Source organism: Nicotiana sylvestris, chromosome 2, assembly GCF_000393655.2.
Source record: "Nicotiana sylvestris chromosome 2, ASM39365v2, whole genome shotgun sequence".
NCBI classification, from domain to species: Eukaryota; Viridiplantae; Streptophyta; class Magnoliopsida; order Solanales; family Solanaceae; genus Nicotiana; species Nicotiana sylvestris.
In genome coordinates this window covers 162,793,094-162,865,182 of record NC_091058.1, presented here as the reverse complement: position 1 = coordinate 162,865,182, position 72,089 = coordinate 162,793,094, and the positions used below count along the sequence as shown (strand labels likewise).

Genomic DNA, 72,089 nt, shown 5'->3' with positions numbered 1-72,089 from the left:
TGCCAACGCTTGTCCCTTGACTGCCTTTTGAGTTATATAAATGATGTCGAACTCACTCAGTAGTATTTGTCATTTAGCCAGCTTCCCCGTAGGCATGGATTTTTGAAATATGTGCTTCAGAGGATCCATCCTAGATATGAGGTATGTAGTGTAGGCACAGAAATAATGCCTCAATTTCTGGGTTGTCTAGGTCAAAGCACCGCAAGTGCGTTCGAGTAGAGAATAGCATGCTTCATAAGGTGTGAATTTCTTACTCATGTAGTATATGGCTTGCTCCTTTCTTCCTGTCTCATCATGTTGTCCCAAAACACATCCGAAGGCTCCATCTAAAATGGATAGATAAAGTAGCAAAGGTCATCCTGGTTCTAGCGGGACCAGAATTGGAGGTGTGGACATGTATTCCTTGATATTGTCAAAAGCTTTCTGATAATCCTCGGTCCAACTTGTCTCGACATCTTTGCTCATCATCTTGAAGATGGGTTCACATATTACTGTGGACTGTGCTATGAATCGGCTGATGTAGTTGAGCCACCCTAGGAAGCTAATCACATCCTTTTTGCTTTTTGGTGGCTGTAACTCCTGAATAGCATTGAGTTTAGTCAGATGTATCTTGATCCCTCGGCGGCTGACAATGAATCCCAATAAGTTTCCTGCAGGAACCCCGAATGCACACTTTGTGGGGTTCAAGTTCAAATTGTACCTCCTGAGCCTGTCGAAGAATTTTCTCAAGTCTACTATGTGATCTGTGGCCCTCTTGGATTTGATAATGACGTCGTCCATATATACCTCTACTTCCTTATGTATCATATCATGGAAGATGGTTGTCATGGCCCTCATATAAGTGGCCCCAGTATTCTTTAGTCCGAACGGTATCATCTTGTAAAAGTATACACCCCAAGGCGTAATAAAAGTTGTCTCTTCGGCATCTTCTTCATCCATCCAGATCTGGTGATAACCTAAAAAGCAATCTACGAAGGATTGGAGTTCATGCTTGGTGTAGTTATCGATCAGGATATGTATATTTGGTAATGGGAAGTCATCTTTGGTATTTTCTTTGTTTAAATCCCGATAATCAACACATACTAAGACCTTCCCGTCTTTCTTTGGAACTGGCACAATATTAGCTAACCATGTTGGGTATTCAACCACCCTGAGAACCATGGCTTTGATCTGCTTGGTAACTTCCTCTTTGATCTTCAAACTTATGTCTGGATTGAATTTTCTGAGTTTCTACTTGACTGGCAGGCACACGGGATTGGTAGGCAACTTGTGAGCTACTATAGATGTGCTCAACCCGGTCATATCGTCATACGACCATGCAAAGATATCCTTATATTCCTTTAGAAAATGGATGTACTCTTCCTTTTTTGTTAGTGATAAGTGAATGCTCATACGGGTCTCTTTGACGGTCTCGGCGTCTCCCAAATTTACTGCTTCTGTTTCATCCAAGTTGGATCTAGGATTATTCTCAAAATTCTCAACTTCTCTGATAATTTCCTCGGGTATCTCATCTTCTTCCTCTGAGTCACTATTCTCGTGTTGCGTTGCCTTATTACATGTCACAGTCACTGGTTCATCAGGAAAAGTAATAATAACACTATAGAAGGGAAAAATATAAAAATATTAATGAATAATGATAAAGTATAAAAGCATTGATTAAAACTGAGAAAATTTCTCAAACAAAGCTTTGCTCGGTGAATCGAACATTTATTTTAAAATAAAATTGCTGAAAAATGTAAATGCCTAGAACAACTATAAATTCTTCCAAGCTACCCAGGGACTAGACGGACTCGGGAGGGTGTGGCGGTCCAGTTTCTAAGAACAGCTCGCTTTGCCACGGTCTGAATAGAGAGTCCTTCTTCCTCGTCCTCCTCAATTATGGCAATGCAGTCCATATCCTCATCTTCCAAGAACAGATCCTTCAGCCCAGCTAGTACTTCCTCTTCAGTAGTTCCCCATATTGTGTCGGCCTGATTTAAGGCTTGTTCCAAATGGGGTATCGGTTGCTCAAGAGGGTAATACAATCCACACCATGGAGGTGATCACTCTTTGTACTCTTGCCATAAATACTGGTATCAGAGCCCAAAGGTGGTACCATAGTTTTTCAGCCGTATCAGCTTGGTGATACCCTGGAGGTTCTTCCCCAACCCCTTGTCGGGTTCATATCTGGACCATGCTAGTATGCTTTCTATTTTGTTACTCCACCACTTATCCTTCTCGACGACATTGACCCATTCAATGTGATGATATGTTTCTCCTCCTAGCCTCCTTCTATGTTCAATAGCCGAGATGGTTTGACTAGTGTAAATGGGGTTACTCCCATCTCCATGAATGATTACCTCTAGACGGTTCCATTCGAATTTTTTAACCTGATGTAGTGTGGAGGGCACGGCTCCAGCAGAATGGATCCACGGGTAGCCCAACAAAAGATTATATAAGGCTGGTATGTCAAGCACTTGGAATTCAACATCAAACCAGGTTGGCCCCATCTACAAAAAAGGTTAATCTCCTCGATCGTGGCCCTCTAGGACCCATTGAAAGCTTTCACATTCATGCTTCCAGTCCATATTTCATGGAAACCTTTATCCAACCTTTTTAGGTTGCCCAACGGATAAATGTTTAGACTCGAACCTCCATCAACCAGGACCTTGGCAATGAACTTGTCTTCAAATTGTACCGTAATGTGCAATGCTCGATTGTGATTCAGACCTTCGAGCGGCAGCTCATCTTTGTGGAAGATAATCTTATGGCTCTCCAGTACATGACCGACCATGTTGGCCATTTCTCCACTAGTGATATTATTGGGTACATAAGCCTCGGTCGGTACTTTCATCAAAGCATTCTTGTGTGCTTCTGAATTCTGTAATAGTGATAGGATAGACATTTGAGAAGGGACTTTGTTCAGATGGTCAACAATAGAATACTCTTTTGCCTGTACTTTCCTCTACAAGTCATCCGGTCCGGTCTCAATGACAGGTTGCCTAGCAGTGGCATCCTTACTTGAACCTCCTAGGTGTTCAGGTGTGTAGACTCTTCCAGTTCTAGTTATTCCTTGTACGGCGTCAGATTCCTCTATATTAGTCTTCCCTTTTCATCGAGCCTTGGTGACATAATCCCAGGGTATCGCTTTTGAGTTAAATGGGGGTGTGGTTGACACCGTCACAGTAAAAGTTGTGACCACTTCTACTTCAAATGGAGTAGGGGTAGCTATGTATGGAGCTATTTCCATCTCAAATGGAATTGATGCAGTTACCTCAACGTCAATAGGTGCCTGAGTCTGAACCACGATAGGAGTAAGTGTAACTGCAACCTTAAAGTCATCGCCTTAGGTGAGGCTTCCTTCGCTTGTATGACCTTTTTGTCAATGAGTGTCTGGATCTTATCCTTCAATGTTCGATACTCAACAGTAGTGTGCCCTTTCATACCGAAGTGGTATGCACATGTTTTGTTCAAATTGACCCATTGGGATGGATTTTCTAGCGCCACAACGGGAATAAGAGTGATGTAACCCGTGTCCTTTAACCATTCATACAATTGGTTGATGGGCACAACAATGGTGGTGTATTGTCTGGGTGACTTGTGGCCGAAGATGGGTCATGGTCTTGTATAATTTTGGCAGGTTGGTGGTGATTAGAAATGGGATGGTTGGGAACTATAGGTATGATGGACATTGGCTAGTTGGGAATATCTAGGAGATGAAGGTTGATACGTAGGTGGCGATGCTTGATATGTGGGTGGAGGTGTTTGGTATGTAAGTGGATGTGTCTGGTATGTGGGTGGAGGTGTCTGGTGTGGGTAGAGGTCTTTGATATGTGGGTGGAGTTTTTGGGCCTTGGGCCACCATTACTGCCCCAACATCTCTTTTCTTCGATATGCCCCTTGATTGAAGTGCTTTATTTGTGGCTTGCAGTGCCTCAAAATTTTTTACCAACACGTTCTTGATTTCTTCCTCAATCCTTTCCCTAAGCTTGATGATATTAGAGAATTTCTGATTTTTAATGACCATCAGTCTCTCATAATATTATAGATCTTGTGCTCTGACGAAGATTTTATTCATCTATTCTTTGTCCAAAGCGGGCCTGACCTTGGCGGTTTCCGACCTCCAATGAGTAGCATATTCGTAAAAAATCTCAGTAGGTTTTTTCTTGAGAATCTGAATGTAGAAGACATCAAGTGCATTTTCTGTGTTGAACCTGAACCGGTCCATGAAATCTGACGCCATGCTTACCCAATTGGACCATTTGTTGGAATTCTGGCTGATATACCAAGATAACACATCCCCAGTAAGGCTCCTCATAAAGATCTTCATTCGAATCTATTCATCTTTTTCAACCCCGACAAACTTATCACAGTAGGTCTTTAGGTGAACGCTAGGATCACCTATTCCATCGAACATTTCAAACTTGGGAGGTTTGTAGCCCTCTGGCAGTTCCACATTGGGTTGTATGCACAGATCTTCATAGTTTAAACCTTCTATTCCTCTATCTTCTTCAACACCTTGAACTCGGCTTGTTAACTTCTTGAGTTCTTCGGCCATGTTATTAATGAGCAGGTCATTTTCGGAGGATTCCGGTGCACCGGAGATTGGCTGGGTAGAATGTGGAATAGTTTCCACGTATATGGGGTTGCTCTGATGGGTGCCAGGGACTTGGGTATAGTGATGATCATTGGTGGAGTTTTGTGGATCAGGAATGAGTGGTGGTGTATTTTGGGGAGTGTGGTAAGTGGTGGTTGGTGGGTACGAGATTGGTTGATGCTGTTGTGGTGGAGTTGGTATTGGAAATGGATTGATATTTTGTGATGGAGTGGCATATTGATTTGGTATGGTAGGATTTTGTGGCTATTGGTTTTGTATGTTTTGAGGAGGTGTTGGGTTCTTTGCGTTCTGTTAGTGGATATCAGGGACATTGAGGGCGAATGACAAGTTTGCCAAATTGCGGACCTGCTTAAGTTCTCCTTGCAGTTCTAGTATCTTTTGTTCAAGTCTCAAAACCAGGTCATTCGGGGCCGAAGTACTACGGCCATCAGAGGTCTCTACGTTCTCAATGTTTTCCTTTTTGATTCCACTTAAGCCTTCCATCTTTGCTTTCCCTCTGCTTTTTGTGTTTCTTGGAGGAGGAAGAGGTGGAGGGCCTCTAGATCTGGTATGATATGCTAACAAGGCTATTAAGGATGAACCAACCTATGGGTATGGGAATAATAATAAAAAATAAACAAAACAAAAAGGTAACAAGTTAGTGGGGATTGTGAAATGTTTGTGGCATTTAAACACATATTACGAAATATAAACTCATATCCTAATTTGGGAGCATCGTTGTGCCCGAGGTAGGCCTAGCGACAAATAAATTTGGAGAGCTTCAAATGCCAATAAATGCTTCATTTCATAATATAAAAGTAGACGAATCCAAAACGACACTAACATAATAATAAAACAAGTCACTACTGGTACTTGGCCTTATTACATTTTAAGAAAAACAAGTAAATCTAATCTATTTGGTCCCAGAAGGACCTTCCCCAGATTCAATCTTTCGAACTCCATCAAACAGATCTCTCAGCTTGCGCAGTCCTAGCAGCAAGTAGGCTCGGGCCAGATGTCCTCCCTCGGCTCCTTCAGCATTCTGACAGTTTTCAATCATTTTTATGACTTTGCCTTCCAGTTCCACTATTCCTCACTCCATGTATACTAGTTTTCTGTTGGAAATGACTATCATCTCTTTCCATTCCTCAATCAACTTCATGTTACTCTTATGTATATCCCGATTCTCATTCTTATAGTCGTGAACTCTCTTGCGCAGCCTGTTGTATTTGACTTGGGCTTCAGCTTCCTCGTCTATAATTCTTTTCCATCGACTAGTCCCTAGTGTCACCGTTCCTTTCAGATTGTTCTCCAACCATGTTGGGTAGAGGGGCTCGCACCCTGCATGATATCTGTCTGGCTCAACAATGCTCTTCTCCACAATGATTTTGTAGTGCCACATGTGCTTGGCACTTGTAAGGTATGTAATCGTCTTGGAAATCTGCCCTGAAATGACTCATCTTGACGACCCTTGGTACAACCTATTTTCTGCTTGCTTGCCTCATAACCCGCATAAGGACATATGGATATATCCCCCTCAACCCGATCAACACCAAATGAGGAGCATCCCTGGACCTGATAATGAATTCATCCGTTGGAAACCATTCAACCATCCACTGCAATTGTTCTTCAGTTAGATTGTCGAAGAACTCTACCCATTTTCTAGCTCTTTCTGGCTGAGCAAATCTGTCCGGGATGTAGGTCATCTGCTTAGGGTGATGGAAAGCAATGTGGTCGTTCCAAGCCCTTTGTGGAAATTCTTGGCGATAGCGACCCTTTTGGAGATTCTCCATCAACCATAACTGCAGCAGTAAGTTGCAACCCTCAAAATGCTGGATCCCTCTTTGACAGCTCTCCAGGGCCCTATAAATATCAGCTATGATCATGGGGACTATGTTATATATCTATCCATTAATCCCCTCCATCAGAGTTTTGGCAACCATGGCCAACCTAGTGTGGATTCTTCCCTTTTTCATTGGAAACACTATCAGCCCTAGAAAACACACAATGAACACGAACACTCTGTGGTGGATGTGACCCAGTGAAGTGAGGGCGATCTCATCATGATAAGTGTGGAAGGACTCGATATGGCAATACCTATCGTAGAAATATTCGAAGGGTATGTAGGAGTCCTCTGGGCACACTAGGTCGACATTCTTTTTCAGCCCCATCATCTTCAAAAATCTCCTCACTATACGGTTTTCCGACACCAAAAGCCTGGGACTGTTTCAAGTCAACCCTGCAAGTCCTCCTATTTCCTCTAGGAGCGATGTCATTTCTATGTCACCGAAATTGAACATAGCTCTTTCACTATCCCAGAATAAGGTGGCAGCCTCGATCAATTTGTTGTTTGGTTCAATATCTAGCAGGGAAGGCAAGTTAACCAGGTACTTTTTCACATGATGCTTGTAACTTAAGGAAAGATCTTCCCACCAATATAGCAACAATGGAGGGATATTGATAACCATATCAAATCTAGGGACCTCGTGTCTCATTTTCTGCAAAACAAAAGGGGTTAGGCCTTACCCCCACCAGACTCGACTATTTATTCATTTATGATCAGCATATCGACATTTAGTCCTCCAAATTAATGCACAGAACATGGTTGCGTCCGTTGAGATTATGGAAAACCCGATTGACTTTGGATAAGGCTTATCTTAAAGGATCATTATGTGGACAACATAATTGATCCGACTAGGTTTGACCATGATACATGCACAATTTAAACAGAGTAAGGTTTCTATAGGGTTTTAGACTGGTACCCTCAAGCGGACAACTTGAGGGGGAAGGCATGGAACCGTCGACTGTACCGCTGATCGACTGGTTTTACCGCAAATAAGCCTTTCCGAATTTAAGGGTAATAAATAGTAAGAGTTCAACCACTCATTAAAGTGTTGCTATAGGATTTGAGACGCACGAGTGGAATATGATGTGGAGCATGATTTATGCAGCAGTTAATAACATGTAGGAAAGTATTTTCACATAGGAAAAAATAAATACAGCATTTAAATAATTGAAAAGACAGTTACATAAAAAGGAAAACAAGGAGACAAGTTAGTTTTCAAGGTAATAAAGAAATCATAAATGATTGAAAAATAGACACTTCAATTCAGATAAGGGAGCATGGTACGGGATAAGCATGCTTGGACTAATTTGTAAAGACAAGTTCATTATGGTAACAGCCTAAAAATATCACCAGCAGAAACGCCAAGCTGTCGCGCCCCCTTTTTCCTCCTCGGAGTCCGGGTTTTGACATTCACGTGGTGCAATGACTTATTTTCTTTTGGGTATTGGGTATTTGAAGAGTCGTCACCTAATGGATTATGGTGCTTTAGGGCACCTAGAGTGATTAAATCTGGAGTTGGTCTCGAAGTAACCTCGATGGAAAGGTATTAGGCACCCCTCTTGGTCCACAACTATAGGTCCCGTCGAACTTATATCCACAAATTAGTCCACATAAACAGTTGAATCAAATAAGTTACTAGTAAGGCACATTGGATAGTTCAAGTAGTAAAATAAAGGTTTGAACAAGTTGTAAAAACAAAAGTTTAAATAAAGAGAGAGGATTTGGTAAAGAGGCGTCCTAGGTTGTTTATCCTATTGGATCACCCCACGCAATATCCGGTAAACACTCCTCAATGAGGGGCTACACATGACATTAATGCGTAGTCATCATATCCCATGTCTACCCTTCCCATTCCCTTATTGGTCATGCAAAGCGAGTGTTTGGTCAATGATTCCTATTGCGTGCTGCTACCCATCCCTTCTTAATGGTCCCGGAGGGATTTAAGACCCCTACCTATAGGCAGTTCTAGACGTACCCTTAAGGTTTAGAAAGGCAAAAACTCTAAGGCGACAGTCAAAACATTTAGGACTTTACACATAATGGGAGCAAATAAAAGGCTCACAGTTTCCTCCTCAAGTAAACATACAAGCAGCATGACTCAAACACAGTTAAGGTCTTTATTAATCAAAATCCTAAAGCAGGATCTCTAAGTGGCTATGCAGAAACAGACCAAACTTTTATACCCGAAAGTTATAACCTTGTAGTTGCCTAGGGACTCCCTTTTAAAAGCCTGTTAGAATCAGAAACGCTAGGCGGCAAAGACAGCTTCAGGAAAATGCAGTTTTGAAGACGCCCTAAGGCTTGTCTATATGTAGTATACTGGCATCTATGTTAATGCAGAAACAAACAAGTTTTTCGAAATATACTCCTTTAATACCTATATGCATGATATCTAATGAGATTAAAGCAATTTTGAAAGAACTTGTTTCAGGAACTGTTTGACACTTAATAAGACCAATTTTGAAGATGAACTAGGCGTAATGAAGTTGATTCAGTAGGCAAATTAAATTATCAGATAGAATTGCGAGTAGAGATCCCTATAGGCATGATATCTAGACGTATTACTGATTTTAGTCGATTTGTAGGAACACACAAAAAGACTTATTAGAACTGAATCAGAATTGAGTCCTATAGGCATGACATCTACTGATTTAAGACATAATAGTTTGGAACCTATAAACATGGTTTCTAACATGATAAAATGCAGAACCTTATGAACATGGTTTCTACTTGATGCAAATGAAATTAGAAGTGAAATCCTATATGCATGATTTATATTAGGTAAAACAATCAGATTAAAAAGAGCAAACCTATGAGCATGCTTTCTACTTATGCAAGCTGTCATACTTCAAAAAATAAGGTCCTAAGTGCAGTAATTCTACCCGTATTGCCCTTTAAAGTATGCATCTACCCACCCTTTTACTAAATACCCCCAAATATCTGTTTACAAATTATTATAGGCCAATAAATGAATTACATAAGTAGAAATAGAAAATCAAGAAGCTATTTTATAGGGAGCCTACAATTAGGCCCAAGTTTCCCAAAGCCTTCAATGGTCTCACAAGCCTCAATTCCATAGACAAATCAGAGTCTAGGTGCATCAAAGCTCCCTAAAGGTCTCAAGGACCCCAGGCAATGCTTACACCTAGACTTAGCAAACAAGCATTGAACTAGTGCAGTGTGGAAAGGTCAACCTCAGTATGCCAGAGTTTAGATGGCTCTCAAGAGGATCCTAAGGCATTACATATATTAGAGGGGGCAAAACTTATTGACTAAGAGTGAAGTGAAAGTGCATGACACAAGTTGAAAGAGGTTTATTAAAGACTGGATCAGAAAATCTGTTTTGAAAGTAAATAGTAAATCAACAGAGATTTTTGAAAAAGGGATTGGAGTAGTTAAAAAAGATCAAACAACTTAAGATAGGATCACACACAGCTAGTTTATAGAATCCAAATAAATTCAGTAGTTACACAGGGGTCAAGGGGTTTGAGATACACAAATATTTGACTGCAAACACATAACCCAACAAGGGTCTTAGGACTGGTTTGAACATGCTAAGTAATAGTTGACAGTGGCATAATCACAAACCAGTTAGGAAGGACACAAACACATGGAGGGGATATGGATTTGGGATTCATAAGGTGGTAAGTACACAGTAAGTAAAGACAATAGACAAGGGATGCTTTGAATCACACATAAGGGAATATATTAATCTAAAGGGAAGGGGAGACATAATAACATGTTGATAACGTAACTTAACTACAAGTTTCACAATAGAACCACAAGTAGAAGCAGACTAGAAATAAGATAAACATGTTGTTGTGAGGCTTTAAATTAAAACTAGGACATACTAGTGAAGAGAGAAGTAAGAAGAATGAAATAACAAGAATGCACAGATGATTAGCCTTGGCTTGTAGCCGGCTAATAGCAGTAATTAGCACAAGAGAGAGGGGAAAGCAGAGATTTTTAGTAAGAGAGGTAGTTTTGAAAACCAAAATGTTCGTGTCTATGTTAATGAAAAACTTAGGGTATTTATAGTTTTGAAAATAGGCAGAAATAAGGTAACAAGTAAAGGTTTAGCACAATTATGGAAGTAATCACAATTAGAATCCTATTAGTACAAGTATTCCCCTTTAATCAAGGAATCACAACTTAAACGGATACCAACAGGGGTAACCAAGGAAAGAAAATCAGTTGAGAAAGACTGATTTTTACCATATAAGGGGTAGTAAAAGTATAGAACATATGATTGAGTCTAAGTACAGAATATACCAATTAAGGAAAGAATTCAGCAAGAATGAAGTACCACAGCAAATAAGGGAATGGAATCAGTCAATATAAACAAACAAGTAGAATTTTAGGGTTTCAAAAGAAAATCTTGCAATCAAACCATAAATTAAGGAAATCAGAATCAAATTAAGAGAGGTTCATGGTTCTATATTGCAACATATAAATAGAGAAGAATGAATAGACATAGCAAGCAGGAAAAGTCAGCCATATCGACGGAAAGAAGCAAGAGATGAACAAACAAAATGAACACAGTCATACAGAAGTAACATAAGTAGGCTAAAGACTCAGTAGAAAACCCATTCAAAGCTTGGTAACAACAGAAACTTTAACAAGATCAAGTAATCATGCTAACACACAGAACAAAACAAAGAAGGTTTTAGAAAATTAGGGCCTTTTAACAAAGTCGAGTTAAAAAGGTAGTAGGAACGTAAGATCAGTCAAAATAAGAAATGAAAGAGGTTTAATCATAAAGAAAATTGGTTAAAACAAGTGTAGAAGAAACTCCGAGAAACCCTAATTTTTAAAGAAAGTAAAACGATTTAAAGTTGAGGATCTTTTAGAAGAAGTTCGAGAATAGTGTAAAACATAGGAAGAAACAGACTTAAAGCATAAAAATAGCACAAATCTGAGAGATTCAAACGAGAGTTAGGGTTTCAAAGGAAACCCAGATAGGAACGAAAGAACATGTTGTAAACTTCACTGATCGTAACATATAAGGTGTGATTTTGCCCAAAATCACACCAGAGAAGCCATGCGTAACAGAAACAGAAACCCTAGATCCAAATCGGCATGGCCCAGGACCCTCGAAGGCCTTAGAGATAAAGAGCAAGGCGGTGGAGTGACCATTGGAGGCTTGGGGTTGAAAGGTAGTCGCCGGAGATGACTGGAGAAGGAGGCGGTGGTTGAAGAATGATTAGGGTTAGGTTGAGAGAGAAGAGAGACGAGAGCATCTGAAGGCGGCGGGGTTTGGAAATGACTAGGGTTAGAGAGTCATTTAGGAATTAAAAAGGAAATGGTGTGTGTGGACCGTTGATCTGGGATATCAACGGTCAGGATTCAACCGGGTAGGTGGGTTCCAGGTTTGGGTACGGGTTTATAAGGTATTGTTCGGGTTATTTAATAGGAAATTGGGCTGGGGAGGGGTCCGATTTGGGCTACAATTGAAAGGCAAATCTGGTTATTATTTAAATAGCAGGTTTTCCCTATTTTAATTTTAATAAATAATAAGTAATTTTTGGAAAATAATTTAAGGTGATAAAATTATTTAAAATACATAATTAACATTTTAAAAATATAGGGACTAATTTTACACATATAAAATATAATTATATCTTAAAATGGGCTAACATTGCAATTATATGCAATTTAACTTAAAAAATATTAAATGTAATTATACAAATGCATGAAAATTATATTAGCCATATTTTTGCATAAATATAGAAATCAAATAAATAAATTATCATAACAATAATTTTGGAAATAATTATTAGGGATTTTATGAATAAAAGGGGAGAAAATAAATCAACTTAAAACCCTTAAAATTATAGGAAAAAATATAAAACCCTTGTGCATGCTTATATATTAATATATATGCTATTTTGAAGGTATTATGTATATTTAAAATATATAGGGAAAAACTGGGTATCAACGGCAGGCAGAAGCCAACAGCACCGCACGCGCAGACAACGCCGCTCGCGCAGACCGTGATGCCAAAGACAATGCTGCTGACAACGGACCTATTTCTGCCTTGTAGAAAACCAAGTCCTTTTCATTGTAAATATAGAGTAGTTTTATTTCATATACTTCCATTATGTTTCTCTAGCTTAATCAAGTCTAGTCTTGTAGCATTGGTTTATTTTTTTAAAGTATTATTAGGGGGGATCAAGCATTTAAAACTTTCTAGCAAGCAAACAATTCTCTGTACTGGTGTCTCTCCCCCTCAACACCGCGTTGCCTTTCTGTAATATCTTTCACTAATGCAATCAAGCTTTCTTTCATTCTCATTTCTATTCTCTTAATTGCTCTTGACATTGGTCTACCGGTACAACACTGACAATCTCGTCTAGCGAGGGGACCTCAGCTGGCGGACAGTAACTGCACTGTCATCAGTAGCTTAGCCTTACGTCACCCTTCCAAAGAATCTCAGGAAGGCGCTGTGTAACAGTTGATATTAGAGCATAGGCTTGTCATCGGACAAGGGAATGCCTTGCCATTACCACCATTTCTGACCATGGTGAATCATGGGGACCGCATTGTGGCCCTTGAATAGACGGTTGATGGATTACGGCCCATCTTGGATATAATGCCTAAACTAAGAACCAGCCTAGTACAAAGGTTGGACGACCTGGACCGCAGGGTACTCCAAGCCAAAGTTGACATAGAAAATATCAGTCGCAACTCCGAGGGAGACCAACAAACGGCAACCATAGAGGCAGCCAAAATTTTTGGCAAATTCAAGGGAATCCAACAGAAGAGTGCTAAGGATTTAGCTTACAGGGCATAAGAGGCAGACATGGTGACTGCCATGCAACAAACTATTGATGACTTGAAAAAACCAGCTCAATATTGTCAATGCTACATTACAGGGCCTGCTTCGAGGAGGTGGAAACCAAATCGGGGGCGCTGTGAACCCTGCTTCTACGACACAAAAACTAAAAATTCCTGAGGCAAATCCATATAGTTGATCTAGGAATGCCTAGGAAGTAGAAAACTTCATCTTTGACATCGAACAATACTTCGATGATGTTGGGGGCCTAGAAGAAGCTAAGAAGGTGGTAACTGCTTCCATGTATCTTCAGGGTGATGATAAACTCTGGTGGCAGGTGAACTACGAAGCCATCAGGGCTGGTGAAGATGCTCTCGAGACATGGGCAGAACTGAAGGCAACCATACGCCTACAGTTCTTCCCCGAAAATATTGAATACAACGCAAGGAGAAATCTACGGGAGCTTCGCCAGACCAAATCAGTGCGGGACTACGTGCGAGAATTCTCCGTGCTCATGCTAAACATATGTCACATAGGGGAAAAGACAAGATCTTCACCTTCCTAGAAGGTTTGAAACATTATGCCCGTATGGAACTGCAAAGACAAAGGGTGGATACCTTACCCAAGGCGATCCAAGATGTTGAATACCTTGGCGACTATCAAGTGGAAACTCGGAAGGATAGGCCTCAGTTGCCTGCCCAAGCGGGATTCAAAGGGGGCCAATCTAGCAATGGTGGCCCTAGCAGAAGTGGGGGAGATTGCAGTGCAACCAAATCTAAGGCTCCCTCCTCAGGCAACAATAGTGTTGCGTCCAACATTGCTAAAGAAGGTGGCAACTGCTTCCATGTATCTTCAGGGTGATGATAAACTCTAGTGCAGGTGAAGTACGAAGCCATCAGGGCTGGTGAAGATGCTCTCAAGACATGGGAAGAACTGAAGGCAGCCACATGCCTACAGTTCTTCCCCGAAAATATTGAATACAACTCAACGAGAAATCTACGGGATCTCCGCCAGACCAAATCAGTGCGGGAATTCTCCGTGCTCATGCTAAACATATGTGACATAGGGGACAAAGACAAGCTCTTCACCTTCCTAAAAGGGTTGAAACATTATGCCCGTATGGAACTACAAAGACAAAGGGTAGATACCTTACCCAAGGCGATCCAAGTAGTTGAATACCTTGGCGACTATCAAGTGGAAACTCGGAAGGATAGGCCTCTGCCGCTTACCCGAGCGGGATTCAAAGGGGGCCAACCTAGCAATGGTGGCCCTAGCAGAAGTGGAGGAGATCGCAGTGCAACCAAATCTAAGGCTCCCTCCTCAGGCAGCAATAGTGTTGCATTAAATATTGCTAAAGAAGGTGGCAACTGCTTCCATGTATCTTCAGGGTGATGATAAACTCTGGTGGCGGGTGAAGTACGAAGCCATCAGGGCTGGTAAAGATGCTCTCGAGACATGGACAAAAATGAAGACAGCCATACGCCTACAGTTCCTCCGCTAAAATATTGAATACAATGCAAGGAGAAATCTACTGGAGCTCTGCCAGACCAAATCAGTGCGGGACTATGTGTGGGAATTCTCCATGCTCATGCTAAACATATGTGACATAAGGGACAAAGACAAGCTCTTCACCTTCCTAGAAGGGTTGAAACATTATGCCCGTATAGAACTGCAAAGACAAAGGGTAGATACCTTACCCAAGGAGATCCAAGTAGCTGAATACCTTGGCGACTATCAAGTGGAAACTCGGAAGGATAGGCCTCAGCCGCCTGCCCGAGCGGGATTCAAAGGAGGCCAACCTATCAATGGTGGCCCTAGCAGAAGTGGGGGAGATTGCAGTGCAACCAAATCTAAGGCTCCCACCTCAGGCAGCAATAGTGCTGCATCAAACAACAATGACTGGGGGAGAAAGCCTCCTTCAGGATGCCATCATTGCGGTGGACCACATTGGAACATAGAATGCCCACATGCACAGATGAACGCCCATCAAGCTTTTGTGATGGGACTGATGACGACTCAGATGATGCTGACCAGACTGAACAAGTAGGTGACTTCAATGCAATTGTTGGCTCTATTTCTGAGGCATTAGCGGAGACCAGTGCTTGTATCCATAAGAAGAAGGACCTATGTCCCACCTACAATAAAGGGAACAAAAGGGTAGATGAGGGGACTCCTCTTAAACAAGAGAGGAACCTAATGTTCGTCGAGATGAAGGTGAATGACAAGCCCATTCGGGTGATAATAGATACAGGTGCTACCCACAACTACTTAGCCTCGACTTAGGTGGAGTGTCTTGGTCTAGTTGTGGGAAAATGTAGAGGCCGCGTGAAGTCTATAAACTCACACCCTTATCCAGTGGGTGGAATAGCCAAAGAGGTACCGGTGAAGCTTGGCCCTTACGAAGGAAAATTCAACCTATGAGTGGTGATCATAGATGACTTTGAGTTGATAGTTGGGTTGGAATTCCTAAGGTAAAGAACCACCATTCCAGTACCGTATGCAGACATGATACTGATGATGGGAACAAATGGGGCCAAGCCCTGCATTATCTTGTGCATGCCCATGAGGATGGTTGTTGCAAACATCTCGGCCTTACAGTTGAAGAAGGGGGTCAAAAGACATGAACCTACGTTCCTGGCGACCCTCTGCATTGAAGATATAGAATGCTCATCGGGTCCCATTCCTGAACCAGTGAAGGAGTTACTATGAGAGTTTGAAGATGTCATGCCAAAGAGACTCTCGCCTAGGCGCACTGTGGAGCATGAAATTGAGTTGATGCCGAGCGCGAAGCCACCCGCCCAAGCGCCTTACAGAATTTCACAACTCGAACTCACCGAGCTTTGGAGACAATTGATAGAAATGCTAGATAAAGGGATCATTGTGCCCTCCAAGTCCCCATATGGGTCCCTTGTTCAATTCCAAAAGAAAGATGATGGCAGCTTGCGACTCAGTGATTATCGGGCTCTAAACAAAATCACAGTGAAGAATAAGTACCCTATTCCGCTAATGGCAGACTTGTTCGATATACTGGGTGGTGTGATAGTGTTCACTGAGATAGACTTGAAGACAGGTTATTGGCAAGTTCGTATTGCATAGGGTGATGAATACAATACGACCTGTGTGACAAGATACGAGTCGTACGACTTCCTGGTTATGCCGTTCATCTTGACTAACGCCCCAGCTGTATTTTGCACCTTGATAAACCAAGACTTCCGAGAGTACATTGACTAATTCTTAGTGGCCTACTTGGATGAAATTGTGGTATATAGCCAAACATTGGAGGAACAACTGGTGCACTTGCGGAAGGTCCTAGCTCGATTGGGGGAGCATGAACTATATGCAAAGCTACCAAGTGCTCCTTTGCTCAAAAGCGAACTGACTTCCTCGGACATGTCATCGAGGAAGGGCGGATCACAATGGACTAACAGAAGATTCAGGAAATCACATATTGGCCTCCGCCTAAGGATAACCACGCTTTGAGGGCGTTCCTTGGCCTATGCAATTTCTATCGGTGATTTATGAAAAGCTAATCCCTCATTGCATTACCATTGATAGAACTCCTCAAGAAGGTCACGCCTTGGGATTAGGAACCTAGGCGAGCGGAGGCCTTCAACATATTGAAAGCGACTATGTCTAGTAGCCCTATCATGGCCCTCCCTGATCTGGCCAAGCTATTCTAGGTACAAATAGATGCATCCAACTATGCCCTCGATGGAGTTTTGCTACAAGAAGGGCATCCTATAGCGTACGAGAGTCGGAAGCCGAAGGACACAGAGTGGCTCTATGCCGCCCATGAGAAAGAATTATTGGCTGTCATCCACTGCATGCGCCTTTGGAGGTACTATCTGCTGGGGACCCCGTTCGTGGTCAAGACAGATAAAACAGTTGTTAGCTATTTCATGACCCAGCCGAAGATGAATGGTCGACAGGCTAGGTGGCAGGAACTCCTAACTGATTTCCACTTCAACTTGGAGTACTGCAGTGGAAAGACCAATCATGTTGCTGATGCGCTCAGTCGGAGAGCTGATCTAGCGTCGGTATGCCTACTCGCCACCCTAAGGGGGAGCAGAGTAGGCACCTCCATCAAGGACTAGATACAGGATCTACTCATTAAGGATCCGACTGCACGATATTTGGTTGATTTGGTAGGACAGGGCAAGACTCGCCAGTTCTACATGGAAGAAGGTTTCCTAAAAGTGAAAGGGAACCAACTTTATGTTCCTAAAGGAGGAGATCTGCGAAGTACTTTTCTAGCAGAATGTCACGATACTCTGTTGGCTGGCCACCCCGGTGAAGAACGCACCATGGCATTACCTCACCGTGTATATTATTGGCCTCAAATGGCTGATGACGTCGCTAAGTACGTGAAAACTTGTCTAGTATGCCGGAAGGACAAGTTGGGCCGCCTGACACAAGCGGGACTCTTCGAACCACTAGCTGTCCCAAAGAGACCTTGGGAAAGTGTTTCCCTGGATTTCATCACCGGATTGCCCAAGGTCGGAGATCTCACAACTATCTTGGTTGTGGTAGATCGGTTTTCCAAGTATGCTACCTTTATTTCAGCCCTACAATATATATCAGCAGAAGATACAGCTTGACCATTCTTCTCTCATGTCATCAAATATTGGGGACCGCCCAAAGACATTATTTGTGATTGCGACTCATGCTTCACAAGCAACTTTTGGACCCAACTCTTTAGTGCCTTGGGTCAAAATTGAGTCATAGCTCAAGTTTTCATCCATAATCTTATGGCCAAAAGGAGCAGTTCAATGGTATGTTGAAGGAATATCTCTGCCACTTTGTAACCGGATCGTAAAAGAATTGGCTGAAGCTTCTGGATGCTGCTCAACTGTGTTTCAATTCACAAAAGAGCTCTAGTACAAACAAAAGCACTTTTGAAATTGTTACCCGATAGAAACCACTACTCCCACACACAGTGAATGCACCAAACATGTCTAAATCTCCTCGAGCTGCTAGCTTCTCTAAAGAGTGGAAGCGAAATTTGGAGATAGTACGGAGCTATCTTGCTAAAGCTCAAAACCGGATGAAGAGGCATGCTGATCAAAATCATTGCTTTGTTAAATACCAAGTAGGAGACAAAGTGATGGTCAAAATCCCAAAGCGGTACTTATTTGCGGGGTGGGGGGAGGGTGGTCTATGACCCTTGTCTATTGCAAAAATACATTGAACACTTTTCATTGAAAATCGCATTGGGAAAGTTACATACCGGGTAGATACCCCAACTTGGTGGAAAATTCATCATGTCTTACATGTTAGCCTCCTAAAACCTTTTCGGAAAGACACGGAGGATCCTCCATGGAGCCAGCTCAAAATACCCAGTATTTGAGGTCCCAATTCGACCGGGAAAAGGCGTGTTGAAGCTATACTTGATGATAGAGTGATTCATGCCTCATGGAAAGATCACCAAGAGTTCTTGGTGAAATGGTAGGGTTTTGATGCACAGGGGAACAAACCCAAAGCCTACAAGAGCCTAATTGAAGATTATCTTGCAAGTAAGGCACCGAGGACGTCGCCAACTCAGGTGGGGGAGAATGTCATGGGCAGCTTTCCAGCCATGCCCCATGACCCCTTGGGTGCGCCCCGTGGAATCTTAACAAGCCTTTTCAATGCCTAGCACCACAGACAGCCCTGTGGTCTAGGCCGCGCCAAGTGACAAGCACGCATGTGCCTCTATCGCCCCACCGATATCCCTCGCCAGCGCCCAGCCACAGGCAGATGCCAACAGCGTCGTGCGCAGACCATGATGCCAAAGAAAATGCTACTGACAACGGACCTATTTTTTCCATGTAGAACACTAAGTCCTTTTCATTGTAAATATTGAGTTGTTTAATTTCATGTACTTCCATTATGTTTCTCTAGCTTGATCAAGTCTAGTCTTGTAGCTTTGGTTTATTTTTCTAAGCATTATTAGGGGGATCAAGCATTAAAAACTCTTAGCAAGCAAACAATTCTCTGTACTGGTGTCTCTCCCCCTCGACACCGCGTTGGCTTTCTGTAATAGCTTTCATTAAAGCAATCAAGCTTTCTTTCATTCTCATTTCTGTTCTCTCAATTGCTCATGACATTAGTTTTCTCGTACGACACTGACAATCTCGTCTAGCATACGGAGGGGACCTCAGTTGGTGGACAGTAACTGCACTAATAGTAGTTGCTTCGCCTTAGGTCGCCCTTCCAAGGAATCTCAAGAAGGCGCCGCATAACAAATATCATAACATATTTAATGTGGAAGATAAATTAACACATGCTGATATATTAAAAGTCTGGATGATATAAATCAAAGTGCGAAAATACTAATACAAGTCTGAAACATGTCTGTAGCCAGCATTGCTTAATATAAAAAGCTTGTGACTATGTCTAACTGTTACTCTCTCTATAAAGCCTCTAATGAAGCACTGAAAACATTGACTATCTGAAAATACTGAAGACTCTAAGCTAATGATAATGACCCAAAATGACTGGGGATCACCAAATAGCTGGTACGAGAATCCTAGTGCCCTGAATCGTCAACCTGTAAATCATTGCCTGCATTGTGAGATGCAAGCCCCCAGAAAATGGGACATCCGTACATTTGAAGTGAACTTGTATGTAAAGCAATTAAAAGAAAGAATTATAAATGCTGAAATTGAAATATACTGAAAATTGAGAATTGAAAATTGGTAACTGAAAAGATAACTATTGAAACTGAAACTGAAATGATAACTGATAACTAATAACTGAACTGATAACTGGTAACTGAAATGATAACTAATAATTGAACTGAACAAAGAAAGTAAGACTATGAATACTCCCTCTTCTGAATGATGAACAACCTGTTTATCTGAATAAACTTTGGCCTCAGGCCCAATATATATGTGCACAAGCTATGGCCTCATGCCCAAGTATACGTACACATAACTACGGCCTTAGGCCCAAAAATGCATGAAGAATCAAATATGGCCTCAGGCCCAAACATGCATAAAGCATAAACTACAGCCTTAGGCCCATATACATGTGTTCAATATTCAGGGATTTTAAATCAGAAATTGTGAATCATAATGTAATACAGATACTGAAATACTGAATCACACTAAGTTACATGATACTAAAATACTGAATCATACTAAGTTACATAATACTGGAATACTGAATAGGGCTAGACTAAGACATGTATTCTTGAACTAATTATGAACACTGAAACTTCATTTTTTTATGACATGCTGAGTAATCTATGTTGAGACTTAGGGGCATCAAACCTATATCTATATTGAATACACACTAAGCTCATATATTTCTGCAACTATTCAAGGAACTACGCTTGACTATATTTCAAAGGCAATTATGACGTTGTAAAAGAAACGTAGTGTAGGGAGAATCTTTATCATTTCCAAACATAGAAAGTTAGCCTCACATACCTTAACTTCATGCTCTTGAGTGTAATACAACGTTTGTAAACACTTTCAGCTTTAATCTATAGTAATACAAGTCAAAGGGATTTCATATTAGCTATGATACTCATGTTTTGGTCACTTAAACATTTTATCAAACACTTGGTAAGTATAAAGCTTCATAGCCCTCGTTAATGGTGTTTCTTCACCCAAAACCCTATTCTCTTGCTCCTATATAAATTCTAAAACCTCAAATTGCTATAATCAATACCATTCTTTATCATCCATAAGGTAAACAACAACCTTAACCAATAATCAATAATCAACAACCCAAACATATAACTGTATATCCTTTTCTATCAAACTCATCACCTCATATCTCATGAACTAGAGTCTATAATCATTAATCCAATGCTAGAATTAATTAGAGGGTGAAGATATTACCATTTTAGTAGAAGTCTTCCAAAACCCTCCTTTGAGTTCTTGAAGAAATCTTTTGAATATCTAAGTATTTAATGTGTAGATTTCATCAATATTAGTGTAAAAATAATGGAATTCACATAAAGATAATGGGGATTGGTTACCTTGACGATGGGAGGAGTTATAGGTCTTGAGAGAGTGGAGGAAAACCCTAAATTTCATCCAAAATAAATGGGGGAAGTGAACCCCCGAATTTTCTTAAAAAGGCCCTAGATGGGTCGCGCTCGGTCTGGCAAAGTGAGCCTCACTTCGCTGTCCAGCACCCTTAAGGTAAGACAGGATCCGCACTTGGTCTAGCAAAGTGAGTCTCGCTTCGCTGTTGCCAAAATAACCGGGTGGTCTGATTTAGGTAATTTGATCATAACTTCTTGTAGTAATGTCCGAATGACGAACGGTTTGAAGCATTAGAAATTAGACTAGAAGGCTTTTCATTTGATAGGTTGTGAATCACCAAACACCTTATATATCTATATATATATGTTCATCCAAAGTGTGGTCTTGTGCGTACTCATTTGGAATTTTAGTCTATCATGTAATTTTCCAACTTGGCTTAGACTTAGGTCTCTCCTTTGACCCCAAATCACTTATGATATGCCTCTTATACTTATTATCATATCCAATTGATAACCATCACATTAATTATCATTTAATACATCCACAACTGATTCAAATTTACTGGGTGTTACATTATCTCCCCCTTGGTATCATTCGTCCTCGAATGATTGTCTTGGATGTATCTTTGGCGAACTCTGAACCGGGGGGTTAGCTATTTGGGCCTCGGACTGACCGATGTGGGGCTTAGAGGTTGATGTCTGGGATCGGGCTCGAGCTATTAAGGATAGTCGGGGAAGGACTAACAGTTATAATATAATTGTTAAAGGCTCTTTATGGCCTGTAAGGAGCAATAAATGAAGAACAAGCATGAAGTCAATAAATAAAAACAATAATATCGAGAGAGTAAGTTAGAGATAAAAGAGAGAGAGAGAGAGAGAGAGGGAGAGAGAGTTGTTATTTATTTTGTGTAGAATAGTTGGAGCAACAACATGTCCTTTTACAAAATAGTAACGATTCCCTTTATATAGAAGGGGGAATTCCGACACAGTACAAAATGCATTAATTATAAAGGTAGAGGATGGGACCACTAGATAGCATTAGGATCTATTAATATCAGTTGCGTGCCTTGGGAACTCACCTCTCCCTATCATAGTTGTTGGTATGCACTGCCCCCCGAGGTCGAAACCCGACAGATCCCGAAGGTGGGTCTCAACCTCGACTTCGAACCTCGAGAAGCATGCTCACGAGGCGACCCAATGACAGGGAAATCGGGCCCCCAATTTTACTGTATACAGATAGTCTCTGCATTTCTTATAGTGAAAGTGATGACAAACGACCTTGAATTTCTTCCTCCTTCGATATTCTTGTAATCGACAACTACCACAAAATGCCAAGATACGACACGCACGCTACTCCTGTAGGTTTCCTCATTGACTATGGCAGTTGGCTACCTCTTGTCCTTCTTCAATGCACACACAACACTTTTATAATTACTCCCCTGCTTATTTTCTATAACCCATTGCATTCCCAAATCCCTGAAAAGGTTCGCTCTTCCTTTGCTTTCGTTTTTTCTCAGGAACACAACACTTTTTCTTCCTCCAGAATCTTCTAAGGATGGCTAAAACTTCCACCTCCCTTTCTTAGGAGGTTGCGGTCTCATACTCTTCGCTACTATCTCAAGGTGAAGTGGCAACACCTCCTCGTGCTAAGGAATGCGTCCCAGGATTTTTTGTGATGACTTCCGATTTCAAGGTCGAGAGACCTTCCTCAAAGCTAGAGCGTCGCGAGCCTATGACTCGGTATATTAGCTCGGTAACGGACATTGGGAGAGTAAGTGCTGACTGCCACTGGGAAGATACCATGCTTGTGGAGATCCCTGCTCAGGAAGAAGATATTATGGCTCATAAAGCCGGATTTCTGAGTGTGTATACCTATCCATTCACCTTAGGGTCAGTGGGGCTATCCGTGCCCCCGATCGATCCCATGAGTCTTGACTTCTATCAGCGGTATCAGGTAACCCTTGGTCAAATTCATCCTTTGTTCTAGCGCGTTGTTTATATGATCATGCATTACACAGACTTGATAGAGGAGATGTCCTTCACCCTCAACCACTTGATCAGGATGTATAGCCCTTGTCTCCTCCGCGGGGGCCTAATCAAACTCCGTTGTTGAGCCCAGAGGTCCCTCTTAGCTTGCACCAAGGAGCTCAGGGATGGGGGATGGGCAAGCTGATTCATCTGAGTGAGGACTTCTGACCTGATCCTAGCGGAAAAGATGTCGTTCCTTGAGAGGTGGAACGTGGGGTGTAAGTAAATGTGTTATCAGGTCTTTTTTTGCTTCTCTTTGACCATATTTCTCCAAGCATGTAACTCTACTTCTCTTTCTATTTTAGCTGTAGCAACCTACCCTGGCGTTGTTTCGGACCTCCAAGGTTGGGTTGGCCGCTTATACTTGATTTGCCCATATGTTGAACGTGTTTGGCGCGATTTATCCCAAGCCTTGTGGGAAGCCAGAGATCATGATAAGCTCCAAACCCTACTGCATCCTCACTCTTTGATTCAAATCGCTATTAGTAGCGTTCTTCATTCTTTGTGTTTAACTTCTGCATTTGTGTAGGTCTAGGGGGAAGTCCCTTTGACGAAGGAGGTACCACCCATTGAGGGGGACGCTCTAGTTCCTGGCGAGAGGAAGATAAGGCAGGGGGATCTGTCGGTCGGGCCGCCAGAGTTCAAGAGGGTTAATGTGAAGAATCCAAGGTCGTTCCGGCAGCTCTGACCCCAAAGACGGCCGGAAATCTCGAGTTGAAGGCGAGGGGAAAAGTAGCTTCCCAATAGCCCCCAAGGAGTGTATAGACTCGGCCGATCCTCGAGCCGTGGGGATGAAAGCTTCCGAACTGGAGCCTGACGCCGCTGCGTTCCATCTTTAGGGTGGGGAGGCAACGAATGGAGTATCTAGTATTTCCCCCGAGTTGGCTGACGGCCAGTATTCGCCCCGAGCTGAGGTGTCCTTGATAGGCAATTCGGAGGGACCCAGCTCTGGGGTCCAGGGTGAACAAGGGATGGAGACTGTGATTGATCCTACCAACGTTGTGATCTTTATTGATTCTCCCCACGGAGTGATCCTACCTCCTACCACTTCATAGAGTGCAAGATGCCCCGCGTGAAGAGCCCTCCGATGCAGGGGCACCAGTCAAAGGCAGAGATTGACACTTCACCCTTTTTCGGTGAAATGGGCAGACTTTGCGAGCGGGTAATTTTTGCTAACCCTGTCCGCCACTCTAGGATGCTCCGATCTTTGTTTTTCTAACTTGTCCTTTTTCGTGGCTTCAGGCCAAAGCGCTTTATAATCAGGCTTTCACCCGATACCAGGATGAGGTGAACCGTCGCGAGTGTGAGAAAGCCTATCTTACCGAGCAGGTTACTCATCCCCCGTTTACTATAATCTAAATCTTTGTTAGGTTCCAGTGCTTTTAAAATCTTGGATCTGATTCGTGTAGTTTGAGAAAAAAACGCCCTACTGAGGGAGGAGCTTTGGGCCAGAAATGCCAAAATTTCCGAGCTTAGTCGGTATATAGGGGAGATAAATTCCAAGAGGGACACCCTCCAGGGGAAGGTAACCTCAGTCTAGCGTCAGCTCCAGGATGCAAAGTAGGACAGTGATAAGTACAGAGATCTCCATTCCGAGCTTGTAGCTGCACTATATAGGATCAAAGCCAAAGCTGAGGATCTTGTATCCTCGCATCGGGAGGAAACAATTGTCGCAAGTGCTCGCATTGAGAGGGCGCCTGAGGAGGCTAAACTGAATTTAACTCGAGCTGTGGATCATGCTTGGCCGGATTCTCAAAAGCAAACTTTTAGAGGTATGTCGGGTGGCAACTCAGGTGATGCTAAAAATGAGGGTGGATCCCCGAAAAGGGATTATGCCATTGAGAAGGGGCCGTTGGGGGACTCATAGCTATCAGGGTACAACCCTCGGGGGAGCCATTGAGAATATAGGCTCGATGATGGTTTTGGATTCTGTCCATTTTCCTATTTGTATATAATACTTTCATACTGGCAAATGTATAAAGTAAACCATGTGGCTTTGCTTCTTCCACTCCCCTTTCTGTTTGTAATTCGGCCGGGAGATCCTGTTTTAAAGTTGGCAAGAATCCTTAGATTCGTGATACGGCCCTAGGGCTCGTTAGGCAGGCTCGGGGCTCTTACGTGCTTGGTCGATGCAACCTCTAGTATAAATTGGCATTAGGACTCTTATGATTTTGCTCAACTATTTTAGGTTTAGTCTCCAAGTCGAGTTTCGACTTGAGCTCATTTGACCCTCGAGCTTTTGCGTTTGCATGGGCTGGCGACAATGGCCCTTACACTTCTGATCGAAGCGATCTCTTATATGCATGGCCCTAAGGCTCATTAAGCTAGAGGCAATGACTCTTACGCTTTGACCTGAGGCATTTGTATTTTAACTATTTTGGTTTCAGTCTCTAAGTTAGGTTTCTACTCGAGCTCAATCGACCCTCAAGTTTTGTATTTATGTGGGCTAGCGACAATGGCCTGTACGCCTCTAATCAAAGTTATCTCTTATATGCACGACCCTAAGGCTCATTAGGCTGGCGACAATGCCTCTTACGCTTCACCCTGAGGCATTTGTATTTTAACTATTTTTGGTTCAGTCTCCGAGTCGGGTTTCGACTCGAGCTCAATCGACCCTCAAGTTTTGTATTTGTGTGGGCTGGCGATAATGGCTCTTACACCCTGGGTCGAAGTGACCTTTTATGTGTGTGGCCTTGAGGCTCGTTAAGTTGGCGATAATGGCTCTTACGCTTTTCCCTTAGGCATATGTAGTTAACTATTTTGGGATCTATCTTCGAATTAGGTTACGACTCGAGCTCAATTGACCATCAAGATTTTAGATGAGTTGGCGACAATGGCTCTTACGTTTTGGGCCGATGCGGACTTTTATGTAAGCTGGCGACAATGGCTCTTACGATTTGGGTCGAAGCGACCTTTTAATGTAGGCTTTATTTTCCTCTCGTTAAGGACTTTTCAATGATTTTTCCTGGCCCGTTGTTTGTTTGGGAAGAACCTCAATTTCAAGTCATTTGCGGCGATGTTCAAGCACCTCGGAAGGTTTGGCTAGTAGGTTGAGTAGCTCGAAGCCTTGTGATTTGGAGCTAACATGGTCAAAGCTCTTTTGCCTGTCGAGGGTAGCATGTTTAACTGGTTCTTTTAGAATTAGATTCTAAGTAATGGCCTATGATATTGTAGCAGCAGTCGGGCGTCCTCAAGTCGCGTTAATTCGGCTGGTACAGCCGTATGATCGTAGTTATTTGTGTTTGGCTGGAGCTATTTTTGGTCCCCGAGTGTAGTAGTTTAGTCGTCTATATCGAGGGTATGCCATTTTAGGGGTCTTAAAAATTTGATATATAGCCTAAACTCTGGGATCGAGTTTATGCATGTAGTAAGGTCTTACAAAATTTTCATGCCTTTTGAGGTCTTACAGTTTTATTGATACTTGGTGCCAGTATGATTCATGCCATGCTTGAGGTCTTATAATTTTTGTCGATACTTATGTAAGTTGTACAAGACTGAGTCTACCTGCTCGGGGTCAAATGGCCTTGGGTTTTTAAATGAATGGTGGTTGGTGACAGTCTTTGAGTCATCGAGTTTGCTTTGTCTCGGGAGCTATTACTCATGAGCTTGGAATTGCCTCATTGAGGGCTTACAATTTTGGAGCTTCCGGCCCTGAGGTCACGCGGGTGACGAGCTATTGACGCCAGTCTCCAAGTATTCATTGCTCTCGGTGGAAGAATCTTTGATGAGAAAATGTTGAGTTTCCTTTGGAGTATGAGATGCTTCGGCAAAAGACATTCTTTGATTGCTTAGCACAAGTACATGTCGTTTTTTTGTCGTGGGTCTGGCTTATACGGGCATGGTTCATTCAACCGTTTGGCCAAGTACATCATTTTCCTATTGGAATCCTGTTTGGCGTTCCTCGGTTCTTCCGAGTGGATGACATTTCGAGGAGATGCCCTCCAGTGTTCGGGGTTGATTGGAAGGAAGCCTTGAAAACTTGTTGTATCCTCCTTAGGTAGCATGTACGTGTTGCCTCATTAAAAACCTTGACCTTAAAACCCTCTTTGGGACAAAAGACGGTCGAAGGAAAAGAGTTCAACGCTTGCTCGAGGGTATTTATGGAATGCCCTAGCAGTAATATCGTTTTGGCATCGATATGTTCCAGTTTCTCAAAAGTTGTTCACCCTCCATGGTGTCGTGCTTATAAGATCCCTTGTCGACTACTCCGAGGACACGGTATGGTCCTTCCCAGTTCTGGCCCTGCTTCCTTCATTATGGTTTGGGGTGTTGAGAGTGACTTTCCTTAGGGCTAAGTCCCCAACACCGAAATATTGGAGATTTGTTCTCCTGTTATAATATCTTTTGATTCTCTATCTCTGGGCGGCCATCCAGATCAGCGAGGCTTCATGTTTTTCATCCAGTAGTTCGCGGCCTTTGTCATGGCCTCGTTGTTCAAGCCATCGTTAGTGTGCTGGAATCTGTAGCTCGGCTCCCCGATTTCTACTGGTATCAAAGCCTCGAAACCGTATACTAGAGAGAAAGGTGTCTCCCTGGTGCTTGATTTTGAAGTTGTTCGGTATGCCCATAGCACCTCGGGCAGTATTTCTCTCCATTTTCCCTTGGCGCTCTACAGTTTCTTTTTTAAGTTATGAATGATGGTTTTATTTGTGGATTTGTCCTGGTCATTTGCACATGAGTGGTAAGGCGTCGACAAAATTCTCTTGATTTTGTGATCTTCAAGAAACTGGGTTACCTTGCTCCGGATGAACTGCCTCCCGTTATCGCATGTTATTTCGGATGGGATTCCTAATGGGCATATGATATGATCCCATATGAAGTTGATGACTTCCTTTTCTCTTATTTTTTCGAAGGCCTGCACTTCCACCCATTTTGAAAAGTAGTCAGTCATAAATAAAATGAATCTTGCTTTACCTGGTGCCGTCGGCAAAGGACCGATGATGTCCATTCCCCATTTCATGAATGGCCATGGTGATAAACGGAATTTAGTTGCTCGCCGGGCTGGCGAATCATCGGAGCGAATCTCTGGCATTTGTCGCACTTTCGGACGAATTCTTTGGTGTCTTTTTCCATGATGTCCCAATAGTAGCCTGCTCTGATCACCTTCCAGACTAAGGAGACGACGCCAAAATGATTTCCACAAGTACCCTTGTGAATTTCTCGGAGTACATAATCTGTGTCACCTGGCCCTAGGCATACCGTTAGGGGGCCATCGAAAGTTCTCCTGTATAGAGTCTCATTTTCGTTGAGCGAGAACCGGGTTGCTTTGGTTCGCAGGGCCCTCGATTCTTTTGGATCTGTGGGCAACTTCCCGTCCTTTAAATAATCAATATATTTATTCCTCCAATCTCATGTTAGGCTGGTGGAATTAATCTTTGCGTGACCTTCCTTGACCACTGATTTAAACAATTGAACAACAACCCCGGGGAGTAGGTCCTCTTCTTCAACAGAGGACCTCAGATTCATAAGGGCATCAGCCTTGCTATTCTGCTCTAAAGGTACATGGACTAAGGTCCATTCTTTGAAGCGATGCAGTGCGACTTGGATTTTGTCCAAGTATCTCTGCATCCGATCTTCTCGAGCTTCGTAGCTCCCATTCACCTGGCTTACTACAAGGAGTCAAACACATTTTGCCTCGACGGTCTCGGCTCCCAAGGTTTTGGCTAGTTTTAAATCTGCAATCATAGCCTCGTACTCGGCTTCATTGTTAGTCAATTTTACAGTTTTTATGGATTGTCTAATTACGCCGCCAATGGGTGGCTTTAGGACTATACCGAGCCCGAATCCTCTTATGTTGGTGGCGCCATCTGGGAATAGGCTCCATACCCGAAAGACATGCCTGATTTTAATAAAAGTTCCTTCTCTACCTCGAGTACGAGGGAGGGCGAAAAATCGGCCACGAAGTCCGCCAGAATTGGGACTTGATGGCCATTCTAGGGGTATACTCGATATCATACCCTCCGAGTTTGATGGACCATTTGGCCAATCAGCCCGATATCCTAGGTTTATGCAGTATGCTCCGGAAGGGGTACATCGACAGAACGCAGATACAGTGACATTGAAAATAGGGCTTCAGCTTTCGTGAGGCCCTTATTAGCGCGAGAACAAATTTTTCTAGATGGGGATACCTAGTTTCGGCATCCCCCAGGGTCTGGCTTACATAATAAATAGGAAATTGCATCCCTTGCTCCTCTCAAAACAGTACGCCGCTTACCGCTATTTCAGACACGGGCAGGTACAAATATAGTGTTTCATCCTCTTTTGGCGTATGCAACAAAGGTGGACTAGTCAGATATCGTTTTAGTTCCTCTAAGGTGTGTTGGCATTCTGGAGTCCATTCGAAGTTGTTCTTTCTTTTAAGTAAAGAGAAGAAATGATGGCTCTTGTGTGATGACCTTGATATGAATCTGCCTAGGGCCATTATCTGCCCTGTTAGCCATTGCACAGCCTTTACATTGTGCAACACCGTGATTTCTTCGATGGCCTTTATTTTGTCAGGATTAATCTCGATCCCACTGTTTGATACCATGAAGCCCAGGAATTTGCCCGAACCCACTCCGAAGGCAACCTTCATGTTGTAACTTTTGAGGATGTCGAAAGTTTCCTGCAAATGAGTCAAATGGACCTCTGCGCGCAGGGACTTAACTAGAATATCATCAATGTATACTTCTATTAATTTACCTATTTGATTCTCGAACATTTTATTAACTAGGCGTTGGTACATTGCCCCTGCATTTTAGCCCGAAGGGCATTACGTTGTAGCAGTAGGTACCATACTTTGTAATGAACGAGGTTTTTTCCCTGTCCTCGGGGTTCAACTTGATTTGATTATACCCCGAGCAGTCGTCGAGAAAGGTGAGGGTCTCGTGGCTGGACGTAGCATCAATCAGATGATTGATGTTAGGCAATGGGAAGGAATCTTTGCGACATGCTTTGTTCAAGTCTTTATAATCTACGCACATTCTTGGCTTGTTTCCCTTTTGAGGCACCACTAATACATTGGCCAGCCATTCGGGGTGCTTTACCTCTCTAATTGATCCTATTTTAAGAAGTTTCATTACCTCTTCTTTGATGAAGGAATGTTTTACCTTGGACTGTGGTCTTCTTTTCTGCTTTATGGGTTTAAACTTAGGATCGATGCTCAATCTGTGGGAGGTTATTATGGAGAAATTCCTGTCATATCTAAGTGGGACCAAGCGAAAAAGTCGATACTGTTACTAAGAAATTGAATGAACCCTTTCCTGAGTTCGGGGGTTAGCCCTGTTCCCAGGTATACCTTACGATCCAGGAGGTGTTCGATTAAAATGGTCTGCTCCAGCTCTTCTACTGTTGATTTAGTTGCGTCTGATTCTTGGGGGTGTCGAAGGTCCGAGGAGCGAAGAATATTCTTCGTCATCCTCGAAGGTTTGTGTGTTCCTAAGCTCGTCTGAGATCGGTGCGTGGGGATTGACACCTTATGGTGAACTGCGAACATTTCTTTTGTTGCCCACTATTCTCCATGTATGGTCGTTATGTCGTCCTTCATGGGAAATTTTATCACCTAGTGTAGGGTTGACAGTACTGCCCTCATGTTGTGTATCCAAGGCCTGCCAAGCAATGCATTGTACCTCATGTGACCATCGATGACTTAGAACTCGGTGTTCTGAATTGTGCCGGACGTGTCGATCGGGAGGGTGATCTCTCCTTTTGTTACTTCGCTGGTTATGTTGAAGCCGTGGAGGACTCGACAGATGGGGGCGACTCAGTCAAGCAGCCCCAATTGTCCTACTACCTCTGATCTAATTATGCTGCCCGAGCTGCCTGGATCCACGAGCACATGTTTTATCCTGGTATTGTTTAAAAGAAACGAGGTCACCAGTTCATAATTGTGAGGTTCTATCATGGCCTCGAGATCCTCCTCGCTGAACGCGAGTGTGTCTTCAGGCACACGGTTTTGGGTCGGTCCCTCTTCTGTAGTGGACGTTCTTGTCCGTTTGAACATAGGTCCTTGGGGGATGTTGGTTCATCCAATAATAATATGGACGTCATGTCAGAGAGTCTCCCCTTCTGCCCGGGTTGAGTTTTGTGGTGGTGTACCGACATATGTAGTAGTCATGTCCTTCTCTTTGTGGTTTTCGAGGTTGTTGGTCTCAACTCTGTTTACTAAGCCAGACATTTTGTCCTTAAATCAAAGATCTTGGACAAGAAAAAGTATGAAAGACAACTTGCATTGTGTAATGAAACCAGCAAGAAAATAATCATTATTATTTTTAGCCCCACGGTGGGCGCCAAACTGTTTACCGTGAAAATGGTAATAATAATTAAATTTGTTGATAGGACTCTAAAAATACATGATCTATTTTTATGCTAGTTGTTAAGCAGTTGATGCTAGATATGCAAAGTTTAAAGATTAAACGCGAGCTTACATGGAGTTACAATCAAACCAGGGGTTTAGCTATTTGGGCCTCGGACTGACCGATGTGGGGCCTCAAGGTCGATGCTTGGGCTCGGGCTCGGGCTCGAGCTATTAGGGATAGTCGGGGAAGTACTAACAGTCATAATATAATTGTTAAAGGCTCTTTATGGCTTGTGGAGAGCAATAAATGAAGAACAAGTATGAAGTCAATAAATAAAAACAATAATATCGAGAGAGTAAGTTAGAGAGAAGAGAGAGAGAGAGTTATCTTGCGTAGAATAGTTGGAGCAACAACAGGTCCTTTTACAAAATGGTAAGGATCCTCTTTATATAGAAGGGGGAATCCCGACATAGTACAAAATGCATAAATAATTAGGTAGAGGGATGTGACAACTAGATAGCCTTAGGCTCTGTCAATATTAGTTGCGTGCCTTGCGAACTTTCCTCTCCCTATCATAGTCGTTGGTATGCACTACCCCCGGGGTCGAAACCCGACGACTCCCTAAGCTGGGTCTCGAGCTCGGCTTCGAACCTCGAGAAGCATGTTCACGAGGCGACCAAATGATGGGGAGATCGGGCCCCCAATTTTACCGTATATAGAAACACAAATGTCATGACATGAGATTTGAATAATGGAAACTTGAATGTTATAACATGACACGTGAAATACGGGTGATCAACCGCTAATTATGGTGAAAATTCTAACTCATAAGCTACTTACCCGATCCTTCATATGATCCTATATGGGCCGATATATTTGAGGTTGAGCTTTCCTTTATTTCCAAATCTTATAACACCTTTCATAGGAGAAACTTTAAGAAACACCCAATCATCAACTTGAAACTCTAGGTCTGTATGTTGAATGTTCATATAGGACTTTTGGAGACTCTGACTGATTGACCAAAAATAGTTCCAGCAACTCCGTTTCGCCAACTTCGAACCAACTAATTGTCAATCTAAACCTTCGCCCATAAAAATCATGCTTTCAAAATGAGCGAGATAATCCTATTATAATGTCCATATTTACCATCTCCACTAAAGGATTTGTGTGTTCTAGGATGAACACTTGGTTTTGTGTTGCTCGACTTTCACTTGCTAATAATTCATACACTTGGCCATAAAGTCTGCAACTTTCTTTTTCATGTCGTTCCACCAATAAATCTCCTTAAGATCATGATACAACTTTGAGAAACCTACGTGGATATGATACTTTGAATTATGGGCTTCTAACATCTTCCTGCCTCGCTAAGTCCATCTATAGTTGGAACACACAATCTATCCTGGTATCTCAAAGTACCATCATCTCCCCCTTGTTCAAAAGCCATTGTCTTATGCATGTGAATCCTCTCTTTCAGCTACAACAAATAGGGATCATCAAACCGTTTCTCCTTCACTTCGGCTACTAAGGAGAAATAGGTTCGGTTCTAGACAACAACTCCACTATCTTTGGTATCCGAAAGCCTAACTCTTACCTTGGTTAAGTAGTGAACTTCTTTCAACATAGTTCTCTTGTCTACCTCTACCATGTGCTATACTTCCCACACTTGATTATCTTTTTAAGTGCTTCAAGAAATCACTTATAGTATTATTGTGAACTAGTCTTTGACATGTACTCTAAATTTAAGAGTCTCGTGCAATGGCACTACCCTTATATCACATAAATAGGCATGATTATAAAGCTTTTCTGCCCCATGCTAACTATGTGGGTTTCAAATCTCTAACTCGACTTAGTGATGATTTTCACATCTCTCCCTTAGAACAAAGGTTAGGATCTTGTACTTGCGGATCATCTTCTTTTGTTGGGATCTGAACAATTATCTTCTACAAATTATTTGCACTCTACATCAATGGCGACTCATCTTCCAACTTACTTCTGGTCTAGGAAAAACTAAATTATTCACATAACGGAAAGCTAATTTATTCACAACTATCATACACAATCTTAATAATTTAACTCTGCTCACACGGTCAATCTTGGAGAAACCACATTTCGATAATTCCTAAAGGCTATTCTTCTATAGTTTGCTCTCTCACTGCTAGCTGATTTTTTTTCACTGTCACTATACTTTGAGTTTAACTTAAACTCTTTGGGTTCTAACACATGTTCGATATTTCAAACTGTCATCCACTCACTAGAGTTAACCTGGTTAAGTGAATCAAATTTTACCTCTACTAGCTTTGCTGAAATTGCATATTCACTGTATTTACTCAAAACTTATTCTAACGACCTGGCTAGTCATTTTGAGAATTTACGCCTCGATCCCCTATTAACTATTATCCCCTATGTTTGTTTCTGCAATTGTGAGTTGCCGGGAAGATTTTTTTTGAGTTTCGAAGTGTTTTGGGACACTTAGTCCCTAAATAAAAGATTAAGCTTTAGAATTTGGACCGTAGTTGGAATAGTGTGAAGATGGCCTCGGAATGGAAATTTGCCTATCCTATTAGCTCCATTGAGTGATTTCGGGCATAGGGCGTGTTCGGATTGTATTTTGGAGGTCCTAGCTTTAGGCTTGAAATGCCGAAAGTTAAATTTTTGAAGTTTCCAAATCGATAGTGAAATTTTGATATCAGGGTCAGAATCATATTCCGAAAGGTGGAATAGCTCGGTAGTGTTGAATGTGATTTTTGTGCAGAATTTAGGGGCAATCAGACATGGTTTGGTTGGTTTTGGTATCGGTTGTAGAATTCTTGAGATTTCAAGTTCATTAGGCTTGGATTGGAGGGTGATTCGTGATTTTAGCGTTGTCTGATGTGATACGAGGGTTGGATTAAGTTTGTAAGGTGTTATAGGATTGATTGGTATGTTTGGTTGAGGTCCCGAGGGCCTCGGGTCAGTTTCGGATGCTGAACGGAAGTGAATTTGGATTTGGGCAATTTTGAAGTTTGCTGCTTCTAGTATTTTTGCACCTGCAGTTGTGAGCACGTGCTTTTTGCGCTATGTTAATTACTCCCTTAAATTCAAGAAAATAAATTTTTCTCATTATTTGCAATTTCGTAGATTGTCTGTTGCATTTTGTTAAGTTGTTCGCATTTGTCTGTACATGTTTAGTTCATTTTATTCATGAAAAAAATACAAAAAAATGCATCGCATTTGCATTTAGGATTTAATTCTACAATTTTAGGTTAATTAGCAATTTAGTTGTCTTATAAAAATGATTAAAACCACAAAAATAACTCATTTTTGCATTTAACTTCGAATCTTGTAGTTTTCTTTTGATTTGGCAATTAATTAGTTGTTGTAAATATTATTTTTGAGTAATTAGCTTAATTTGGTAAAATATTTGGTTTAAGAGCAATTTAGGATTTAATTTAATTTGAAAAGGAAAAAGATTTTTTTTTTTTGATTAAAAGAAGGGAAAAGGTTAAATAAAAAGGGCTATTTTTGTGCAAATTTCGTACCAGCCTAAAATTTCTACTCAAATACCCATCCAAAACCGGCCCAGATCCGCCTTCAACCCGGTCCAGTCCCGTTACAGACTCAAACGGCATCGTTTTATCTCACTTTTATCTTAGTAGTTGGATCTCACCAATCCAACGACCCGGTACTGGGTCACAATTTCTATTTAATTGTCTGAACCCCTACCCCCTCCCCCTTCTCTAATCGTCTCTCTCATTCCCAATCTTCAAAGACTCCTATCCAAACCCTAGCGCCGCCTTGTTTATCCACCACTTCAGGCTGGCGACGCTACCCCCCAAATTAACACCCTAGAATCCCCATGGTTCCCTCTCCCCAACTCTCTAACTCTTTTCCCTCAAATTTATCCCAAACCCATCGAATCTGAACTTGAATTTGAACCCGAAAAATCCCAAAAATCCCCAAATTGAGATTTCAGTAGAATTTTAGTTCTAATTTAATTTTATTCGTGTATTCTTGATAAGAACACACGATTAATGTCAAAGTCGACCGAAGTTTTGAAGATTTGAAGGCTCTTTCCAATTCTTTACTGTCCGAGATATTTTAGGTATTTTTCCTTTGCTTTTGTTATCTTTCCCTCATTTTGCTTTCATTGTGTCTTTCTATCTTCTTCTTCTTTCTCTTCCTCTTAATTACTTTTTATTTTTTTAGTTCCTCTAGAGTAGTTTGTTTATGCATGTTAGTTTTCAATCTTTTTCTTTAATTACTGCATTTAATCTATTAATTAGCTTAGTTTAAATTTGTTAACTTAGTTAATTCTAGTTAATAAGTCATTTAGTCTAGATTTTTAATTATCAAAATCAGTTCAGTGTTGTTTAGTGCTTACAGATTTTTAGTTGGTTAATTTGTTGTTTGGGCTTTGGGCTGTCTCTGATCCATTTGCAAAGAGCAGCCTGTCCAATTGGGTTTAGGTTATTGGGTCAACTTGACCCATGAGATTTCTTAAGGTAAAAACAGGGATCCTAAGGGGTAAATTAGGAAATGTAGGTGAGGGAATCTCTCCTAAAAGACTTGGGAAACTTCTAGGAAGATGGGGATTGGGGTTATTTTGGAAAACTGGTTTTTAAGTAAGGGTACTTGAGCAAAAACTAAAATTGCAAAAGCTCTGAAGTGCAAAAATGAGCTTATTTCTGCAGCCCTAGAAGCTTGCCTATAAAGGCATCCTTACTTGAGGTTTAAGGGAGATTTTTTTGGGAAAAAAAGAGAACATTAAAAATCAGAAATTGCTGGTCTGAAAGGTTTTGAAAGAACAACTGAATTTCCTGCATTTTCCTTAGTCATAAATTGATTCAATTCTGCACAAATCACATAGTTAACCTGGGCATTTGAGTCTCCATAATATGGTCTTCAGTGGTTTTTTTTCCTATTGGTGTGAAGAAGCTATGTTTTGCTCGGATTTGCTAGCTTTTTACTATTACATTGCTGCTGATATTGTTCTGCTGCTGCTGATCCCTCATTCTTCTTACTTTCTTTTCTTTTCCAGGTATCTCTTGGAAACATAAACAACATGTGAAATGTGAATCTGCACTTTGAATGTGAAAGACTTTGGATACTAGTTGAATCTCAAGCTTATTTCTTCTATTTCTTCCATTTCTGTATAACTATGTATATAAACCCTATATTATGCATGTTAGTCTAGCCCTTTCTCATGTTGCTAAAGGCTTGTAAAGTGAATCCATGTTTGAATGTTGGTCTGATTCTGAGAGGGTTTGAGTGTGAGATTTGGATTCAAATGAATTGAAGTTCTGATCATATAGGTTACAAAGTTATTGAAATGGTTATTTGGACATATGTGTGTCATGAGATCACTGTAATATAAGTTCAGGTTTAAGCATGTGATTCGTACTAGCTTGTTCAGTTGTTAATAGTTAGCTACTATTGTTTGTAACTATTGGGGTTTGCTTTCTCAAGAGATTGTTGGATGTGTACTCATGATGAGATATTGTTGAGCATGTTAATAGTTTTAGCTAATATTGAATACGTTAGTAGTCTGAATCATTCTATCCTTTAAAAACTGTATAAATGGTAATGTTGTTTCTTCTCTTCTGCGAATTTGCTCTTTTAAAACCAGTTTGAGGTTGGTTATTGAACCACCATAATTTGGTTTGTTCTAGTTATGCATTCCCATAGTATCATGTTGGTGTGAGGTTTTGGTACTTTTAATAGAGAATTTCAAATTTAGTTTAGTGTCTTGTTTAACTGTAGCAGGTTGTTTAAATCATGATAGTCTTAGACGTTTTTGGTTGATGCCATATATTCCATATTGTCAATTTGGGGTTTAACATGGGAATACAACAGGCAGTACATCGAAATTGGCCTTTTGGGCTTGTTCTGCTACGTTGCCGTCTCTTTTGGCATACTCCTGGGCCCCTCACGTATTGCCTATCCAACTGGGCTTGGCCTGTTTGAGGCTATAAGGCCTGTTGCTGGCCTTAGTCTCACCAAGCAATCAGGCGGTCAGTTAATTGCCAACCCATTAAGCATTAAGTTTAGTGAACATTAGCTTGAACTAAAGGATGCAAATTCCCTTAGTCTTCTAGTTAATGAATTAGCCCTTTTCATTTATTAGACTCGAGGTGTGACATAAACAAAAATAGATAACCCGTGGCCCTCGGATAGTTAATTTGAATCCTTTAGAAATCGAGGTGTGCCATTACCAAACTTTCTATGGCTCTCGCAAATTTGAAAGTGCGTAGTTGCTTTAGGCGCGCTATTTTAAAAATTCATTTACTTAACTCGGGTGTGCATTTCATGTGACCCAACTCCAATTCACAATAACGTTAGATAAAATGTGTTGCGAACCGCGAGTACATTTCATGTGGCGTGGTCCAAGGCTCGTTTTAAATTGCGTTGAACCTTCTTTAAAATGATTAAAAGCGTTTAATAAATTAAAATCTACCATAGGCTACAACATGCATTAAAATTAGATAATAGGCCAATTATAATAGTTTTAGCGACTGTGGTAGAACCACGGAACCCGGAAATTCCTAACACCTTCTCCCGGATTAACAGAATTTCTTACCCGGATTTCTGTATTCGCGAACTATAGAACAGAGTCAATCTTTCCTCGATTCGAGATTCGAACCGATGACTTGGGACACCATAAACTATCCCAAGTGGCGACTCTGAATTTAAAATGAATAATCTCATTTTGATTGCCACTTTAAGTTGGAAAAAACTCTCTTATACCCCTTCCGAGGGTAGTAAAAAGGAGGTGTGACAGTTCTGGCGACTCTGCTAGGGATGAGAACCCAGAATCTCTGGTTCAGGGTTCAAGAATTCGAGCTTAGAATAATTGTTATATTTGGCTTTATTATCTAGTTTTATTCACATGTTTGGGCCTAATGTGCTAAATGTTGTTTTATCGCTTTGATATGGTTGAACTGTATATTAATTGTTACGAATCCCTCCTCTCTCTAGGTCTTCTAAATCATTTGAGAAGGGTAAACTTCATGTAGCTTCTCTTCTGTTAGAGTCATATCCCAATTTTAGAATGAGGTTCAGACAAGTTGCAAAGCTGGTGAAGCTTCTGTATTCCCGGTAAGCTGCCTCCCTCGGCTCGAGCTGTCCGCTCGGGTAAGCCAGGTCTAGAACAAATACACTGAGGTTTTTAAACCTAGTATAACATAGCCTCATGCCGGATCCCTAGTAGGAATGCTTGTTTGCATCATGTGCATTTGGACTTTGGGGACTCAACATAGGGGTTGGGTCTGTCTAGAACAGGTGCACCTGAAATCAAAAGACCATCCTGATGCATTTTGCTTGCTGCTTGCGCATTTATTTAATTCGGACTGCATGTTGACCGGCTTCTAGAATAAAGGAAAAATTGAGATAAATCAAATTGAGGTAAGAGAGAGGAAATTACCCGCCTGTGAAAAACCTGGTGTCCAAAATACCCCAAAATTCTGCCGAATTTTCTAAAAAGAAAAAAAGAAAAAAACATTGTTTCAAAAGTTTGTGTTTTCTATTGCGTCAACATTGGCCGAACTACACAAGTTTGATCCTCACCAGATGTGGGATACGTAGGCAACCCACATCGGGTCCAACTACTTTTGCAAAATAACCAAAAAATGTATGAAGTGTCATTGTTTTGTCATAAGTAATTAGGTGGCGCCATTCTTGTCCAAAAATGCCCCAAAAGGCGCCGGAAGGCCATTTTTGCAAGAATAGCCACTTAGGGTTTTTTTTAAAAAAATTTGGTTGACTAACTAAAATAGCCCTAACAATTGTTCTTTTTATCATTATCTTAAGTTGCTAAAGGGCTATATTCGCAAGAATGTTTTGTTTTAAATTTTTTTGAAAATGAGTGTTTTTCTCTATAGTCAAAGTAAATCACAGTCTTTTAATCAATCACCTTAAATAAATGTACAGGATGAGCACAATTCAAAATGAACCTTTCTCAGTCCACGAGGAAATCCCGTTAGAGCTACATATGTAGTGGCATGATTTGGGGAAGGATAGCAGAAAAAGTGTGACAAAAGCTTTGGGTGTTCTTGTTGTGCTTCTGAATATTAAGCCGAGGAAGGATATAATTGAGGCCCTAATACCCTTCTGGGACCCAGCTCATAATGTGTTCCACTTTGCTGATTTTGAGCTAACTCCTACGATTGAGGAGATAGCGGGCTACGCTGGTTTTAATGGGAATCTTAGAAATCAATACCCGGTGGCACCTAGAACAGTAACTCCGCACAAATTTTTGGACCTGTTAAGCATCAGTGGGGAAGTTCAAGATGGAAATTTGGCCAAAGGATTCCGTACCTTCTATTTCCTGTACCGACGTTACGGGAACCCCCATGGTTTTGAGACGCCAGATACCGGTCTTATTCACGCGGGAAACAGGTATAAGTGGGAAGCTCGGAGAGGATTAGCTTTTATAGTGGCGTTCCTGGGTGTTTTGATTTTCCCCAGAAAAGAGGGTAACATAGAGTTGGGGCTTGTGGGGATAGTTGACTTCATGACCAAAAAGTCAAATGGAATCATTGTACCGATGATCTTGGCGGAAATTTATCGAGCACTAACCGTCTGTCGAGAAGGGGGAAAGTTTTTTGAAGGATGCAATATGCTTTTACAACTCTGGATGGAGGAACACCATTGCCAACATTAGGGATACATGAATTGTTGCATGACCGGTCTTGAATGCATTGAAAAATATGAAAAAACGGGTGGAGGGTTAGGAGTTCCCAAACGGTACGGAAGCATAGTATGCGCACTTGAGCTCCCTTGACTGCAAACAAGATTGAATGGACATTCAGGTAGCTCTCGGTCAGTGAAGTCATTTATATGTCGGCAGAGGTGTGTTTTCTTCTACTGATACGCCTCTGGAGCATCCAGCCTTATGCCCTGCATAGAGTTCTATGTCAGTTAGGCAGATACCAGACCATCCCACATGATGAGGACTTGAGTTGGCAGGTCATTTAGTTGGAACCAAAAGCCACGTTTCCAGAAGAAAGGGTGCGTCGGATTTGGCATCAATGTAGGTTCTTAGAGCCCAAGACTAAGGTACGAGATCTATCTAGAGGCGAGTTGGAGCCTAGTTACACTGCTTGGCACGACAAGAGATCACGGGTCTATCAAGAGCTTGAGCGGCCCCCAAAATGTCCCCATGTCCAACAATTCGCCGATGGATCGCATGTGCAATGGGATTGGTTGGCCAAAGAAAATGAGTATAGGGCTACCATAAGAAAGCTAGAGAGGCAAGCCAAGAATCTTCAATTTGAGAATGGTTTGCAAGCCGCCACGGATGAAGGTGAGAAGAAAAAACTAGCCAAAGAAAATGACGCCCTTCGAGCCCAAATTCGGGAAATGAAAAAAGCAGCCGAAAGCCCCGTCAGAAGTGCAAAAGATGGAAAACTTACAGATAATCTTAGGCAAAAGGTGAGTAAGCATGGTTTTGATCTGAACAAGGCAAAGGTTGAATTAGCAAGGGCTCGAACAAAATTGGCTAAAACTGCGGAGGAACGAGCGCGCTTGGTTAAATAGTTAAAAGAGAAATATGACAATGAGGTTGTGGGGTTAAAGAAAAAGATCACCGTCCTTGAGAACAAAATAATCAAGCAGGCAAAAGATTTCAAAGCAGAAAGTGAACACTGTTATGCCGCGCTGTCACAGTTGGAAAAAGATCTGCAACAACTTCAAGAACAAAACCATATAGCTGAACAAATTTTAGAAGCTAGGGCCCAGCAAATTGGGCGTTTGTTGCAAGAAAAGCAAGTCATAAGAAAAAGGGTCAGAAGGATCGCCGACTACATCATAATGAAATGCAGTAAGTGTGAGGACATGACCAGATCCATGTTCATCTCCACTATAATGACCTTTGTCTGCCAGATAATGGAAGATCTCTATCATCTCCAAGGAGATTTGGTACGTAGGCCCGTAGCTAGACCGACTGATGTCCTGCGGGCCCCTGGAGCAGTTGAGGCATTGATTTATTCATGATGTTTACTCTAGTCTGTATTTTCGTCTTTCCGTTGGAGTCTGCTAGTCTGTTTTCAAGTCTGTATTTTCATATTTCTGTTGGAGTCTATTAGTTTCCCTTTTTGAGTCTGTTACTTTTGTGATGAGTCGTTGTAATCAAAATGTTTTTATTTTACAAAAAATTTGAAAATCCTAAAATGTTTTTACTATTTATTTTTACGCTTATCCCCTAGAACTACACTTGGTCTGATTCATGCGGTGTCATGATATGTAGGCAATCCCCATAGAATTCGATCATAACCAGAAAAATAAAAGAAAAAAAAGAAGAAAAAGGGAGAGAGAGAGAGAAACCAATAAACTGTGGGAAGGAAACAATGGAAAAATAAGAGAGAAAATGAGAGAATAAAGAACAACGAGAAACCAAGCTAAGAAAGGCAGGAGTGAAAAAAAGAGAAGTTGCAAAATGGACATTAGGGAAGGGTCGGGATGGCACAAGCACCCGATCAAGTGCATAATAGAAATAGTTAACTGCTTAGGTGTATTGCATCCCTAACGTGCGGTTGCCTATCTGTTAAGCTCTAATCGCTAATAATTTTGTTGTTGAAATCAGTGCAGGCAGTTGGTTATTTTGTTTGGCATTCTGGCAACTCATCCGTACAACACCAGGTCCAAAGACAGGTTGATCATGGCTAACCAAGAACTGGATGCAGGTGTTATTGATCAGACAAGAGAGGGGTAAGAGTCTGATGTTAATCTGAAAGAGGAGTTGTATAAGCTGAAACAACAGATGGCAGAGATGAACCAGGCATGGGTGAAAGGGCATCCACCACCATCTTACCGCGCCAACCCTACTTTCATCCTATCGTTGGCTCAATCCAAGGAACCTCCCACTGTTGATTCATCTCCAAGCTATCCCATTTACCACCACTACCACAGCACCACTTCCCAAACACCACAAGCCCCACCGCCCAAACCAGTTCCATACCCTCCTCTACCAGCCACCCCTGTTTTCATGGCACCTCCACCCGCTACACTCCACCGATCCTCTAGTGAGCCTTTATTCCAGACCCAAGATAACCAGTACTATCCCCCAGAGCCTACTTTCAAGGCCCCAAAACCTTACTCCTACACTCCTCGTTTCGACCTCCTAGAAACTAAGAAGCTACCTAAAAATCCAGAACAAAAGGAGATGTTCAAGAAGGTTAAAATCTTGGAGCAGTCATTTAGAAAAATGCAGGGACTGGGAGGCCTGGTGAGCGTGGCTTACAAGGATATGTGTCTATTTCCCGATGGTCAACTGCCAATAGGATTCAGGATGCCTAAATTTTGATTTGTATGACGGGTAAGGAGACCCGGTGGCCCATTTGAGGGGATTCTACAGTAAAATGAGAGGAGCCGGTTGGAAGAAGAGCTGTTGATGGCCTACTTTAGTTTGAGTCTAAGCGGTGCGACGTTGGAGTGGTACACTCGTTAGTATCATAGCAGATGGTATACATGGGATGATTTGGCCCAAGCATTCGCTTGTAATTTCCAATACAACCTCGAGATTGTGCCGGTTCGTTTATCTTTGACTAAGATTGAGAAAAATCCTAGTGAAAGTTTCAGGGAGTATGGTTTTCGTTGGAGAGAACAAGTGGCAAGGGTTGACCCTCCGATGAAAGAGAGCGAAATGGTGGATTAGTTTCTGCAGGCCCTGGAGCCCACTTACTACAGCCATCTGGTATCGGCCATAGGCAAGTCCTTCAACGAGGTAGTGAAGATGGGTGGCATGGTAGAAGAAGGGCTTAAGTCAAACAAAACCCTAAGTTACTCGGCTATTAAAGCAACTACCCAAGCTATTCAAAATGGTACTGGGTGAGTAATCGGAAAGAAGAAGAAAGAAGATGTGACAACAATTGATTCAGGATCATGGTTTGGACCTAGGGGCCCGTCACACCATTATACTCAGCCCCGACCCCACCACCAAACCTACACCCAAACCTCGTAAAATCCACCCTAACATTACTTCCCATCACCAGACCCTCATTTTTCTGTCCACCATACCTAAACATACACTCAACCTCCTGCCCAAGCATAATGGCATGCGCCAGCCCAACAAAACACCTACTCAGCTCCACAAAATGCTTACCCACCACCATGAACCTACCGAAACCCTACCGTCCCAGGTTTTCGGCCTAATCAAGCGTTTAAAAATAAGAGGCTGTAGTAGAAGAAAACCTTCACCCATTGGGGAGAGTCCTATACTAGTTTGTTCCACAGATTGAGGCAATTGGATATGCTAAGGCCGATTGAGTCAAAATTGCCAAACCCTCCTCCAAAGAACCTTGATTACTCTATAAGTTGTGAATATTGTTCTGGTACTTTGGTGCATGATACAAAGAAGTTCTGGCACTTGAAAAATTCAATCCAGGAGCTCATTGACACAAACCAAATTGAAGTCCAAACTCCAAAGGCACCCAACATCACCAGAACCCGCTACCAACCCATCAGAAGACAAACATGATGGAAATAGTACATAAGGGAGGGGAGCCCAAGAAGCCTTCATAGATCGTCATGATGATTCGGTCCAGTGAGGTCAAGACAGTTCAAAAACCAACAGTTGAAGGATCGGTGAACAAGTTGATCGGTACAAACGGTGAACCATATGCGGTAGTCAACAAAAGGTCCCCAAGTGATGTTGCAGCAAAACAAGAAAAGTCAAAAGTAGTTGTGCCGGGAGTGTCAAACAAGCCTATCGTAATTGTAGAGGGTGCCCGTACAGATCCTGTCATCATCAAGCTTGTAACCCAGTTGCTAATAGTCAACAGCAAGGGTATACCGTGGAACTATGAATGGGTGACAGTGACCTACAAAGGAAAGGAAGTGAAAGACGAAGTCAATGAGGCCTATGCATTAACTCGTTCGGGGAGATGCTTTGCCCCGGAAGAGTTAAGAAAAGCTAAAACCTCCAAAGATAACCCAGTTCTAGTGAAGAAAGTGGTAACTGAAGAAGAGGCGAAGGAGTTTTTGAGAAAAATGAAGGTACAAGACTATTCCATTGTGGAACAGTTGAGAAAGACGCCCGCTCAGATTTCGCGGTTGTCATTGTTAATCCACTCACACGAGCATCATTGGGCCTTGATGAAAATTCTGAACAAGGCTCACGTTCCGACAAAATCTCACTGAACCATTTGGAAAAGATCACCAACAAGATATTTGAGGTGAACAGAGTCACTTTCTCTGATGATGAGTTGCCAGTGGAAGGTACTGAGCACAACAGAGCCCTCTATCTTACGGTGAAATGTGAAGATTCCATGGTTACCAGGGTATTGGTTGACAATAGTTCCAGTGCAAACATTTGCCCTCTCTCTACTCTGAACAAGTTGAAAGTGGATGATGAGAGGATTTATAAGAACAGTATCTGCGTTCGGGGATTTGACGTTGGAGGGAAAGATTCAGTTGGTGATATAGTGCTTGAGTTGACAATAAGACTGGTTGAATTCACCATGGAGTTGCAGGTGCTGGATGTAGACGTTTCCTACAATCTGCTGTTAGGTCGACCTTGGATTCATGCCGCCAATGCAGTCCCGTCCACTCTGCACCAGATGGTCAAGTTCGAATGGGACAAACAGGAAATCATTGTGCATGGCGAGGATGGTTTATGTGCTCACAGTGATGCCGTTGTCCGGTTCATTAAGGTTGAATATGACAAAGGGCCTTAGGTCTATCTGGTTTTTGAAACAGTGCCGGTCGAGAAAATTCCAGAAGGGAAATGCGTTCCAATTATAAAGGTAACAGCCGCATCAGTCATGGTGGCCTTTGAAATACTGAAAAATAGTTTTGTACCTGGTAAGGGTCTGGGTGCATCTCTGCAGGGTATCGTACAGCTGGTCTCTCTCCCTAAAAATTTGGGTACATTTGGCCTGGGATTCAAACCCACAGCCGTAGATGTGAAAATGGCTAGAAAGTTGAAACAGAGAGTGTGGGCACTTCCAAAGCCTATCCCACATCTCTCCAGGTCGTTTGTCAAACTCGGTGCTAGGAAACGCCCTGTGACAATAGTTCCTAGTTCTGTGGTTGACGTTGAGGAAGAGTTAATTGAAAGGTTTGAGAGGTTGTTCAATAATGTGAACATGGGGGAAGTTGGAGAAGGTTCCAGCAAAGCAGATGTGCAGTTTGTCGGGCCAAATGCAAAGCTTAACAATTGGGAGGCTACTCCTCTCCCTACCCGAAAGGAGTTTTGGTAGTTTGCTTTGATTTTCTTTTAGTTTATCTGGATTATTCCAGGGTTGTAATTCAGATTCTATGTTTCATCCGTTTGGATATATAAACCTTGTTATCTTTTATTTTCAATGAAATGCAATTTCCTTTTTCATAATTCCTGATAGTTTTACTTTTGTTTTTCTTTTCTTCCTTGTACAGTTCTTTTTATGCAGGTTTCAATGACATGACATTCGTGTGCAATCTTCGGCCCAATCTTAAAAGTCAATCTAATTTTGAAATAATAATTCAAGAAATAGAGTGTGATGATGAATTAGAATATGATGAGGATGAGGCCTTTGAAGATATTAGTAAGGAGTTAAATCATTTTGAAGAAAAAACTCAAGCCTAACCTGAGTGATACAGAAGTACTCAATTTAGGCGACCCAGATAATGTCAGAGGAACTAATATAAGTGTCCATCTTGAACAGCAAATCAGGGAAGGGATAATTAAAGCATTATTTGAATACAAAGATATTTTTGCATGGTCATATGACGACATGCCTGGTCTAAGCACTGACTTAGTGGTTCACAAATTGCCCACTGACCCGACATTCCCTCCCGTCAAACAGAAGTTGAGAAAGTTCAAAACTGACATGAGTGTGAAGATTAAAGAAGAAGTCACAAAACAGTTTGATGCAAAGGTCATTCGAGTCAAGCGGTATCCCACTTGGTTAGCCAATGTTGTGCCTGTGCTAAAGAAGGATGGTAAGACCTGAGTGTGTGTTGATTACCGTGATCTTAACAAGGCAAGTCCAAAGGACAACTTCCCACTGCTGAATATCCACATTTTGATTGATAATTGTGCCAAGCATGAGATTGGATCTTTTGTGGATTTCTATGCGGGCTATCATAAGATCTTAATGGATGAGAAAGATGCGGAAAGACGGCATTCATCACGCCATGGGGGACACACACTGCTACCGGGTACTGCCATTCGGTTTGAAAAATGCTGGGGAAACTTACATGAGGGCAATGACGACCATATTTCACGACATGATACACACGGAGATTGAGGTTTATGTGGATGATGTGATCATAAAGTCTAGGAAGCAGTCTGACCATGTCAAAGATTTAAGGAAATTTTTCCAAAGGCTTCGCAAGTACAATCTTAAGCTTAATCCCACCAAATGCACATTTGGTGTTCCATCTGGAAAATTGCTAGGATTCAAAGTCAGTCGTCGAGGTATTAAATTGGATCCATCAAAGATCAAGGCTATCCAGGAATTGCCGCCTCCAAGGAACAAGACTGAGGTAATGAGTCTGTTAGGGAAGCTGAACTACATCAGCAGGTTTATTGCTCAGCTTACGACAACTTATGAGCCTATCCTCAAGCTGTTGAAGAAGGATGTTGTGGTCAAGTGGACAGATGAGTGTTAAGAAGCATTTGATAAGATAAAGGGTACTTGTCGAACCCATCTGTGTTGGTCCCACCAGAACCCAGGAGACCTTTGATTCTGTATTTGACGGTCTTGGACAATTCTTTTGGTTGTGTGTTGGGTCAGCATGACATCAATGGCAGGAAGGAGCAAGCCATCTATTATCTTAGCAAGAAGTTCACATCTTATGAGGTTAAGTACACTCACCTTGAAAGGACATTTTACGCCCTAACTTGGGTAGCACAGAAGTTGAAACATTATTTGTCATCTTACACTACTTACGTCATTTCTCGCTTGGAACCGTTAAAGTACATCTTTCAGAAGCCTATGCCCATAGGGAGGCTCGCAAAGTGGAAGATCTTGCTCACAGAATTTTACATCATCTATGTGACTCGGACTGCGATAAAATCCCAAGCATTGGCTGACCATTTGGCCAAGAACCCGGTGGATGGAGAATATGAACCTTTAAAGACTTACTTTCCTGATGAAGAGGTGATGCACATTAACGAATTGGAACAAGTTGAAAAGTTGGGTTGGAAACTTTTCTTTGATGGGGATGCTAACATGAAAGGCGTTGGGATAGGAGTCGTACTTATTTATGAAATAGGGCATCACTACCCTTTTACGGCTCAGCTTCATTTCTACTGTACCAACAATACGGCCGAATACGAGTCATGCATTTTAGGTCTGAGGTTAGCTGTAGACATGGGTGTCCAAGAAGTCTTGGTCTTGGGAGACTCGGACCTTCTGGTGCACCAAATTCAAGGAGAATGGGAAACACGGGATTTAAAACTCATATCATACCGACAATATTTACAGGATCTTTGTCAAAGGTTTCGATCAGTAGAGTTCAGGCATATTCCAAGGATCCATAATGAGGTTGCCGATGCTTTTGCTACTCTGGCATCAATGTTACATCATCCAGATAAGGCTTATGTTAACCATTTGCATATTCAGGTCTACGATCATCATGCTTACTGTAACATGGTGGAAGAAGAACTTGATGGTGAGCCATGGTTCCATGACATTAGGGAGTACATTAGAATAGGTGTATATCTGATACAGGCCACGGGGAATCAAAAGAGATCAATTTGTCGTTTGGCAAGTGGATTTGTCTTCGGTGGGGGAGTTTTGTACAAAAGGACTCCAGATCTTGGATTGTTAAGATGCATAGATGCTAGACAGGCCACGACTATCATAACCGAAGTACATTCTGAAGTCTGTTGACCACATATGAGTGGGTATGTTCTGGCAAAGAAAATTCTTCGAGCGGGTTATTATTGGCTCATCATGGAGTGAGATTGTATCAGTTTTGTGCGCAAGTGTCATCAATGTCAAGTGCACGGAGATTTGATATATTCTCCGCCATCTGAATTGCACACAATGTCTGCACCATGGCCCTTTGTTGCTTGGGGTATGGATGTCATCGAACCAATTTAGTTGGCAGCCTCCAATGGGCACAGGTTCATTCTAGTAGCCATTGATTATTTCACCAAGTGGGTTGAAGCTAAAACTTTCAAGTTTGTGACCAAGAAAGCAGTGGTCGATTTTGTTCATTCAAATATCATTTGTCGGTTGGGGATCCCAAAGGTGATCATCACAGATAATGGTGCTAATCTCAACAGTCATTTGATGAAGGATGTATGTCAACAGTTTAAGATTATGCATCGCAATTCCACCCCATACCGCCCCAAGGCGAATGGAGTAGTCGAGGCAGCCAACAAGAACATAAAGAAGACACTTCGAAAAATAGTAGAAGGTTCCAGACAATGGCATGAGAAGTTATCCTTTGCTTTGCTAGGTTACCGCACTACTGTTCGCACTTCAGTAGGTGCAACTCCTTATTTGTTGGTATATGGCACTGAGGCAGTGATACCCGCGGAAGTTGAAATTCCATCAATCGGATTGTTGCTGAAGCCGAGATTTTTGATGATGAGTGGGTTAAAACCCGCCTAGAGCAATTGAGTTTGATGGATGAGAAAAGATTGGCAGCAGTATGCCATGGCTAGTTGTATCAAAAGAGAATGGCAACAGCATACAACAAGAAGGTGCGCCCCCGGAAGTTGAAATTCCATCCCTTCGGATTGTTGCTGAAGCCGAGATTGATGATCATAAGTGGGTCAAAACCCGCCTAGAGCAATTGAGTTTGATGGATGAGAAAAGATTGACAGCAGTATGCCATGGCTAGTTGTATCAAAAGAGAACGGCAAGAGCATACAACAAGAAGGTGCGCCCCCGGAAATTTGAAATGGGTCAGCAAGCGTTGAAACACATCCTTCCACATTAGGTTGAGGCGAAAGGCAAGTTTTCCCCAAATTAGCAGGGGCCGTTCATCGTAACGAGAGTATTGTCCAATGGTGCTTTGTATTTAACAAATATAGAAGGCAAATGTGTAGATATGGATATTAATTCTGATGCAATCAAAAGATATTATGTATGATTTCTTTGGTTTAAATCGTGTTTGTTTGTACTTGGCATGTTTTGAAGATTGGAATGACGAAGGCATTTTGTTCTGCTATCTAAACACATTATCCTTTGTTACCCTTTTGAGCTCTATTTATTTCCTCTCATACCCCTCTTTTGGAATCAGTAACAAAATTCAGAAACGTGAACGCACAAGCTAAGTAAAGGAAAAGAGAAAAAAAAAGATAAGAGAATAGAGAAGGAAAAGAGAGAAAAGATAAGAGAAAAGAGAAAGAAAAGAATGAAGATGAGTGGGAAAAATAAGAAAAAGGAAAAAAAGAGAAGAAGGAAAAAAGAAGAAGAGAAGAAAATAAAGAGAGAAAAGAAAGAGAAAAATCCCAACAACAAAGTAACTCCTATGACATGAACTACATTTGACCTATTTCCTTTTAAGGATACGTAGGCAGCCTCACGGTTCGGTCCCATCAAAATAAAAATCCAAAAGTCCCCAAACAAAGAAACTGGGCAGAAGTTGTGGTTATTGTAAGAAATATGATTCCAAAAGTTGTAATTTTTGAACCCTGTTGAGTTGTTTTGAGCCTTTTGATATCCTTTCCTTCTAACCCCATACAAAAGCCCACATTACGGTTCAAAGAAAAACCTTCCGATCAGTCTTCGAAAGATGCCGAGTTGAGCAAGTAAGGTGATTCATATCAGGGGCAACACTCCGGTCTAAGCAAGAAAAATGAAAAAATGAGAGAATCTTATTGGTGAAAACCCTCGTGGGCACTGTAAGGAGACGAAAGCTAAGAGAAATCAAAAATGAGAGGGTCCTATTGGTGAAAATTCTCACGGGCACTGTAAGACAAAAGTGAGTTGAGAGACGAACAAATGAGAGAGGTTTGTTGGTGAAACCCCTTCAAGGCATCGCAGGCCGAACAAGGTTAGTGATTGGGCAGAGAAATTGGGTCATGAAGATCATGGGGCACAAGTATGACAACTGAAAATTGATTGGTTGGACAGGCTAAGCTGATTAATCCGAAATGCATTTCATGATCATTGGTACCAACTGCTTCACTCAGATAAGTCTTTCTTCTTTTTCTCCTTCACACAGTCATCCAGTTTTGGATTTTTCTTCTTTATTCCTATCTCTCAAGGTCATTGCATTTCATTTCTGCTGGTTTTAGTTTTCTCTAAGATTTTTCCAATGTCAGCCTTGTTTAAGCAAGTAAGAAAGGATTTCAAAGCTCACTACCAGCTTCCAAAATTGCAGAAAGCATAGCGCGGCCAAAGCATGCCAGAGATAGTATGATGTAAAGTAGGATATAAAGTGTCAGTGGAAGGTCCATCGGTAGAATGGTTTGTAATTTCATAGGAGATGCAGAAGTTCAGATAGAAGGGTCAGAAATGTAAAACAACGGTTTGGGTATAGAGCACCCGGGTCATCCAGGTTCCTGCGGTTGGGGATCAGTCAGAACGTCAAAATTGGGCCAGTTCAGGGAAACCAGTCAAAACAAAGCACAACAGTGGAGAGGCTACCTTCAGCAAGAATGCCACAAACTAACCACCACATTTTAAAACTAACAAAAATTTTCTTTGATTTGAAACAGGGACAGAAAATTTCATTTCGGAGAAACCCTCAGTAAAGAAAAGCAACTACCAGACAGGTTTGACCATAACTTCTCAGGACCCTCCTGAATAATGGGGCCTAGCTTAAAATTCAAAACATTCATGAGTAACAAAGCTTTACCTTGAGGAAATGTAAGTCGGTTTCGAAGTATTCATTCTTAGGATAGGGTTTAATTTAAAAAATTTCAGGACCCTCCTGAATAATGGGACCTAGCTTTAAGATTTCCATTAGATAACAAGATTCAGTGTAAGTTCTATTGTAAGGAAGTACAATTCAACCTAAAAAGTTGACACTCTTAAGATAAGACTTGATTTTGAGTTTCAGGAACCTCTTGGATAATGGGATTTAGTCGTAAGACCTTCATAGATAACGAGATTTAGCGAAAGTCATACCTTTAGAAACATAATTTATCTTTAAAATTGTCATTTAACTAAAGGTTTTCAGGACCCTCCCAGATAATGGGATTTAGCTTTTAAATTCTTAGAGCTTTTGGGTACTATGATTCGATTAACACTCACAGATGTTCCCGATATCTAACTAGGGCAGAACAATTTCTTTTGTTTTGTTTGTTTTGTTGTAATCAGGTTCACAAGCAGCAGTTTCAGAGGAGTCAGTTCAAGTGTTGGAAATCAAGTGCCTACCTAGAGAATAAAGGGAAAGCAGTAAGGTTAAAAGGAGTTCAGCAATCAGGAGCCCACCTGAAGAATGAAGGGAAGCGACAATTCGAGTGTTGGTAATCAGGAGCCCGCCTAGAAAATGAAGGCTTCAAGTGTTGGCAGTCGGGAGCCCACCTGAAGAACGAAGGAAAGTAATGCAAGTGTTGGTAATTAGGAGCCTGCCTGGAGAACGAAGGGAAGCAGCAATTTGAGTGTTGGTAATCAGGAGCCTACCTGAAGAACGAAGGGAAGCGGCAATTCGAGTGTTGGTAATCAGGAGCCCGCATGGAGAACAAAGGGAAGCAGCAATTCAAGTGTTGGTAATCAGGAGCCCTCCTGGAGAACGAAGGGAAGTTGCAGTTCAAGTGTTGGTAATCAGGAGCCCACTTGGAAGAACCAATGGAAAGTAGCAATGTTTGAAGGAAGACGATTCAAGTTCAGCAATCAGGTGTCCGCCTGAACAACAAAGAAAAAGCACCTCAGAGTACAATTCAAGACAACAACAAAGGAATCTCACCGGGAGAGTACAAGTCAACAGAGCAGCAGAAATTGCAAGATCAAGTTTAAAGATATAGATAGGATTCTTGTAATAATAGGTCATAGTTTAAACTAGTTCTTTTACTTTGTCTTAGGTTAATAAGGAGTTCATTAAGCAGTAGCAGCAGCCGCAATAGTGAAATCACAGCTTCATGGTAGTCCCAGCTACCGAAACTTTCTGAACTACGCTGACCTGATTCCTTTATAGTCAAGGATCTATAGGCAACCTCGGAAGTAGGGTACGGTCAAATCTTTCAAAAATGCTTCCCACAGAGTATTCAAATGGGCAAAAATCGCTCGTATCCGCTCACCTTATCTTTGCACGAAAACTCTTCATATATATCCGAGCAAAGAGGGGCGGTTGTGAGCACGTGATTTTCTCCCTATGTGAATTACTCCCATAAATTCAAGAAAATAAATTTTTCCCATTATTTGCAATTTCGTAGATTGTCTGTAGCATTTTGTTAAATTGTTCGCATTTGTCTGTGCATGTTTAGTTCATTTTATTAATGAAAGAAAATATAAAAAATGCATCGCATTTGCATTTAGGATTTAATTCTACATTTTTAGGTTAATTAGCAATTTAGTTGTCTTATAAAAATGATTAAAACCACAAAAATAACTCATTTTTGCATTTAGCTTCGAATCTTATAGTTTACTTTTAATTTGGCAATTAATTAGTTGTTGTAAATATTATTTTTTAGTAATTAGCTTAATTTGGTAAAATATTTGGTTTAAGAGCAATTTAGGATTTAATTTTATTTGAAAAGGAAAAAGAAATTTTTTTTTGATTAAAAGTAGTGAAAAGGTTAAATAACAAGGGCTATTTTTGGGCCAATTTCGTACCAGCCCAAAATTTCTACTCAAATACATGTCCAAAACCGGCACAGATCCGCCTTCAACCCGGTCCACTCCAGTTATAGACCCAAATGACATTGTTCTATCTCACTTTGATCTTAGCCGTTGGATCTCACCAATCAAACGACCCGGAAATGGGTCACATTTTCTATTTAACTGTCCTAACCCCTACCTCCCCCCTTTCTCTAATCGTCTCTCTCATTCCTAATCTTCAGAGAATCCTATCCAAACGCTAGCGCCGCCCTGTTTCTCCACCACTTTAGGCTGGCGGAGCCACCCCCAAATCACCCCAAATTAACACCCTAGAATCCCCATGGTTCCCTCTCCCCAAATCTCTAACTCTTTTCCCTCGAATTTATCCCGAACCCGTCGAATCTGGACTTGAAATTGAACCCTAAAAATCCAGAAAAATCCCCAAATCGAGATTTCAGTGGAATTTTAGGTCTAATTTGATTTTATTCGTGTATTCTTGATAAGAACAAACGATTAATGTCAAAGTCGATCAAAGATTTGAAGGCTCTTTCCAATTCTTTACTGTCCGAGATATTTTAGGTATTTTTCCTTTGCTTTTGTTATCTTTCCCTCATTTTGCTTTCATTGTGTCTTTCTATCTTCTTCCTCTTTCTCTTCCTCTTGATTCCTTTTTATTTTTCTAGTTTCTCTAGAGTTGTTTGTTTATGCATGTTAGTTTTGAATCTTTTTCTTTAATTAGTGTGTTTAATTTGTTAATTAGCTTAGTTTAGATTTGTTAACTTAGTTAATTCTAGTTAATAAGTCATTTAGTCTAGATTTTTAATTATCGAAATCAGTTCAGTGTTATTCTGTGCTTATAGATTTTTAGTTGGTTAATTTGTCGTTTGGGCTTTGGGTTGTCTCTGATCCATTTGCAAAGAGCAGCCTATCCAATTGGGTTTAGATTATTGGGTCAACTTGAACCATGAGATTTCTTAAGGTAAAAACATGGATCCTAAGGGGTAAATTAGGAAATCTAGGTGAGGGAATCTCTCCTAACAGACTTGCGAAACTTCTAGGAAGTTGGAGATTGGGGTTATTTTGGAAAACTGGTTTTTAATAAGGGTACTTGAGCAAAAACCAAAATTGCAAAAGGTTTGAAGTGCAAAAATGAGCTTATTTTTGCAGCCCTAGAAGCTTGCCTATAAAGGCAACCTTATTTGAGGTTCAAGAGGGATTTTTTTGAGAAAAAAAAAAGAGAACATTAAAAATCAGAAATGGCTAAGTCTGAAAGGTTTTGAAAGAACAATTGAATTTCCTGCATTTTCCTTAATCAGAAATTGATTCAATTCTGCCACAAATCGCATAGTTAACCTGGGCAATTGAGTCTCCATAGAATGGTCTTCAGTGTTTTTTTTCCTACTGGTGTGAAGAAGTTGTGTTTTGCTCAGATTTTCTAGCTTTTTACTGTTACATTGATGCTGATATTGTTCTGCGGCTGCTGATCCCTCATTCTTTTTACTTTCTTTGCTTTTCCAGGTATCTCTTGGACCCATAAACAACATGTGAACTGTGAATCTACACTTTGAATGTGAAACACTTTGGATACAGGTTGAATCTCAAACTTATTTCTTCAATTTCTGTATAACTATGTATATAAACCCTATATTATGCATGTTAGTCTAGCCCTTTCTCATGTTGCTAAAGTCTTGTAAAGTGAATCCATCTTTGCTCGTTGGTCTGATTCTGAGAGGGTTTGAGTATGAGGTTTGGATTCAAATGAATTGAAGTTTTGATCATATATGTTACAAAGTTATTGAAATGGTTATTTGGACATATGTGTGTCATGAGATCACTGTAAATAGAAGTTCAGGTTTGAGCATGTTATTCGTATAAGCTTGTTCATTTGTTAATAGTTAGCTACTGTTGTTTGTAACTATTGGGGTTTGCTTTCTTAAGATATTGTTGGATGTGCACTCATGATGAGCTACTGTTGAGCATGTTAATGGGTTTAGCTATTATTGAATACGTTAGTAGTCTGAATCATTCTATCCTTTAAAAATTGTACAAATGGTAATGTTGTTTCTTCTCTTATGCGAATTTGCTCTTTTAAAACCAGTTTGAGGTTGGTTTTTGAACCAGCATAATTTGGTTTGTTCTAGTTATGCATTCCCATAGTATCCTGTTGGTATGAGGTTTTGGTACTTTTAATTGAGAATTTCAAATTCAGTTTAGTATCTTGTTTTACTGTAGCATGTTGTTTATATCATGATAGTCTTAGACGTTTTTGGTTGATTCCATACATTCAATGTTGTCAATTTGGGGTTTAACATGGGCATACAATAGGCAATTCATCGAAATGGGCCTCTTCGGCTTGTTCTGCTATGTTGCCGTCTCTTTTGGCTTACTCCTGGGCCCCTCACATATTGCCTATCTAACTGGGCTTGGCCTATTTGAGGCTATAAGGCCTGTTGCTGGCCTTAGTCTCACCAAATAATCAGGCGGTCAGTTAATTGTTAGCCCATTAAGCATTAAGTTTAGTGAACATTAGCTTGAACTAAAGGATGCAAATTCCCTTAGTCTTCTAGTTAATGAATTAACCCTTTTCATTTATTAGACTTGAGGTGTGCCGTAAAAAAAAATAGATAACTCGTGGCCCTCGGATAGTTAATTTGAATCCTTTAGAAATTGAGGTGTGCCATTAGCAAACTTTCCATGTCCCTCACAAATTTGAAAGTGCCTAGTTGCTTTAGGCGCGCTATTTTAAAAATTAATTTCCTAAACTCAGGTGTGCATTTCATGTGACCCAACTCCAATTCTCAATAATGTTAGATAAAATGTGTTGTGGACCGCAAGTGCATTTCATGTGGAGTGGTCCAAGGCACATTTTAAATAGTGTTGAATCTTCTTAAAAATGATTAAAGGCGGTTAATAAATTAAAATCTACCATAGGCTACAACATGTTTTAAAATCAGATAATAGGCCAATTATAATAGTTTGAGCGACCGTGCTAGAACCACGGAACCCAAGAATGCCTAACACCTTCTTCCGGGTTAACATAATTCCTTACCCGAATTTCTGTGTTCACGGACTATAGAATAGAGTCAATCTTTCCTAGATTCAGGATTCGAACCGGTGACTTGGGACACCATAAACTATCCCATGTGGTGACTCTGTATTTAAAATGAATAATCTCATTTCGATTGTCACTTTAAATTGGAAATAACACCCTTATACCCCTTTTGGGGGTAGTAAAAAAGAGGTGTGACAGCAGTGAGGAGCCTGCAGGTGCAGCCCGCAAAAGCGAGGAAAGAGGTCGCAGGTGCGGTCTGGGACATGAAGGACATAGGTTGCAGATGCAACTTAAGAACCGCAGAAGTGGACCACATTTGCGAAGAGTGGAGCACAGGTGCGGCTCCTAGGGGTTTAATGAAATCTCGAAGGTGCGGGTCACCAATCGCAGAAGAGGGACCGCAAATATGGCCCTATGATCGCATAAGCGGTAAACGCTGGGCACATATATGAAAAATCGAGGGTTTGAGTTCATAACTTGGAAAACCAAATTCGAGCTTGGTGAAATGCAATTCTATGGGGATTTTGAAGAGAATATCATTGGGTAATGATTCCTAACCCCTTTTTGATTGTATTCCATTAATATAAGCTTAATTTCATCATTTAAATTCGGATTTTGGGTGAAAATTGGGAAGAATTGAGAAAAGTTCCCCAACAAAGTTTTTGGGTTTAGATCGAGGTTTTGGTATCGAATTTGAGTGACTTTGGTATGTTTAGATTCGTGAGTGAATGGGTGTTCATAATCCATAATTTTTACCCAATTCCGAGACGTGGGCCCGAAAGGTTTTTTGGGCGTTTTCTATTTTGTTACCTTAGCTTAGATTCCCTTAGCTAAATTCATTGTTTGTAGTTATATTTACATTATGAAATTGATTTGATTAGATTTGGGACACTCGGATTTGGATACTCGTGGCAAGAGCGCGATTTCGGATTGATTTGAGCTAGTTCGAGGTAAGTGGCTTGCCAAACCTTGTGTGGGGGAACTCTCCTTAAGATTTTGGTACTGTTTTTATATGAGTGTCGTGTATGTGAGGTGACGAGTGCGTACATGTGCTAATTTTTTAAAAACCCCATTTTCATTAAGTAAATATCTGTCTTACCTGCTTTAACTGATTACCTGGACTTTATGTAGCATGTTTAGAGTAGAAATTCCCTGTTTTCCTGATACGAACTTGAATAGAATTGTAGGATTCTTTCCTGATACTGTTGTGTGTTTACTTTGGGATTAAGGATCGGTATTCTAGGAGATCCCCCTGCATGTTTACTTTGAGACTATGGATTGGTATTCCGGAAAATCCCCCCTGCATGTTTACTTTGGGACTACGGATTGGTATTCCGGGAGATCCCCCTACACATTTATAATTGGGACTACGGGATAAGATATCGAGTGATCCCCCTATACCAGATATTTACTTTGGGACTACAGATTAGTATTTCGGGAAATTCCCCTGCACATTTATGATTCGGACTATGGGACGATATCCCGGGAGATCCTCTGTACATTTACATTTGGGACTATGGGACGATATCCTGGGAGATCCCCTGTTGCTATCTCTATATACTTAATTATATTCTTTCTGTGATTTTATTTCTTATCGACTGTTAGTATTTTTATTATACTGTCATATTTCATAATGTCTTACCTTGTTATAAGCATATAACCAGTAGGGCTCTAACCTTCTTCTTCACTACTCGATCGAGGTTAAGCTTGGCCCTTATTGGGTACTGATGTGGTGTACTCATGCCCTTTCTTGCACATGTTTTTGGTGTGCAGATCCAGGTTCTTCTGAATAGCCTCTTCTTTCTTTCTTCTTAGTGCACCTCCCGTACCACTCTGAATAGCCTGGGTGGTGGCCTTGAGTGCCGAGTAGTTCAAGATTTTGTCAGACCTCAGCCCCTCTTCTATCATGACCCCTATCTTGACCACCTCGTTGAAAGATTTTCCAACTGTTGTCACCAAGTGACCAAAGTAGGTTGGATCCAATGTTTGCAAGAAATAGTCCACCATCTCTCCCTCTCTCATGGGAGGATCGACTCTAGCTGCTTGTTCTCTCCAGCGGAACCCGAACTCGCGAAAACTTTCCCCGGGTTTCTTCCCAGTTCTTAATAATGTGAGACGGTCAGGGACTATCTCGAGATTGTACTGGAAATGACCTGCAAAAGCCTGCGCCAGATCATCCCAAGTATACCACCTACTGGAATCCTGCCTGGTATACCACTCTAGCGCAGATCCGCTCAGACTTTGGCCGAAATAAACTATCAGCAGCTCATCCTTGCCGCCTGCCCCTCTAATTTTACTACAGAATCCCCGCAAATGTGCAATGGGATCACCGTGCCCTTCATATAAATCAAACTTAGGCATTTTGAAACCAGCCGAGAGTTGGACGTCTGGGAAAGGGCACAGATCTTTGTATGCTACGCTGACCTAGTTGCCCAAACCATGCAGGTTCCTGAAGGACTGCTCCAGGCTTTTGAATTTTCTCAATACCTCATCATGTTCAGGGGCTTTAACCGGCTTTTCAATCTCTGCCGGTACCTCCAAGTGTGGATTGTAAGCCTGTGGTTCGGGTGCATGGAATGTAGGCTCAGGGGGATAGTATTGCGTATCGTGAGCTTGAAACAAGGGCTCACTGATCGTTCTTTGAAAGGGGGCTGATGTGGGTCCCACAAAAATGGGAATATTGGGTGTTGGGAGAGGTTGATGGGGTGGTGGAGCTTGGGAATCATGAGGGCTTCTTTCTTGATGATAACGGGGGTTTGGGAGGCTTGTGGAAGGGCCGGAGTGAGGGTATTCCAGCGTGGGTCCCAGTGTTTCAGGGCTCTTTTGTGTTTTGGCTATGGCTAGCTGCATTGCGTTCATCTCTAGTCCCATCCTTTCAATCTTTTCCATCGCTTCTTTTAACAACTGGCTCATCGGCCTTTCTTCCTCATTGCTATTCTCTGAGGTAGTCATGCTTGTTGCTATCGGTCCTTTGGATCTGGTTTGATAAAAGTGTGTTGCCAGAGTTCTTTAACAACTAACTTGTCTGGAACAGACAACAACAAACTTTGTTAGCGTTAGAGCTTAACAGATTTGATCATATCACATAGAGGATGCAATGCTCCTAGGCATTTAACCGTTTCTACATGCTTTGCTTCGAACAACATGCGTCATCCCGACTTTCTTTTTAGGCTTCTGGCTATGTTTTTATTTTGCGGTAAAAATGCGACCGGATCCGATGAGGATTGCCTACGTATCACGATGCCGCGTGAATCAGATCATTACGTAGTTCAAAACACAAATGAGCGTAAAAGCAAACAACCTTTTATTGTTGAAATGGTCTATTACAAACTACATTTTGCAAAAGAAAGAGCAAACTTTGAAAATAAGCCTAGACTCAAAAATAGACCAAAAATCATCCTGATGAAAAAAACAGGCAGAAGGTGCTAAGATACAGACTTGACTTATGAGTACATTATGGTTTTGAAAATTGGTGTCCGCGGGGCATCGTTCGGCCTTGCCGCGGTCCTAGGTGCGAGATCCCTCTCAAGTTGCTCCAGCTCATGCATAGTCTGCTTGACATAACCCATCACTACCGAGAAGACGGTAACGCTGGTCATGTTCTCACATCGTAGACATCGTCTGGTGATGGCATGGGCAATGGCCTTGATCCTATCTCTGGTTTGCTTCTTCTCCATGAGTAGGCGTTTTATCTGATCACTACATATCTTGAATGCCTGAGCATCCTGTACATGCTGATACTTCAGTTGCCGTACTTCTAACTTCATCTGGGCCAACAAGTCGTACCAGTATCTGCTCTCAATTTGGAAATCCTTGGCCTGATTAGCTGCTCTAATCTCAAGTGTAGCCATCTCTCTCTTCATTTTAGCAACAGTTTTCTCGTGGTCGCCTTCCAATTGATTCAAGTATCGGCGATGCTTATCTGCTCTTGTATCCCATTGTGCCCTGAGCTCTGTTATGACGTTCTTAGATTTCTCTAAATCCTCTTGCCATTCCCTGACTTTGCCTTTTAGCCTTTTTATCAACTGCTCATCTGATCGACGCCTTGGCTGCTTATCCGCATCCATCCTTATCTGTTTGATCTGTGCTCTGAGCATTTCGTTTTCCTGAATTAACTTGTTCTGCTCTCCCAGATCGGTAGCAACTTGCACATTGTGCTCATATTTCAAGCTTTCCACTTGTTGCTTCAACCTGCTGATTTCGGCGCAATAGCCTCTTTCTTTCGCTAACCAATCCCACTGCTTTCGCAACGATTCGGCGAAATTCAGGATGTGGGGTCTCTTAGCTGGCCTTTCATGCTCAAGTTCCCTTCTATACCATGCAAGGTAACCTGGTGCCGTCTCACCTTTGGCTCGATCCCGTACGCAAGCATCTGATTTCAAATATTGACACTCACTCCAGATTTGGCGAATTTTCGCTTCTGGAAACTGTCCATCGGGACTTATCTCAACTGCTTGAGTGCTAAGATCTTCCTCATGAGGTACTGTCTGGCATCTTCCGAGCTGTCTCAAAAATCGGCAAGGCGCGTAAGGTTGAATGCTCTTAATCCCCATCAGTAAGAAATGAGTCTTAGCTGCCGGCATATATATGACTTCATCAACAGGCAACCATCCCAGCGTCCATTGTATTTGGCTGGCAGTAAGAGCTTGGAAGAACGAGGTCCATGCCAGGACTCCTTTGGGCAAACTGTTCTCTTTGGTTCTTGTGTAAAATTCTTCTATACAAGTCTTTTCCGGGGAACCATGGCTCAAAATCTCGGAACGATGGCAGAGGTGCTCGGTCATCCACATTTGTAGGAGCAAGTTACAACCTTCGAAAAATTTTCCCCCAGCTTTACAAGCTGTGAGGGCTCGGAAGATGTCAGATACCACCATAGGTACGAGAGTACTGTCACTTTGCGTGAGTAAGGTGCTGATGACCCCGGATATCTTCAAATCAATGTTTCCGTCTTTACTTAGAAATACCAGAAGGCCCAGGAACATCATCATGAAGGCTACCCGTCTGTGTTTGTCCCACTTCTGACGAATACCTTTGCTGCACAGTTTTTTGATTGGATTATTGAATCCCTCTTCATGACCGTACCTATCATATATGAAGCATGGAGTGCAAAAACCGGCAGCCAGATCCGGGTTGTGGACCGTTCTGGGTATCTTCAGTGAATCGAGGAACCGATGTACCGTGACAGCTCTTGGGGCGACCAAGTATTTTTGCTTTAACGGAAGTTCAGCAATTCTGATGTACCCAGCCATTTCTTCCAAAGTCGGGGTGAGTTCAAAATCAGAGAAATGGAAAACACTGTGCGCCGGGTCCCAGTAGGTAACCAAAGCTCTTATGATATCTCCCCGAGGTTGGATTTCCAACAAACCCACGAGACCTTTCAAATATTTCTTGACCTCATTTTGTCCTTCAACACCTAGATCATTCCACCATAGCCGTAACTTGACAGGAATTTTGGTCATTATTGAAAAAAGTTCATTTTGCATCGTGCTCATCCTGCACATTTATTAAGGTGGTTTTAACAAAATGACTTGACTCAATAATATTTTACAAAGGGGATCAAGTTTTGAACACGGCCTTTAAGTACTTCGGGGACGAAGATTTTAAGGCCGTGTGGGTCAACTGGACAAAAATACTAAACAAGACCCAAAGGTGGCTGTTTTATGCAAAGTCAGCCTTCCGGCGTCCCTTTCGGGAACATTCGGCTTTTTATAACAAAACAGCATCAACTGACTTATTTATGACTCTTTAAAATTTGACGCATTTTTTTTATTATTTATTTATTGATTTTGGCTATTTTAGCAAAAAATGGGGTTGAACCCGATGAGGGTTGCCTACGTATCTCACATCCGGTGAGAATCAAACCGGCGTAGTTCGGTACATCATGAATAGAAAAATCAATTAAACACAGAAAGCAAGAATATATTTTTCTTTTTGAAAAGAGATAAAGACTAAAGAAAATATATTTTTTTTTAAAATATAGAAAAGTTAAAAGAAACAACATTTTTTTTTTTGAATTACGAATTTTCCATTTTTTTTTTAAAATAAATACCCCTTTTTGAAAGTAATTAAAGAGAATATTTTTTGACCCTTTTTGCTAAATTTTGTTTTTTTTTTAGAAACCGGTCAGCATGCGGAACTGAAGCAAATAAATGCGCAAACAAGTAGGATGCAGCAGGATGGTCTTTTCATTTCAGGTTGCCTGTCCTAGACGGACCCAACCCCTGTGTTGAGTCCCCTAAGTCAAATGCAACATGATGCAAATAAGCGTTCCTACTAGGGATCCGGCATGAAGTTTCGTTATACTAGGTTTATAACCTGGGTATTTGTTCTAGACTGTGTACCCGAGCGGACAACTCGAGTCGAGGAGGGGGCTACGTACCGGGGACCCGCGAGATCGTCCGGCTTTGTAACTTGTCCGACCTCTTTCTTATTTCAGGTATTGACACTAACAGAATAGGGAGTCTCGACCAGCGAGCTTCTCCCCGGAGGTAAGAAGAGAAGGGTTTCGGCACAGTTTATATACAGTTCAGATAATATCAAAGCGGTAAAAGACAACATTTAGCACGTTATGCAAAAACATGTAATAAAGATCAGATAATAAAGCCAAATATAACAATTATTCTAAGCTCGAATTCTTGAACCCTGAACCAGTGGTTCTGGGTTACAGAAATCCCCAGCAGAGTCGCTAGAGCTGTCACACCTCCTTTTTCCGCCCCGCAGGGGTGCAAGGGAGTTTTTCCCAATTAAAGGACAATTGAAACGGGATTGGTTTAATTATTTCAGAGTCGCCACTTGGGAGATTTAGGGTGTCCCAAGTCACCAATTTTAATCCCGAATCGAGGAAAAGAATGACTCCATATTACAGTCTGCGTACCAGAAATCCGGATAAGGAATTCTGTTAACCCGGGAGAAGGTGTTAGGCATTCCCGAGTTCCGTGGTTCTAGCACGGTCGCTCAACTGTTATATTCGGCTTGATTATCTGATTTTATACAAATATGAACTTATGTGCAAATTTTAACTTTTTACCGCTTTTGTCATTATTATTATTTTACAAGAATTGCAACGTCGTGAAAACATATCTCGAACCACGTTACATCAATGCACCCGTGGTTATCGATATATCTCGACTCGGTTGAGATTTGGATTTGGGTCACATAAATGTGCACCCGAATTAAGGAAAATAAATTGTTAAAGGCGCGCCTAAAGCAACTAGCGTCTTGTTATTTTGGGGAAGGTCGTAAAAATTCGTTAGATGGCACATCCCAAATTCTAAATACTTTAATATATACATACATTTAGAGGGCCCCGCAGCTTTGTACATTTTTGTTTGTCGAGGCTCGTCTTATTCTAAATTTTTAAAAGGAATTTGCGACGTCATGGACACGCATCTCGAACCACGTCACAATCAATGTACCCGTGATTAGAAACACATCTCGAATCCGTCGAGATTTGGATTTGGGTCACATAAATGTGCACCCGAATTTAAGAAGGTAAAATTATTAAATACGCGCTTAAACAGGCTATCGCGTCATTATTTCGGGAGGGTCGTGAGATTTGCTAAACGACCCACCTGGGAAACTGAATGCTTCGATATATACATTTAACGAGGCCCCGCAGCTTGTGCATTTTTATTTGTCGAGGCTCATCTCGTCCTTATTTTAAAAGGATATCCTATAGCAACTACGTTTCTTGTCGCGTTTGTCTCTACTAATTGAAAACAGAGATAGTCCTAGTTAATTACATGCTTGCAAGTTATCTATAACAGAATTCCGAGTGCTTGCGCAAAATCAGAAGCACGGCCACGTACGCAATCAGCCAAACGAATATTAATGGCCCAAACCCAACCCAAGCAGTAGCGGTTGGGCCTGGGCCACTATTTTTCGCTGGGAGCCTGCTTGATTCGCTCGACTTGGGCTCAAACTTCGTGAGGTTGAGATTGCAAGCTTTGTGTTCTTTGTCTTAAAGCATGGTTTACCAGTTATATGAGGCAATTTATCAGAAAGGAAAGAACTTAACTAGTAGTGTACGGTTTTCATGCTTGGCATACATTACAGAATTATACTACACCATTAAACTAAATCTAAGATACAACCTACTGCATTGGGCATGCTTTTATCTACCAGCCTGCATATACAATTGGATGTCAAATTACCCTACATTTACAGTTGCTATGTGTTAAAGCTAACCCAGTATCCGAACAAAATACAAGCTATCATACATCCCGGATCATTCAGTGTACAGGCTATACATAAAATAAATGATCTTCAACCCTTTTCTTTGTATTCATACTCAACTTCAGATTACATTGACAGTATTAGTTGTCTACCTGGTATAGAGGAACAAAAGAAGAAGGGAAATGATCAGCTGAGTAGTACACAGCAAACAACAGCAGCAAAAACAGACACACAGCAACAATGGAGCAACAATGCAGTAACAGCAGCAGTTTCCACCACGAGGAAAACCCAATAGTTGGTCGAGCACCAAACTAACAGTCCTAAAAACAGAGTAATGAACCAGCAAAAACAGCAGAGTATTCAAAGTAACCACACCAACAGTTTAACAATCACGAGCAGCTCAAAAGGGCAAAACAACAGAACTTGGCCAAGACAGCTTGACCAATGTGAACTCTTATGTAGTTTATAGACAATGTTTGGTTACAATATCCTCTGAATTTATGTTTCTTTCTTTCAGTTTTTTCCAGAAAAAAAAAACCTCCTCTCTTTCAAAAAAGAATCCCCCTTCTTATAGCCTAACCTCAGCACTTTACAGCCTGCTGGACAACTCAAAATTCCCCCCTCCCTGTTGTTTTTCCACTCAGTTAGTTTAAATAACAAAACTCCCATGAGATCCCTGACCGCCCCTCTCTCTTTTTGTTGTTAAAGTGTCCTAATCTCTTGTTTATTTAGCCAAAGTATGGGCAGCAGGAATATAATCTGATAGCACATGCTGTCCAATTATTTTAATTCCTTAACCGCTGACCATACGCATGCTGCCCACAATCTGAACCAAATAAACATGGCATCCATTTAAGATCAAAGTCTGAACTGCCCTTATAACCTACCCCTAGATGTTTTTTGGAGTCAAATTGAACAAAACCATTAGGCAATACAATTCAATTCCTAATGGGATTCAAATATGATCACAGCAGAAGTAAATAACACGAATCAAGTTGTTACCATTAATGACTGAAATTAATTGACGACATACATCGACTCGACTATATTAATCGTAACACATAATAATCAGTCGTTCATATAAACAACACGTACAGAGTCCCGAATGACTTTAGACAACTTTGTTCAATTACTGGGAACCTATATGAATTAACTTATTTGACGACTAATCTAATTGACGATCACGTATATCACAGAATACATTCAGAAACACACAGACAAACCAACGACCAAATAAAAGGCCTTACAAAGATGGAAGGAATTAAGAAAAATACCAGAAATAACAAGCAATCACAACAAAGCATGCTAACAATTTAATTACCCCTCGAATAAAACAGAAAAGCAAAGAAAAACTTACCGAAAAAATGTCCAAACAAAATTGACCCAAGTCTGACTCAACTTTGACCATTTGAGGCCGAACAAACTTTAATCAGGGTGTTCTCACATGAGAACACCTTGATTAAGGTCTATTAGACCTAAAACCCCTGTTAAGACCGGCCGGATTCCAAGGTTATTCGTGTTCTAGGTTTTGGATCTTCAGATCTGGTTTTTTAGGAGTTGTGGGTATATTCGGACCAAACCAAGCCTGGTTTAGTCACGAGGGAGGTCAGGGGAGTGTCTGGTACAAAGATGGTGAGGTTTGGTGTAGGTCAGAGTTTGACTCGAATCTTCAAATGAAGATTCGAGATGAAGGAAAGTGATTCGAGGCTAGGGGGTAACAGATTCATGTTCAGGAGAGTGAGGTGGTCCTAGGGTGTTCAGGAGGGGGTCATCGGCGTTCATGCCGCCGGGTTCTGGTGAAAGGGAAATCAGGGCGGCTGCTAGGGTTTGGGGGGTTTTAGTGTTTGGTGAAGACGATGAGTGGAGGGGGACTCGAATAGGGGGCGTGGGGTACGATAGAAAGCTTATATACGATCTAGGGGTTTAGATCCTGGCCGTTGGATCAGATGAGATCTAGGGCCAGGATCTATTCACTTAGGGAAGACGGTGTCGTTTTGGGTTTGATAATGGGTGAGACCGGGTAAGGCTGGATCGGGTCAAAATTGGACGGGTTTAGGGGGAAGGCCTGGGTCCGTTGGATCTAAGGGTTGGACGGTTCAAATTAATTTGAGTGAAATGGCGTCGTTAAGGTGAAGTGATCAACCTGATCAGGACCGTTTGTTTGAGTCAGATCAACGGCTCCAATAAGGATGTTGATACGGCGTCGTTTGAATTAATGTTTGGGCAGACCGGATTTGGACTGTACTTGAGTGCCGGTTTTGGGCCTATTTTTGTTTCATTTTTGGGCCCAAACCGATTTTCATCACTCTCTTCTTTTGTTTTTTCCTAATTTTAAAACAAAAAATGAAATAAATAAGAAAAATGAAATTAAAACAAACAACAATGCAACACTTTAAAACAATTATCACACACATATAAAAATATTTAAGTAGGTTAAATCACAACCTAGAATGAACAATGCATATATATATTTTTGAATTTTCTTTCAACGACCGAATTACGGTTTGATTGCTATGACAGACATACCTTGTATTTTGACTGATAAGATCAAAAATGCAAAAATGGGACGAACCACAGATGACTAGCAGTACATGTCATGAAAAATTGAAAATTTGTACAGCGAGGTCACTGGTCACTATTTTTGTTTTCTTTTGGAGTGATTGTCCGTGAAGCAAAAATCACGTGCTTACAATACCTACTTCTTATAGTAACTTACTAAGGTGGTACGTTCTAGTTCTCGTATGAATAAATATGAACAACTCAAAATCATTCCCTGAAATTCAATATCGGTTGTTGATTCTAATTTCATACATCATGTCTTCTTATTCATATGCATGAGTCATATGAAAAATACATCTCTAGTAATATCAAACATTTCTAACTGCTAGGAATTTTGCCTTTAATCTCTTTTTTGTCCAAAACTATAATGACCAATTCTAGCCCATTTGCGGCAAACTTCTTAACCTGCTACACTGTAGGGTCTGACACCAAAATTATCATCATCCAACTTGTGGATCAATTGGTAAGTATTAAAAATGAAATTGTTTTGTGAGGTAAAACACATACGGATACACTACCATACACAAACATGTCCTTCAGATATGCCATCATCTTATAAATCACTTCCTACACAATCTGTAAGTCTTGGGTCTTAATCCGGACCTAAAACATGTGACGATGTCGCTATAATCATTTTCTTACATTTTCATTTAGCACCCGTAGGCATCATCGTATGCTCCCAAGTTAGCAGAAGTTGGATATACCGAAAATTGGAGATCTGGTAACTAAATAACAAATAACTGGCATACTGAATAACCATAAACCTGCTAACTGAAAGACTATGTAACTGGTAACTAAGTTAAACTGATATATGCTCTAATCTCTACTACTATCCATTGCATCCCACTTTCAACATCCTCTCAAATCTCATTTGTTACCAACATGTACTCAATAGTAATACAACAATAGGCAAATCATCCTTTCTAGAACCTTAGACTTTTCTTGCCTGTCGCTTGGGCATTTGATATGTATGGAATTTAATATTAAGAAAAGATTACCTCTTGCTCTAAGTTTCATGGCACGATCTAGAATAGAAAGAAATGAGATAATCTTGGATGTCTTGGTAGTTAACTATTTATATGAGTGGCCAGCAGACACATATAAAGGAAACTCCACTGGACACGACTTCATAGACTCCCTAGGACTCTTAAACCTAATGCTCTGATACAAAGCTTTGCCATGCCCCAAACCTAGGCCTGGACGTAACACGGCACTCGGTGCCTAACTATATGTGACCGAGCGAACTAACTGGCTAGCTGAATCACCATGTGATATCTTAACATATAAAATGCGGAAGATAAACTAACACACGCTGATATACTGAAAGTCTTGATGATATAAATAAAAGTGCGGAAATAATAATACAAGTGTGAAACATGTCTTCAGCCAACATTGCTTAACATAAAAAGCTTGTGACTCTATCTAACTGCTACTCTAGTCTATGAAGCCTCTAATGAAGCTCTGAAAATACTGACTGTTTAAAAATACTGAAGACTATAAGGTAATGATAATTCCCCGAAAGAACTAGGGATCGCCAAATAGCTGGTAAGCCAATCCTAGCGCCCTAAATCGTCAACCTGTAAATCATTATCTGTATCATGAGATGCAGGCCCTATGAAAAAGAGACGTCAGCACATTTGAATTGCATTGGTATGTAAAGCAACTAAAAGAAAGAATTATAAATGTTGAAACTAAAACTAAGCTTATAACTAAAAATTGATAATGTGTAACTATAACGACCCAACTGGTCATTTTGAGCAATTGTGTTCACTTCGGCAGTTTGAGGTCATTACCAGCTTCATATTATGTGTACCGACTTAAGTGCGCAGTCCGGACGTGAAACCAAAAAGCTTTTATGTGAAAGTATGAAAAACATAGTAATTTCTAGAGTTAAAATTTGGTTTTTAGTTGACTTTGGTCAACATTGTTGGTAAACGGACTCGGATCTATGTCCCAAAAGTTCCGGAAGGTCCGCGGTAAAATATGGAACTTGGGCGTATACCCGGAATTGAATTTTAAGGTCCCTAGCCTTAGAAAACAAGTTTTGAAGAAAATTATTGGGCTGGTTTTTTAAGGAAATAAAGAAATAAATTAATGTTTAAACTCGTTGGTATATGGCCTGTATTTTGGTTCTAGATCTCGGAACAAGTTTGTTATGATATTTAAGTCCTATTTATAAAATTTGGTGAGAACCGGAATTGATTTGACGTGATTTGGACGTCCGATTGAAAAGTTAGAAAATCATGAGTTTTGAGGTTAAATTCGTAGTTTTTGATGTTATTTTGATGATTTGATCACACAAGCAAGTCCGTATGATGTTCTTAGACTTTTGTGCATGTTTGGTTTGGAGTCCTAAGGGCTTGGGTGAGTTTCGGATAGGTTTAGGTTATGTTGCACTTGTTTTTGGATGCTTCATCATCGTTTCTTCAAGCAAAAATAATACCAAAATGAGAAAATAAGATCCAAATTCAGTGTTGTTTGAACCATTATATCCGTATCGAAATTACGGAGCCATAGGAAAAAGAATCATCGAAATTTGACATCGTATAAGGAAGTTATGCTCATTTTTGTATTGGGAAAAATTGTTGGTTTCTGGTCTCTCTAATCAATTTCCAACTATATTTTATGATTATATCTTAGATTTAACATCAAATTCATGAGAATATAAAGGAAAATTTGGGGAAAATTGTGAAATCTTTCAAATATGTAAAATGATGATTTGAATGACCAAATGGTATCGAAATTAGATAATTTTTGTATGGGTGAACTCGTAGCGGAATGGGTGTTCGGTTTTTGTAAATTTTATCGGGCCTGAGGTGCGGGTCCGGGGATTTGACTTTTGTTGACTTTTTTGCAAATTGTATAAGAATCATAGTTTTTCCAATTGAAATTGTTTTCTCTTGCATTGTTTGATGTATTCAAGTCATTTTTGGCTAGATTGAGCCGATCGTTGATGAATCGGTAAAGGACAAGATAAATTGAGTATTGAATTTGCTGGATTGAGGTAAGTATCTTGCCTAACCTTGTGTGGGGGACTTCCCCTTAGGATTTGAGTCATCTATGCTAATTGTAGTCCATGCATGCGAGGTGACGAATGTGTGCTCAAACTTATTTGTGTGAAATTTGCTCTAGGGTTCTTAGGTCCTTATGTCCATTATGTGAAAAGCATCCCATTATGATTGGGTTTCCTAATTGCTTAAATTTCCTCTATATGCTCCATATGACGTTGTTAGATTTCCTCTAATTCTTACGTGTTACATTGACCCTTAATTGCCATAATTGAAGTGATTGCCTTCCTTATTGTTTTGATACTTCTTGATTATGAGTTCCTCTATGACTTCGTTCAAGTATGTTACATGTCCAAGTGTTGTGGTTACCGGTGTAGTTATCAAGTGTTTATTATGTCTTGTTATTTTGTTAAGGTTATTGTGCTTCTTGGTTTCTTCGTGATTCTCTTGTTTCAATGTAATCATACTTGTGACGACCCAACCGGTCATCTTATAAATTAATGACTCTATCCCCTATTAACTGCTTTTCCCGTGTTTGTTTCTTCTATTGTGAGTTGCCAGGAGGGTTTATTTGGAGTTTCGGAGAGTTTTGGGACACTTAGTCCCTAAATGAGAGCTTAAGTTTTGGAAATTTGACCGTAGTCTGAATAGTATGAAGACGGCCTTGGAATGGAATTCCGATGATTTTGTTAGCTCTGTTGGTTAATTTTGGGTTTAGGAGTATGTTCGGATTGTGTTTTGGAGGCCCGTAGCCAATTTAGGCTTGTAATGCCGAAAGTTGAGTTTTGAAGTTTCCGGTTCGATAGTGAGATTTTGATCTGAGGGCCAGAATGGACTTTCGGAAGTTGGAGTAGCTCCGTAGTGTTGAATGTAATGTGTGTGTGAAATTTCAGGTCATTCGGACGAGGTTTGATAGAGTTTTTGATCAAAAGCGTATTTTGAGAGTTTTGAAGTTCTTAGGCTTGAATCCGATGCTAAATTGGTGTTTTGATGTTGTTTTGAGCATTCCGAGGGTTGGAACAAGTTGGAATGATGTTATGGGATATGTTGGTAGGTTTGGTTGAGGTCCCGAGGGCCTCGGGTGTGTTTCGGAAGCTCAACGGGTCATTTTTGGAACTTAGGAAATTACAGAAAATGTGGCAGCAGTCAGTTCTGGTTTCCTTCTTCGCGTTCGCGAGTGGGCTCTCACGTTCGTGAAGAGGACCTAGGGCTGGTGAGGAATTTGTGCTTCGTGTTCGCGAAGTGTCTCCCGCGTTCGCGAAGCTGGAAGTTCTATACCTACACGTTCGAGTTTGGCTTTCCCGCGTTCGCGTAGGAAGAGGAAGTTGTGAATCGTGTTCGCGTCCCGAGCATCATGTTCGCGATGAAGAAATATGGGTTCAAGTGAAATAGTGCTTCGCGAACACGAGTGGCCTTCCGCGTTCGCGAAGAAGGAATACCTGGGTAGTATTTAAATAGCCATCCGCAACCCTTCTTCATTTTTCCACCATTTTTGAACGGGATTGAAGCTATTGAGGGTGATTTTTGAGGGAACATTTGGAGGTAACATTTTTGACTTCATAACTCATTTATATGTGATTAAAGACCTAATTAGTGATAAAACATTTGGGAAAATGGGTAATTAGGGCTTGAGTTAAGAGACCTTAAAATGGGTATTCGAGGGGTTAATTGATCTCTGATTTCAGTGTTCTTGTAATGTATAGACTCGTGAGAGTATGAGGATTCTTAAAATATAAATTTCACCGGATTCCGAGATGTGGGTCCGAGGGGCATTTTGGTCATTTTACCTAATTTCGCATATTAGCTTAGAATTTCTTTGTAGAATCAGTTATTTGAAGTATTATTTATATTATGAAAATGAATTGACTAGAATCGGGTCATTTGGAGTCGAGTACTCGTGGCAAGAGCGTGGATTCGGATTGATTTGAGCTGGTTCGAGATAAGTGGCTTGCCTAACCTTGTGTGGGGGACTTTCCCCTTAGGATTTGGTATATTTGGTAATTGAGATGCCTTGTATGTAAGGTGACAAACGCGTACTTGTGCCAATTGTTGAAATTCCGATTTTTCATTAAGTAATTACTAGTATGTATTCTTTCCTGTTTTTTGTTTTTTACTTGCACTATTAAGCCTGTTGTTAGCTTGAAAAAACATGTCTAAGTGATTTAATTGTTTTACTTGCTCAAATTTCCTTAC

General features: G+C 41.1%; 1 protein-coding gene across 1 annotated transcript; it reads left to right on the top strand.

Annotated features, from left to right (window-relative positions):
• The first annotated feature begins 46,542 nt into the window (after positions 1-46,542).
• Positions 46,543-64,624, top strand: LOC138885897 (uncharacterized). Its single transcript, XM_070166893.1, has 4 exons — positions 46,543-46,931; positions 47,189-48,263; positions 51,663-51,811; positions 64,468-64,624. Exons 1-4 carry the CDS (start codon positions 46,543-46,545, stop codon positions 64,622-64,624), a joined length of 1,770 nt encoding a protein of 589 aa, XP_070022994.1.
• Positions 64,625-72,089: the final 7,465 nt, after the last annotated feature.

Excerpts from the sequence above, each read along its gene's own strand:
- LOC138885897 (XM_070166893.1), top strand. The coding sequence starts at position 46,543 with ATGCGGAAAGACGGCATTCATCACGCCATGGGGGACACACACTGCTAC. Across the intron at positions 46,932-47,188 it reads AAGACTGAGGTAATGAGTCT|GAAGGAGCAAGCCATCTATT; the intron begins GTTAGGGAAGCT and ends CATCAATGGCAG. Across the intron at positions 51,812-64,467 it reads AAGCGACAATTCGAGTGTTG|TATTAGTTGTCTACCTGGTA; the intron begins GTAATCAGGAGC and ends TTACATTGACAG.